Here is a 72,089-nt window from a genome sequence, read left to right as displayed (position 1 = left end):
GGCGTTGCGTCAATGTTTAATGTATGCTCGTGATGCTTTTTTGCAAGCTGGAAGTATTTTCATTGATAGTCAGGCTTTATTTTTCGCCTTTCGCTCAAATTCGGAGGACTTTTATGAGTTTGGTGTCATTGTTTTTTATTGTAAAGATATTCTGCTTCTTTGTCCAAATATTTCGTTATGCTAAATTAGACGTAGTGCGAATAAGGCTGCTCATCTGTTAGCAAGACAGTCTATTCGTTTTGATCATTTTAAACTCTGGATTGATATGCTGAGTGTCTGTTTGAGTATTATAATTTAAAATAATAATATTTATTTTCTTGACTTAAAAAAAAAAATCAGAGTAGTATTAGACTTTTTCAAGTAAATGTTAAAAGGTAGGCTTATTTAGACCAAAATCATTGTGTATATAAAGGATTTATATTAATTTAAATTTATTTAATAATAGATATTATTTAAAATTTATCACATTCGATAAAACTAACCAGTGTTGATAAAGAGTGTTAGAGATAAATGGTTTGATATTTTTCTTGCTCAACTGAGATTGAGTTTAATTTTTATGGATGGATTTCGATAAGAACCGATTTTAGTTCATACTGAAATTTGAATATTTCAGTATGGAAGAAGAAATATAAAATAATATTAGAAAAATAGTATTAAAATTTATGTTTTTAGATATTAATAAGAAATTAAATTAAAAATAGAGGTGAATAGCGAAAAATAATATATATGATTGATTCTAATTAATTTAATTATATATTAGTTTTATAATATAAATATATTAAATTAAATTTTAAAAAATGAAAAAAAAATTATGATGCATAATTAAATTGACATATATGTTTTTGTTTCTTATGGGAACATATTTATTATTTTTAATAATGTGAAAATTATGATTAATAAATAACTTATTTGAAAAAATTATATTTAATTTAACTCTGATATGACATATAACGAAGTTCAATGTGATGTTGCGTGTCAGTCAACTCGCATTAATTTAGCAATTTTTCAACTCACATTAAAATTTTACTCAAATTTGCTTTTAAATAAATCTCAGAAAAAAAAAAAACTTTGACAATATTGTTTTAAAAAATGTTTTTAATATTTTTTTAAAAATATTTTTTAACGTTTAAAATATTTAAAAAATTTAGTTAATAAAAAATATTTTTATAATTAATAAAAAAAGTAAATCATTTTAAGTTCTTTTTAAAAAGAAAATTTTATTTTTTATATTATTAATAAATTTTATTTTTTAAATTAAAATTAAATAATTATTTTAAAAATTATTTTTCATGTAAAATATTTTTAAAATATAAATTATTTTTTTATAAATAAACGGGTCTAAAATCGAAATAAAATAAAACTACTGCAATTAACTAGGATCAAATGAAAGCAGAAATAAATATACTTTTTTTAAAAATTACATTAATTATAAAAATTAAAAAATCCTTTTTTATATATAGTATTTTTTAAAATATATATATATTATAATGTATTTTGTTTAACTTAAAAAAAGTGTTTAATGCATATGAAGCGATCAATAAATAAGGAGAAATTAGAAACTCTTATTACAAAAATATATGGATATGTGATGTAATATAAAATATATATATAATAAACAAAAGAACACAAGATATTAAAGATAAAGTTTTTAAATTAATAATTGTAATATATTATAAAAATATGATAGAATAATAAAATCTGAGTGGTGTAGGATACCGTGTTTAAGAATTTATTTTGTAATTTTTTAAAATTAAACAGGTCGTTTTGAAATTTAATTTTTAAATCAAAATAATAATAATTTATCTCTGATTTGTAATTTAGTAGAAAATACAAAAAGAGAAGGAATAAGTAGAAAATAGGAGTCTCTTTTAAATATCAAACCAATAAAATTTCACAAATAAAATTTTCAACGACTATAAAATCTTTTGAAATCTGAATTCATTTTACAAAGATTTTTCATTGCTGGATTTAAAAATTTAATGTATATGTTTCAAATCCGATGTCTTTTGAACTATGAACCAGATCTAGATTAATAAGACTTAATATTACAAAGTAATTAGTGAATTTTTTGTTTTTATGAAGCAAAAAACTTTTTTTTATTGTAAATATCCTATCAAATTTCATAACATTCCACAGATCTTGTTGCTAATGTTGTTTTGCGCTAATAGGCCATGCGCATGCTTGATAGTTTATAGTTTATAAGTATTCTAGAGATTATGCTACAATCTCATAAAAGGGGCTCCACTCTATACCTCTATTGGATATCATCACATTTATATACCACCCACAAGGGATATGAATATTATTAAGAGATTTCAGCTCATTCTCTCATTAATGCAATCTAATACTTATCACACTATAAGAAATGATTAAATATTGTGAGCATAACTAACAAGTGACTTGTTATTATCCATATGAACCTTTTTCATGGGACCTCTAATCACAAAAAAATTGGGTTACTATCGTTGTTAATTTCAAATTGGCTAAATCCAATTTCCCTTAATATTTCATTTATTAACTATTTCTTAAAAGATTTAGTAAGAGAGTTGGCCAAATCCACTTCTGACTCTATATAATTAATAGATATAATTTCATTTATCAGCCGCTGTTCAACCATATCATGTCTTAGATAAATATGTATATTTTTATTATTGAAAATTTTATTTTTTGCTATTAGAATGAACTGCCTAATTAGAAGTAAATTACGTATTAATAAGGATTTGCACAATTAACAGATCTGATATATATTGTTTACTATACAGATTTATCTTATTTCCTTAAAATATGATTGCTTTATTTTTCTTTCCTGATTTTGTGTTGTAAATATATCAATATATAACTTCATTTCTGGAGAAAAATACATAACAACTGAATCATTCACAGATTTTATCGTCCAACATTTGCAATAGTTATTGCTATTTAGTAATCACAATATAGGAATGATATTGATTTTATTCTCAAATATAATATTTACTAAGAAACTTTTTAGCCACTCAAGTTTCATTGTCATCTAATTGCGCAGGGAAATAAACTCTGACTTCATAGTGGTTTTGATAATAATAATTAATTTTTAAGTAATTGCACCACCAATTAAATACATAATCACTAGTGGATTTTATCTCATTTGAATCTAAATTTCAATTAACATCACTATATTATTCTAATACACATACACTATATAAAATATCATAACTCATGATACTTTTCAAATAATTTTTAAATTTGACTAAAGTAGCCCTATAATTATGATTAAATTATGTGTAAATCTGCTTAATCTATATAGTATAAACTATATAATGCAACAATCTTCTGATAATATATGTATATCTAAATTGAGCAAAAATATAATCTCTATTTTTCTTTGAGAATTAATATTATTTGGGATATTCACTAATTTAACATTGAAATGTCTAAATTTCTTTAGAAAAAATTTAATATTAATGCTATTGCGATATAATTATACTATCATTCCAATTTTAATACCCCAAATCACATTTGATTCTTTTATATATTGTATATCACATTTATATATGCTATATCATAATTTGTATCAAATATAAGCATATGATAACGTATAACAACCGCCCATTCATCATTTATAAAGTTTGTAAACATATACTTATCAACTTTAATAGAAAAAGTAACGACTCTAATTAAAACTTGGTCAAATTTCCCACGCTACTATTTAAATGCTTGTTTCAAAGCATGTAGAAATTCAAGAATTTTGTAAATTTTATTTTATTATTTCCTCAAGTTGTACCACATAAACTTTTTCTTTCAAATCTATAAAAAAATTAAAATCTAATTGGTGAATAAAGTTTTATACAATGAAATTAAAATAATTAAATTTGAACTTTTTTTTTAAGGATCAGGACATATAGTTTTAGCAAAACACCCCCACAATTTTAAATATTTTAGCTCAATCTTATAATTTTTTTTCATTATTCTTATGAGTCTTATCAATTAAATATATATATTTTTTATTTTCTTCTATTACAATACTCTTAATACTATTATAAATAAATATAAGTCTATCCTTCAAATAATAGCGTCAGAAAAGATAATTATAGAGCTTAATAAATTATAAAAAAATAAGACCGTAAAATTTATTTGTTTGGTTCATAGGTTTCTATCTAAATAGATATATCAATTCACCAAGAAAATGATTTGATATTTTAGAACTAATAAGAATAATCTTAAGATTAAAAGAAAGGAAAAAAAATATTAATACTAAAACATTCATATATTCTTATTCAAATATTCTCTCTCTCTTTTTGTTTTTTATTTTGGTCACGAAGCATACTCTTGAAAAGACCTCTCACGTGTTTAAATAATTTAGACAAACTTATTATTTTTTTCATAATTCAATGGTTTTCCATATATAAAATTTTAAAATAATATAATAAAATTATAACAGTTAAATTTAATATTAAATTTAAATATTAAATCTATAACATATAAATAAAATTTTCAAGCGATTATAAAATTTTTAATCATGATAAAATTTTTTAAAATTTAAATTTATTTTACAGCATAACAATCTCAATAATAATTATAATTCCAATTCTTATATAAATTATATATTTTTTAATAAAAGCCATCAACATCAAAGTTTTATATTAAACCTTATATTTCTACAGGCTGCTGACTCTGTAAAAACCAGAAGCAATTTAAAAGAAAGCTACTAAAACCTCAAGGATGTCAGGTAGATTTCAAAATGAAAATGTATTTTTTTTTATTGGGTCCAAATAAGTTTATTTTATTTATTTTTTTTTTCAATTAAATGGGCTCGTAACTTTAAATTTAAGTCTTTAAAATATTGATATTTTAATAATAAAATATCATTTTTAATTAGTAAAAAAATATTTTAAAATATAAGTTAATATTTCATTAATAAAACTATTATTAAAATTTTTTATTTTTTAAAAATGGATTTAATTAGTCTTAAATGTGAAGTTGCCAGTTTATCTAGCTGAAAAAATTAAAATGAAATTATATAATATAATTTTTTTTAAATGAAAATTAAAATTTAAAATATAAAATTTCACAGATTTACTCAAATACAATTACTATTAAGTTAAATTTGTGAATATATAATATAATAATATTATACTATTTAAAAATTAAAATTAAATTGAATTTGAAAAAATAGAAATATTATATAATATAATAATATAAAATTAAAAATGGTTATTAAAAGTAAACAGAATAAAATAAGTATATTAAGTTGAAACATTCAAATTTTATATTTATATATCTAAATAAAATAATTTTCAAATTAAATAAAATAAAAGAGAGAAAGCAAAATGAGAGAGAAGATAAACTAAAAAATTATATTTATCCAAAAGGAGAGAGGAATAAAATAAAAATTAAAAAATTACATTAATTTATAATTTATATTTTAATTTTTTATAAAAAGTGTAGAAATAAGGAAGTGATAGATTTGCAGAAGATAGATTAGATTGGAGGCAGTGTTATACAACATGATTGGTTGTAGGCCATAGATAATCTTAAGGAAATCCATAGATGTTTCCCATCTCATCAAAAAATGCCAAAACAAAAAAGAGAAAGACAATTAGAGGCCTCCAAATGGCCAAAAAGAAATAATTAAATTATTTTTATTTTTGTTTTTGGTGTTTAATTTGAAATTTAACAGTCTTTTGCCACATTGTTTCCAATCTTCACAAACTCAACCTTTGAAAAATCCTTCTCAACAACCCATAAATTTGACAACAAAGCACAAAAGGAAAATGACAAATATTTCATGTACACTTGTCAATTCCAACTCATACCATATCAGAATTCTATATGATAGTTCATAACTTTTATTATTTGATATTTGATGTTCATCTCTATTATTTTTCAAAATTATCTATTTTGTGCTTTTTTTTTTTTCCTTTTGGGTTCCTTAACCTCTCACTCCTACTATTTAGTATATAAAAAAATCTATATACAAAAATCATTAATTAATTTTTCAATTTAAAAAATATATATTTAAAATTTTCAAAAATAAAAAAATTTACTAATTGATCCCATAATTTTTGTAATATCCGGTTAGAGTCCGGCATCGGAATTCCTGTAGTCCGGTGGAATCTCGGGTGTCGAAACCCTCTCGACGGGTAGTACATATGTTTTTCGAAAGTGTTTTAACTTGTTTTAAGGTTTTCAGTATAAAGAAAATGAGTTTTTAAGTGAAAAGAGTCAAGGGAGAACATGGCAAGTTCGGCCGCCGAAAGTGAGTTTCGGCCGCCGAACCTTGCATGATTTCGGATTCACGTTTGGCCGCCGAAGGTGGTCTGGCCAGCCACCTATAAAAGGCCCCAAGTTGGTGGAAGGATGATATTTTGCTTCCACCTTCAGCCAGAGGTGAGCCCAAACCCTCCCCAAGTTGACTTTCATGATCTTCTTCAAATCTTTCAAGGTTTTAACAAGATTTTTGTTATTTTTGAAGTTTTTGAGCATAAAACCCAAGACTTGAAGTTTGGAGACTTGAGGAGTGTTTTCCCCATATCTCTACGTTAGGACCCTTCATCCTCTCGTTTACCAGAGGTAAGTGAAGTTTCCTGACATCTTTTAATGTTTTAAGCAAGTTTTATGCAAGTTGGTTGGGTAGATATGCATGTGTAGGTTAAGTAGGTTTAATGTGAGTTTTGTGTAAAAGCATGCTTATGTGCTGTTGTGATGTTGTTGTATGGGGTTTTAAGGTAGTTTTAGACCCCTTTGTGCATGTACTCGAGTATATGCAGGTTGTGGTTTTGTTGGTTGCATGTTTGAGAGACGTTTGGGCACGTTTGCATGAAGCAGAACAAGTTTCTGCCTAACTGGGAACTCCAGTTTCGGCCGCCGAAGGAAGGTTCGGCCGCCGAACGTGCTAAGGAGGTGGCTTCGGCTGCCTAAGCTCGCCCCCGAAGGTTTGGCCTTTTGGCTCCGGAGCGGGGTTTCGGCCGCCGAAGGTGCCGCCGAAGGTTAGAGACTTTCGTCTCTGAAGTGCCTTTCAGCCCCCGAACCTTGCCCCCGAAAGGGTCGGCTGCCGAAAGTAAAGTTCGGCCGCCGAAGGTGCTTGAGTTTCGTCTCTGGAAGGAACTTTCGGCCGCCGAACCTGCCGCCGAAAGTGCCCTGTCCAGCCTTCTTTTGCATGCTTTATGTGATTGTTTTAGGACCTTGTAAGGGGGCTTTGGGAAGTTTTATAGAATTGGTCTTGAGTTAGTTTGGTCCCTCATTTGAGTCCACCTGTGTAGGAACGGACCAGAGGAACCGTAGAGAGCAGCAGTGAGCACTGCTTCAGAGTAGTCAGAGTCAGTTCAGAGGCAGCCAGAGGTGAGTGGACCTAACCTTAAATCTTTTTCATAGCTCACCCCTTCCCCATAACCCCAGTTTTGCAGGCTCAGAGGTCAGGGGAGGATCAGCAGAGGTCAAAAAGAGTAAAGAGATGTGTAATAGATTAGTGTGGACATGTAAAATTGTAAAGAGATGTAAACATTATAATGAGCTATGTATAGTTTTGTGCTTGACCCAGATGTGATGTTAATCCCTCTTATGTATACATGGTCTGTTTTATGGATATGTCTAGTTGATGAGTGTGAATGACCAGGTTTAACATATACTGTGTGGACTCAGCTAGGGTTTTAATGAGTGCTCTGGCAAGGGGGTCTGTGTATAGAATTAGTGCATGCACAGGTTGAACCATGGGACAGGATGGAGTTTTTAATGTTTGCCGATTATGTTTGATCATGTATGGGATTTTACAGGTACCCAGAGAGTATAGCAGGCTTGCTACGGGTCTCGGCAGCCTTAAGCCGATCTGGATCCTAGCGCTGGTAGCGGTCCAGATTTCCGGGTCGTTACAATTTTATAAAAATATTTATTAATTAATTTCTTCAAATATTTTATATTTTTTTACTTCAGTAAAATTTTAAAAATATTTTAATTTATTTTTTAAAATAAAAAATAAATTTTCAATAGTAATTTTAAAAATTTATGATGAATTATTATTTAATGCTTTTAATATTGTTATTATTTATTATTTATTTTTATTTTGATAATTACATAATTTATTTTAAAAATTAATTTTAGCAACTAATAAGTTTTTGAACTTAATTTAAAGTTTATGTAAATTATTGTTTATTTTTTTAAATATTACCATTTCAGTACTTTTAGAAATTTTCTTAATTATATATTAAATTTAATTATATCAACTTAAAAATCCTTCTATAGTTTTAATAATGATGAATCAATAATACAGTCTCTATATATTGCTTTTTTTTTCTCTCGTTTTTTGTCACTCCCTTCTGATATTTTTTAAAAATTATTATTCAATCCTTATAATATAAAAAAATTTGATTTATTAATTTTAAAAGATATATTAAAATATTTTCAGTTTTAAAAGTCTGTTAATTAGTCTTTTCATTAATTTTAGTTATTAAATATTTTATTATTTAATTTATAAAATTAAAAAAAATTATTAATTAATCTCTTAAATTTATAAAAAAATCTACTAATTAGTCTTTATATTAAAGGTATTTTAAAATTTTTTTATAATATTTAATATTAAAATTAAAAAATATACTAATGAATAAACTTTTCAAAATGTAAAAAATGTTTGAATATATTTTTTAAAATTAAAAAATTAATTAAAATTTTTTTTTATACCATGAAAATTAAATAATAAATTTTCTTTTTTTAGATACTTCTATCTACCTATTTTTCTTTCTACAAAATTAATATTTTTTTATAAATTATAAATAGATGTAGAGAAATATTCTTATAAATTCTAGACCTTAATTGATTCAAATATATTATTATTTCTCAGAAAATAAGTTAATTAAATTGAGATAAATAAAAAATAAATATCAATTAAACAGAAATAATTTTTATATTTTTTAAAAATTTTAAATTCCTCCGTTGAGCTACCGTCTCAGAGAAAAGCATGTACAGTGTAAAGTAAAAGAAAAGATAATGTATATAATTAATTAATGGGAGGAAAAAGGGGAAAAGATGAAAGACAGGAGAGTTAGAGCAGAGAAGGGCGGTTTTGCATGTGAAGTGAAAGCTTTCCTTTTCTTTTGCCATTTTGTTGTCCGACTTATTCAATCATCCAACATTCCATGCAATCCACCACTGTCACATCTAATTTTAATAAACGCAAAGGTTAAATTTACCAGGATATTAAAAATATTAAAATTGTTATTTATTTAATTTTTAATAATAATTTCTGAATAAATATAAATTGAAAATAAAATTAGTATTTTTGACTCTAACATATAGTTTAAAAATAAATTTGGCATTTCAACCATTTTTAATATATGTGTTATGTTTTTTAGAAATTTAGAAAATTTACTCTACTATTTTTTTTAATAAAAAAATTTTAATTTATATCTATAATATATATAAAAATTGTAATAGAAAATAAATTTCTAAACGAAGTTTATTTAATGTTTTTTAAAATATTAAAATTACAAATTTAAAATATATAATTAAATTTAAATAATTCTAATATTTCTTTTACGTAAAATGTGTATAAAAAATGAATTCCATGTGAAAAATGAATTAAAAAGGTAAAAGTGAAGAAAAAAAAAGTTGTAAAGGTGACTTTGCTGAAAATTCTTTTAGGTATACTTTAAATTTTAATATTTATTATACTTAATATTCTGAAATTTAAAAAATAAGATTTACAGTTAGTCGCATAAATTTGACCGAATAAAAGGATGTTACTCTCTTTTTATTTCTTTTCTCTTATCAATTAGTGGCACTTAACGACATTTCTACTACAATACCACGTGTCCCTGTCATACAGGTCCGTACTTACGGAAACGTCAGACGCTCTTTCCACACCAGACGATCATTTAATTCCTTCAGGCGCGTATGTGGGCAGAATTGTGAGGTAACTGGACCTGCTGTCATTTCTCGTGTCACGTCACCGGACTGAACTTCTTCCAGATGGATCTGGACCCGTGAGAGATCCGATCCGCTCCGAGGGTCTGGATCAAGGGCTGAAGATGTCGGACTGATTTGTCGGGAAAGATTCATGGACTTTAGGCCAATACTGCTTTCATGGGACCGGCTTTCTCCTAGAACGCGTGAGACCCGTCGATTATCGATATTTAATATGATAATTATAAAATTTTCATTTTTTCCACACATGTTATTATATTAAATTGATATAATAATAATAATAATAATAATAATAATAATAATAATAATAATTTTATTTTGCTGCTTGTTGTAGTCTTATAATACATGTTTGCAGATTAAAAAAAAAGTTAATTATTAATTATATTTATGTGCTAAAATAATATTAATAATATTATTGTTGTTAATAGTTTTATATAATTTTTTTAAAAAATGTTTTTATATATTAATTTTTTATTTTAAAAAATTAAGTTTTGATCTATTTTAACTCATAATTTGTATAAATTGCATAAAACTATAGAGAGAAGAATATGAGAATTTTATGTTTATCATAACATAATTATTAAATTTTTATTGTATTAAGAATAAAATATTTATTTTAAGATTGTAGTAATTTAGTTGGCTACAATTGAATTTTTTTAAAATTTAGCTGCAACTAACAAAAAGCAAAAAAATTTAAATAAGATATTATATTCCATATTAACAATAATAAATAAAATAATATGATTAATGTCATATCAACATCTTCAATTTTTAATTTTGACTACAGATCACAATTAATATAAAACTTTTAAACTGAGCTAAATTTGACAAAAATAAAAAAAATTGCTGTAGTGAAAAAAAAGCTAAAAGTATTGAGTTTTTTTATTATTAAACCTTTTGAAAAATATACTAATGAGAGATTTATATATAATCTACAAATAGATATAACAATTTATTAAAATTAATTAGTATCTTTTTAAAATTTTAAATATATTTTAATACAATTTTTAAAATTAAAATATATATTAATAAATTTATCCATTCATAAAAAATAAATAGTAATTTTTTCTCTTTCTCTTTTATATTAATTTTATTATAACAGCTTCACTTTTTTTATATAAAATAATATTTTTAGTTTACTAAATTAAAAAAAATTATTTGTTTCAAATATTTATTTTATTCAAATACGTGTAAAAATTATAATATTATTTGGACTTATTTAATTTTTATTATAATTTAAAAATAAATTTAAATTAAAAATAAATATTTTTATTTTAAACTTTTGCTGTATATTGTTTAAGGCAACTAAGTTTATTCTTTTACCAAAGAAAAATACTAAGAGGCAAGAGTATGAACCAAAAAGTTAAATTATATATACTTATAATTAAAGATGAATTATTTTTTTTATAAAATGATAAAATTATTTCTATAGTATATTTTAAATAATTTTTTTTGAAATTAAATAAAATTTTATTAGAATTTCATAAAAAGTCAATTTTATTTTTTAAATTATGAGACGTATACAAAGAGTTAAAAAAAATTATATAATTTGATTTTCTAAAAATTAACTAAGTTGTTTATAAATATTTTGCTTTTAATATTTAAATAATATATAAAAATTTAATATGTACATAAACATATCTTATACTTAAATTCTTATAGTTAGTATATATAACAAAGAATTTGTAATTATCACTTTAATATTTTAATATACTAAAAAATATTAAAATGTATTGATTATTATTTTTTGAAATTAATTTCTTATTTACAAGTATTTCAAATTTTAATTGTGATTAAAAAATAATATATGTATATATAGAGAGTTAATCGACTAATTAAACATCTGATAAAATAAAATTTTTAAGATTAATGTTATAATAAAATTAATTTTAAAAAGATAATTATACTCATTGCTTATAAATTTTGAAGGAATCAATTATATATATATATATATATATTAAAATATCATAATAAATTAAGTATAATTAAAAAAGTCAATATTATAAAAACTTATTAAATATATTATAATAAAATTAAAAATTAAAATATCTTATATTATCTATAATTTCTCTCATATTTGCTTGAGGTGATAGGTCTCCTTTCTGTCCGTCTTTATAGCTTCCCCGATAGGGTGACTCCTCCATTCTCTCGCGTAAACTGGATTGTCTTCCTCCTCTCTAGATGAGGCTATAAATATATTTGCGAGCGTGTTTTTTATTTTTTGCAAATTAATTTTATGTGAGGAGGTTTCATTTAGCTTGGTTTTATGGTTGTGTCTTTTGTTTTCTTTTTCTATTTCTTTGTCGATTGTGTAGGGAGAAACTCTCTATATCAACGCTCTTAAATAAGACCATAGCTAAACAAGGATGATGGATGTGTCTCGATCACACTCTTCTCTTTCTTTTTTTTCTTTTTTTTTTTTTTCTAGTTTAGTTGGCAATCAAAAGGTTTAAATCGTAGTCTAAAATCTATAGCTTGACACATTTCGAGAAAGAATAACTTCCTTTTCTTAAGCGTTTGGTCATTATCTTCATCGATTTGATGTTGCATGCGCTTTAATTATTCATACTTTATCTTTTTACCTTAAAATTTTTTTGGATCTACTTATTTTTTCATTGGTTCTTATTTTAGCTATAATATATTTTAGGGTAAACTGTAATTTAATCCTTCTGATTTAGTGAAATATAACCTTTCGTCCCTCTGTTTTAAAAAACCTTCAATTTAATTATTCACATTTAAAAAAACTGCAAAATAGTCCCTACCGTCAAATTTTCAATTAACCTTCCATTTATATTAATAAAAATGACTAAACTACCATTTTCTCCTCATACTTCTTATTTTCCCGATCCTCTTCTTCCTTTTCTCCTCATCTTCTTCCTCCTCCTTCTCCTCCTCCTTCTTCTTCTTCTTCTTTTTCTTCTTCTCCTTCTCCTTCTTTTCCCGATCCTTTCTCCTCCTTTTCCTTCTCTTCCTCCTCCTCCTCTCGATCCTTTCTCCTCCTCCTCCTTCTTCTTCTTCTGTGCTGGGATAGAGTGAATACTGTTTGGTTGAGTTTTTTTACTTAAAGGGTAGTTTAGTCATTTTCATTAAAATAAACAGAAGGTTAACTGAAAATTTGACGGTAGGGACTATTTTACAGTTTTTTTAAATGTGAATGATTAAATTGAAGGTTTTTTAAAATAGAAGAACGAAAAATTATATTTTACTAAATTAAAGAAACTAAATTGCAGTTAACCCTATGAGGTTAAAAAGGTTGCACGTAATTTTTAAAAGGAATAAAACATCCTTAATTAAGTTTTGCTGATAAATATAATCGGAAGCTTCCAAAACAAAGTAGTGTAGTGGACTTGATTTTGCTTATCCATATCAAGAACCCGAATTTTTGGATTTTGAGTTGTTCGAGTTCTATTGTGCTTGGGTTGAGTTTTTTGTTTTTTTCTTTTCTTTTAAACTTTAGAGACAGTATTATATTATATGATTTTCTCTATAAGACTTTTTTTATGTAAATTTGGCCTTCAACAGCCATTTAATAAATATTATTTATTTTAAAAAAAATCAGCTCCCTATCACTTCTACACTACAACAAGCAACGTAAAAATATTAATGAAGTGTTTAAAATAACTTAATATAAAAGAAAATATTTCTTAATTGGAGTTTTATACTATATTTGATTTATGATACTACTTAGCAGATAGTAAAATAGTACAAATCAAACAACAGGTCGGATAGACAATAATTCGACGACCACTTCAACATACTAAATCAGATGACTTTCCAGAATGACTTTCGAGGTCGGGCGCTACTCTAATAGATCAGGTTGGATGACTTCACAGCTTGATCACCATTCTAAAAGATCAGATTGGACGATTTCACAGATCGAACACCACTCTAACAGATCAGGTCGGATATTACTCCAATAAACTAAGTTGGACGACTACTCCAAATGACCGGGTTAGAGGACTATTCCAAAAGATCAGATCGAACGGATATTCTGTAAGACTTATTTCCATCTCTTTGTCAGCTACACAAAAATAACAACAGAAGATTTTTTTTTTCTCTCCCATAACTCACATATTTTATATTGTAATAAAAAAAGTAAATTATACCGTGTACCTTTTCAGAATAGTTGATAGAACTGTATATAAATACATTTTTTAAAATAAAAATTAAGTGAGTATTGCCTCAGTCTCTCTATTACGATTAAATATTTTCTGTTACAATTAATTCTAAATGAATTATATATTTTTGTATTTGATTTGAATAGTAATTAGAATTCAATTTTAAGAAATGAATTCCATCAAATTAGTTATAATTAAAATTAATTCTTTCAAATTTTGATGGAATTTGAAACGAATATCACAAAAGTTATATAACAATATTTTGGGTGGAATAAAATGCCCATATCAAAATTTTATTTGAATAAATAATTAAAACATAAACAATTAAAAATTATTTTAATTAAATAATTAAATTTTTAATTTTTATAAATATTAAATATAAGTAATTGATGGTACTAAACAACCGCCACCTATTTTTAATAGGCTACACAAATATTTTAAAAATGTAAATAGAGAGACTCGAACTCTCTTGATTGATAATATATTGTTAAGTGAATTAATTTAAAAAATTCATTAATTAAAAAAATTAATTATATATTGATTGACTATTTTTTTAATTTTTTTGTAGTTATATTTAAACATTTAAATTAATTTAAAAAAATCATTAATCCTATATAATGCGTAATTTGTCACTAATAACAGGTGGTTTTGAATAAAATTAATTTAAATATTTAGTTATAATTATAATAAAATTAGAAAAAAAATCATATTATAATAGTGAAAAAAGGTAAAATTTTGTACTTTTATTTCAAATAGACCAAAAAGTGAAATATTAGCTTCATCATTTTCTTTATAAATGGATACCCACTTAATTAATTTTATATATGTAATAAATAATAAGAGAAAAGGCATATTCTCTCCTGCACAAGCAGACAGCAGCAAAGCCTAAGTGATAAAATGTTGCATATATGGACCCAATACAGAGTCTCCCTTTGAAATCCAAGCTAGCCAAGGATGACCCACAAATTAAAATTCTTTTTAAAAATTTACTATTTAATTTTAGTAATATAAAAAAAATTCATTAAATTAATCGTCTTGACTTTAAAAAAATTATTAATTAATATTTTTATTAATTTTAATCGTTAAATATTTTAAGATTGTTTAGTTTATAAAAATATCAGGTATCTTCTGTATTAAAAATATTTTTAGATTTTTATATAATACTTTATTATTAAAATTAACAGAAATTAATTAGTAGATTTTTTAAAATTTTAAAAATATTTTAATATATTTTTAAAAATAAATAGATTAATTATGAGTTTTTATATATTATATAGATTAAATAGTAATATTTTTTTAATTTTTATTTATGTAATTAAATTTCCCATTTTCCATTTCCCAATATGCATTGTTGTCTACCATCAATACATGAATGAGTATAGAAATTGATGGGATTGAGAAAGTTTAGTGGATTCTTGGAGATGGAGTTTTGCTGAAACCCTAGAGAATGATTTGAGAGAGAGAGGGAAAGGTGGAGAGGAGACAATTTGCATAGAGATGATAATTTTTGCATGACACTTAACCTAACATAACTAAGCTGGTTTTTTTCATCCCTATGTTATTGTCTTGATTCTATTGGGCATGTTTCAATAATTTTCTCTCCACTTTTCATTTTCAGGATAAGTTCCCATTCCTTCTTCAATTTCATTTTCATATTATCTTTATAAACATGAAAAAAAAATAAAATTGTATTTTCTTTTTGAATTATTTTTAAAAGAAAATGAGAGAAATAATAATAAATAAAAACTCAAAATCTGTACTTCAAGAGAATTTTTTTTAATCAAGTATCTCTCAGGAGGAAAGGTGCACAAAATTTCCAATATTAAAAAAATAATTAAAAAAATGAAAATGATTATGCTAGAGGCAGCTAGCCATTGATTTTGGTTTTTAATATTAATTAATGAATTATTAAATTAAATATTTATGTCAAATTTTATTTAAATTAATTAACTAATATATAAAATAATTATTTCATCTAAAGCTAAACTCTATTTTATGATTAATGAGTAGGGTCTTGATTACTAATGACTTTCAAAATTGCACTTTTTTTTTATTTTCTCTTTTTTTAAAAAATAAAATAAAAAAGTTAAACTTTCTTGACTTTCAGAGAAAGCAAGCTTAGAGAATCTTGTTCTCCAATCACTGAAGGAGTGTTAATTGCAATCTAGTACATGCTTTAGCCTAGATTTAACTTTCCATGTCATAATTAATTAAAACCCAAAATTATATTAAGTGTAATTTTTAATAAATTACAAAAGCTGGATGGTCTCATTTTTAGTTTTTGCTTCATCTTTTTATGGTTTAGATGGTTTTTCCCTGCTCGGAGGGTTTTGTTTTATTTTTGTTTTCTTTTCCAGCCGATCTATCTGTTGTAGTAATTTTTTTTACTATTTATTAATTTTATTATTAATTTTGCATGTCTTTGATGGTTTTGCTGAGAGAGTTTTGGCTTGTGCCTGGTTGTTGGAGAATGCTCTGCTCCGTTATTACCTGTTAGGAAGGATCTCTTTGCATGTATAACGATATTAGTTTGGGAATGCATCCGCTAACGCATCCGCTATGTTTGATGATCACCACTGTTGGCCGATGGTTTTATCACATCATCTTCTTAGATTTAGTGTTAAGATATATTTGAGTTTGTTTTGTTTTGGATCTTTCCATTTTCTTTTGCATGCTCATTTTGCTTTGGCTTAATTTCTATTAGTAATATTCCATTTTCCATGCTTTCATTGATCGATTAACATTCGAGTCTATATCGGTGTGAATCGGTATTTGATCGATAATTTTATTGAATCTATATCGGTGTGAATCAGTATTTGATCGATAATTTTATTGAGTCGAAACTATTATTTAAATGATAAAGTTATTTAAATTGTCAGATTTTTGATTTGATTGTTTATTTAGTCTAATTGGATTTTATTTTGATTTTAGTTCAATTTTATTTTAAATTTTAGCAAATTATCATGTACTCACTCTTATTTATTAATATTATAAAAAATTGAGCCTTAATTATTTATTTATATAAAAATTTAAAGAAAAACAAAAAATATATATTTAGCGAAATATATAAGTTTACCTACATGACAATGTTAGAATTATCAATGTATATATAATTAATTATAGAGATAATCGTTAAAAGAAATTATATTTTTTAAGTTTGTTGTAATTATATTTTATGTTATTTTTTTCAATTAAATTTTTTAAAATTGAAATTGCTTCAAGTATAATCTATTAGAACGTATAATTGATTGTAGAGATAATCCTAAAAAAAAAAATTCTATAATTTTAATTTTATTGTGATTATACTTTATATTATATTTTTATCAATTAATTTTTAATTTTTTAAAGTTATTTTAGATATATTATATTGTTAATAATATCATTAATAATTAATATAAATTTTATTAATCATATCTAAAAAAACTTAATATAGAAAATCCAAACTATTCCAGACCAACAAGTCTCCTCAAAATACCAATTTAGGATTCAAAATATTAAGTGAAAAAATCTAGAATAACATCAACATTTAAAGTATCTCTCAAAAACTCAATGACACAAAAATCAACGAGTAGAATTAGTATAAGAAACATCTTTCCTAGCTAACACATGGGTAGTCGTGTTAGCTTTCTCGCCAAACCCAAGACAAAGTCCAATTTAACCTTTGCCTAAAAAGAGACCTGCAATTATAAATAAGTTGATCAAGGACAGAACAACATCTACCACACCTTTCGAATCAAGGTCAACATCCATTAAATTAGTACTATAAATATTAAGCCTTATAAGAGATTCACACAAAGCAGGAGCTTCAACCATTTTTTATTGGAGGCTACCTCGCTAATATCCAGAAACCTGCAACCATAAATAAGCCGGATGCATTACGTAAAATGGCCCATAATTGATAGTGTTAGAATGACTAAAAATCCATGCATCCACATTACGTTTTACTCGCCCAACACTAGGTACTTGCCATGAACAAAAAGAGATAGAAGAGGAGATGTCAAGAAGATTACCAACCAAATGCTAAGTGTTCAGCCATGATGATAGGAAGTCCCCAACTGACCGAACAAGCAAATGGAGACTTTGGTGTCGATCTCGCCACATGTGGGTATTCCTGCCATTTCAGAGATTCCAAATAGTTATACACAACCTACCCTGTAATGAGACGTCATATAGGTCCAAAATAAATTGAAACAAACTATAAATATTTGAAATATGATGAACAGGAATAGAAAATCTCAACAGTCTCCAACACTCAACAGCTATAGGACCATGGAGCAAGACATGTAGAGCATCCTCCCCAAAACCACAAACCTTACAACTAGTGGGAACATTTAAACCTTTTAGAATCATAATTAAGTTAGTAGGGAGAATACCCCGAAGAGCCCTCCACATGAAGTTTTTAACTTTTGGTGGTACTTGTATCTGCTAGAGTTTCCTCCAGAACCCTAGGATGACAAACTGATCAAATTCTTTATCCATATTAATTAACAAATAATAACCAGATTTAAGGGTGTATAACCCATTGTGTGCATAATGTCGTACTCTTTTCTCATGCTGTCTAGAAATACTTAAAGGAATATAAGAAATACAAGCAATATCATTAGGCAATAACAATTCTGAGAGTAATGAAAAGTTCCATCTCGTGCCATTTTCATTATGCAGACCCGAAATTCTGAGATCCTTCAACCCATCCACACAAGGAGTCGCAACAAAAAAAAAATCTCTATTAAGCCAAGGATCCCCCCCAAACTCTAATTAGATCCACATTTCCTACTCTCCATCTAGTATCAAGATTCAGCAAATCCTTCACCGGTAAAATGCTCTTTCAAACACAACTTGAGTTAGACCCTTCATTAGCATCAAGAAAATCTACTCTAGAAAAATATTTAGTTTTGAGAATGCGAAAAGGAAGAGAATATTGGTTAGAGAGTAATCTCCAATCCTGCCTACCAAGCCTAGCCAAATTAAAATACCTTAGATTTCGAAAACTCAAACCCTCCTTATCTGCCATGATAACCAATGAATTTTTCTCCTATCTATACCAGTAGAAACTCACCAAAAAGAATTTATCATTCTTTCCAGCTTGTCACATAAACACACATGAATGGTAAACACACTCATAATATAAGAAGGAATGGAATGGGCAACAGACTTAAGTAATATCTCTTTACCTGCTCTAGATAGGAACTTTCCACTCCAACTATGCACCCATTTGCACAATCTATTTTTCCACAATGAAAACACTCGCCTTTTATTCCGCCCAACAAGGGAGGGTAATCCTAAGTACCTCCCATTATCACATGACTTATACTTGACCTGAAGCACGCTCATAAGTTCCTAGGATATTTGTAATATGTTGACACTCCCTACCATCTGCTCTAAAAAAAAAAAAGAAATTATCATCAGCAAAAAGGAGATGTAACATAGTAGGTGCCCTGTAAAAAATTTGTGTACTATGTATAAGTTCACATCGTTTTGTATTGTATAATAAAATTGTCAAACCTTCAAAATATAGGATAAATAGATAAGGACTCAATGGATCTCTCTGTCGCAGCTCTCTCTTTGGAACAATAGATCCAAATTCTTCACCATTTAAAGTAACATAACAGCGAACTGTAGACACAACATAATTAAATCAAGCCACCTACTATAGAAACCCAATCTTAGTATTATCAACTTAAGATAGCTCCAATCAACTCTATCATAGGCTTTACTAATATTAATTTTAAGAGCCACTTTCCCTTTCATACCTCTGTTTTCCTTCTAATGTGGTGAATGAACTCAAACGCTATCACAACATTATTATCAATAATCATCCTACCAAACACAAAAGTAGACTGAGAAGAAGAGATAATACCTAGTAATAAAACCTTCAACCTATAAACAAGAACCTTTGCCAAGATTTTATACATGACATTACATAATAAAATAGGTCCTAGGTCCCGCAAATCCGATGGGCTCTCCTTTTTAGGTATAAGAACAATAGTAGTATCATTTAAAGTTTCTAGAAAACTCCCACTATGCAACTATTCTTGACAAGAAGTCAACACAGAACTTCCAATTATATCCCAAAACTTTTGAAAGAAAGCGGGGTTCATACCATCAGGCCCTAGGATCTTATCCGGATGCATTTGATAAACAGTTTGACGGAATTTATCAATTGAGAAAGGGGCTATAAGACTGTCATTATCACGTGAGCTTACAACCGGCTTAATAAGCTCTGCAATACCTGAACAATCACCATTAAATTTAGAAAAGAGATTATGGAAGTAATCTATAATTATAGTTCTCATACATTCCTTATCAAACATCTGTTCACCTGCAGTGTTAATCAAAAAATCAATATGATTAGTTCTTTTTCTAGCAGAGGCTTGGGTATAAAAATACTTAGTATTCTTATCTCCCTCTTTTAATTAGAAATTTTTGGAGTGTTGTTTTCAATACATCTCCTCTTTGTAGAGAACCATGTTTAAATCCTCCTTCAGACCATTTACAATATAAACAGACATATCGTCATTATGACCCCTAACTGCCTCCATGTCCTCGTGAATATAACGAGCCTCCTTATGAAAGTCACTATTAAAACTTTTGCTCCAAAATTTCATATTTTGAGCACACATACTAAAACGCTCACTAATGCCTCTACCTTCCGACCCCTCCCAAGAGTCTTTAATAACATTATAGATATCAAGTTTTTACAGCAAAAAATTTCCAAATCTAAATCTTCTTTTCCGACCCATCCATCTACGAGCAGTACATTGTAATAAAATAGGAGAATGATCAGATACTAAAGAATGTAGATTAGATAACTTACAATTCTGAAAACGCTCCAGCCATGAGTGAGACACAAAAGCTCGATCCAATCTTTCCCGAAGCTACTAACTGGACCCGCGTCCCTATTTCCATATAAAAAAAATACCCATTCAATGAAAGCTCAACTAGCTGACAAGTGTCTACAGCATCTTGAAATCCCCGAAATAAATGCTCAGAATAAGGAAGCCCACCAACTTATCTTCCTTAGACAACAACTCATTAAAATCTCCAATACATGCCCAAGGCAAGGAGGATATACCTGCAAGAGAATTTTAGAAGATCCCAAGATTCTTGTCTCCTGCTCCTTTTTGGAAAACCATAGAAACCAATAAGTCTCTATGGCCCTACTGAGCTGGTAATATTCATATCAATAAAATTCTAAAAAAAGTCATTAATGGTAACAAAGGAATCAGATCTCGACAAAACAGCTAACCCATCACCACGACCCAATTTATCCACACTAAAAGAACCATCAAAACCAAAACGGACTCGTAGATCCTCAATCTTACTCGATAACACCAACGTTTCACAAAAAATAATAATAATAATATCTGGCTTATGCAAAATTATGAGTTCCAACTGCACGAGTGTAATACCCGGCTAGAGTCTGGCATCGGAATTCTACTGTCCGGTGGAATTTCAGGATGTCGGAACCCTCTAAAAGGGTAGTAGATATGTTTTTCTAAGGAATTTTCTTATGTTTTAATGTTTTAAGTGTAAATGGAAATGAGTTTTTGAAAGAAAAGAGCCAAGGAAGAAATGCAAGGTTCGGTCGCTAAAAGTGAGGTTCGGCCGCCGAACGTTGCATGGTTTTGGTTTCACGTTTGGCCGCCGAAGGTGGTCTGGCCAGCCACCTATAAAAGGCCCTAGATCGGTGAATGGATAAGATTTTCTTTCCATCCACAGACAAAGGTGAGATCATGCTCTTCCTTGGGTGATCTTCATGTTTTCTTCCAATCTTTCAACGTTTTGATGGGTTTTATGTTGTTTGGAAGCTTTTGAGTACTTGTGATGTGATGCATTCCATGTGAGCATGTTTATTAACATGTTTTTATTGTTCTACTCACTGGGCTAGTATAGCTCATCCCTCTCCTTTAATCCCAGTCTTGCAGGATCAAAGTTAAGGGGAAGTTTAGCAGGGTACAGGAAGAGTAAAGAATTTTGTAACAGCATAGTGTGGACATGTACTATTGTAAAGAGACGTATTAGTATTGTGCTTGACCTAGTTGTGTTGTAAATTCCTTTTTATACATGGTATGTTTATTTAAATATGTTATTGAAATGTTTTATGAGTATGAAAACCAGGCTTAACATAGTATGAGTTGAACCTGTCTAGAGCATTGTGAGAGCTCTAGTAAGGGGTTCTATAGTACAGAGATAGTGCATGCTCAGGTTGAGCCTTGATATAGAGTAAAGTTGTATGTTTTTACAGAAAATATATGATCATGTATGGGATTTTACAGGTATACAGAGAGTATAGGAGGCTTGCTACGGGTCCCGGCGACCTTAAGTCGACCTGGATCCTAGCGCCGGTGGCGGTCCGATTTTGGGGTCGTTACAACGAGGGTTGTCAAGGCCTCGACAGTTCCAACTTAAGCAACTCATGGTTGTCGGCAGGCTTTGAAACTAAGGCCCGCCGTTTCATCAATATCCACACCAATTCTAGTAGAAAAAGGAACAAACTCACCCAAGCTAGAAGCCGGGACACCCGAGGTAGGTAGCCCAATCCTTTGATACTTTTTAATCTCCAAGATTGCCAAACCCATATCCTTCTCACGTTGAACGTCCCCACTCTCAGTGTCAATAAGCATAGCACGATTTTGGGGCTGCTGCAACAGACATAAATCACCCTGACCAACAACAAAGTTACATATCTGCTCTGTACCGTTATCCAACAATGTCTCATCATCATTACAAAGCCACTTATTAGTAGGTAAATTGGTCATATAAGAGGAAAGTCGTAGCCATGCTTCCCACCCACGCATTGTATCATCAAAAAAATTTTCACAAAAGCCCTCACTATGTCCTAACTTACCACAAATGAAGCAGAAAATAGATAATCTTTCATGCTTAAAATTCACTGTAAACCCTTGATTAGTATTAATAAGGACCTTCTTTGAACGACGTAGGGGCTTTCTCACATCAACCATCAACCTTACCCTCATGAAAGCTTAAAACCTCCAAAATTCTTAACAGAATCATACAAGAGGTAATACCTAATAAAATCCCCTAGAAGTTTAGGCACCCGTTCATTCATATAGCCTACTGAAATACCGTGAATTTGCACCTAAAAAGGAGAAAAATATAGAGGTACTGAAGATGGATTTTCCCCCGGTTGTAGGTGGTGAAGCAACAAGAGGTGGTTGTTGAAAGAGTACGGTCTTTCCTCTAAAACCTTGTTCACGTCGACGAGATGGAAGAATCAAAACAGGTAGAGCCGATCACCTATCTCCTTAATATTAACACCTTGCCTAGGTCTCCAAACAGCAAAAAGAGTGTTGCGCAGAGCACTAAAATTGAAGGACCTATATGTCAATAGCTGGCTGATCAAGGTGAATGTCGGAGTCTGTAATACCCGGCTAGACTCCGATATCGGAATTCATACCGTCCGGTGGAATTTCGGATGTCGGGAACTTCTAGAAGGGTAAAGACATGTTTTAATAAAATGTTTTCATGTTTTTAATGGTTTTAAAGTATGAAACTAATGAGTTTTTGCATGAAAATAGCATTGGAGGAAAACCCAGGTTCGGCCGCCGAAAGTCAAGTTCGGCCGCCGAACATGCATGCGTTTTGGAGGCACGTTAGGCCCCCGAAAGCATGAGTGAGGGAAGTCAAGGTTCGGCCGCCGAACCTCATGTTCGGCCGCCGAACATTTGCATGGATGCGGAGGCACATTCGGCCCCCGAACGTGACCTGGCCAGCCACTATAAAAGGGTCCCTTAGGTCCGCACGGGCGAGCTTTTTCTCCCCCGTTGTCGGCCAAGGTGAGTCTCCGCCACCTCTCCCTCAATCTTGAGTGTTTTCCTTAGATCTTCCATGGTTTTCACGGGTTTTAACTTCTGTTTTGAAGATCTGTGAGTAAAGAGCAAGTTTTGGGTACTTGGAGGTTCAAAGAGTTCAATCTCTCCATCTCCAAGCTAGGATCGCCTTTCCTCTCGTTCTTCAAGAGGTAAGCTCGGATCCACCCTTGTTATGTGTTTTAAACGAGCCTTAAGTTGTTTTATGGGTAGAGATGCATGTTTAGGCTTGTTGATGAGTTTATGGGTTTTGATGTTTTGATGAACAATGTATGTTGATTTGTGTTGTCCTTGTGTGTTGTAGTTGGGGTTTAAGTTAGTTTGAGGCCCCTAGGAACCATTGTATGTATTTTTGCACGTTTTGGTTGAGTTATGCATGATTTGAGAGTTGGGAGGCAAATGTGCATAGAGGAGCCAAAGTTTCTGCCCTTTGGCAGAAACCAGGTTCGGCAGCCGAAGGAGCTTTCGGCCGCCGAACATGGCTGGGGAGGCAGGCCTTTCGGCTGCCGAAGTTGCCCCCGAAAAGAGACTTTCGTCTCTGTCTGGGACTTTCGGCCGCCGAAGGTGCCGCCGAACATGCATGAGTTTCGTCTCTGTCTGGGAGTTTCGGCCGCCGAAGGTGCCGCCGAACCTGCCTGACTTTCGGCTCTGGAGGGACTTTCGGCCGCCGAACCTGCCGCCGAAAGTGCCATGTTCAGCCATTTCATGCATGTATTTCTATGATTATTTCATGATGTTATAGGGGGTTTTTGGGGAGTATATTTAAGTTATGTTTATGTATGTTTGGTCCCTCATTGGAGTCCACCTGTGTAGGTTCGGACCCGAGGAACCGAGGACCCCAGCAGTGAGCCAGCTGCTACAGAGTTTGTCAGAGCTAGCCAGAGGTGAGTGGAATAAACCTTAAGTTTTAAAATAAATGAAATATGAATTTTTAGCATGATTCATGCATCATGAATGCCATGAGATATAGTAGGTTGTTTGCATTAGTATTCACGAATATGTTGCATTGCATTTATGATGTTGATGTGGATTGGTCATTGGATGATCCTTTAGTCCTCATATGATATGATTGATGATATGGCATGTTATGGTATGGAAGTCCAGGTTGTACCCATTCTACGTCCCTGGCACGATGTAAGAGAAAGTCCAGGTTGTACCCATTCTACGTCCCTGGCACAGTTGGTCCATATGATATGTTATGATAAGGGAAAGACCGGTTGACCCATTCTACGTCCCGGCACAGTTGGACCTATGTAGAGGACTATAGGTGACAATACCATCCGAGATGTGATTTGTTGTGATGTGTTGCATTACATAATGGCATGAAATTTTAATACATGTTTTCTCTATTTTGCTCACTGGGCTTTGTAGCTCACCCCTCTCCCCTAACCCCAGATATGCAGGTACAGGGTAGACCAGGAGGATAGCCAGAGATATGAAGTGTTTATGTAATAGTTAGTTGTGGACATGACAGTTGAATTGTGATGTAATGTAAGAGATTTCAGAATATTATAGCCATGTTATGTGTAATGATATTGAGGATTAGATATTGTGCTTGACATTATGTATTGAGGTATCCCTTTTATTACATGATCAAAATGTTTTATAATGTTATGGAAGCCAACTCATCTCATGGTGTAATTGCCCTTTGAGGCATTGTTGAGGTCCCACAGAGGGATCATAATTATGATTATGACTATGTACAGTATATGTTCAGGTTGAGTTGGATGTTTGAAAGAAAGGTTTTAAATTTTTATGTATTTTCTTGATCATGTATGGGATTAAACAGGTTTCCAGGATATATGTTTGGCTTGCTACGGGTCCCGGCGGCCTTAAGTCGACCCGGATCCTAGCGCCGGTAGCGGTCCGATTTTCGGGTCGTTACAGAATGGTATCAGAGCCCTAGGTTCATAGGATCGGACCTAGAGTGTCGGGCTCATAGAGGTTATAGAAGGTCAAGCACAATAGGAAAGGTCATGTCCACTAGGATAGGATGTGGAGTCCTGTCTTACATGATGATGTGAAATGCCATGATTATATACATGTGCATTGATGCTATGATATGCTATGATATGTTTATGTGATGAGGGTTCATGTGTGCCCACATGAACCATATGATGCTAATGCTTGCTTGATGTGTACTGTTTTTCAGAAAACAGGATGAGAGGAACCCGTCGATCGGCACGATTGACTGGAGTGCCACCTGAGGATGAGGGCACGAGCGCCCGTCCTCCTACATTGCCTAGGGCAATGTCTTGTAGAGCCAACAGAGAAAGAGTGTCAAGGGACCCTAGAAGGTCTTTTGATGCTAGCAGAAGGGGGACTGATAGAGGAGGAAGTTCTTCAGATGTGAGGGAGGTTATGGAAGAGGATCAGAGGAGGGATGGGAACCTGGATGTGAGCATGCAGGAAGAAGGAACAGGGGAGTCTCAGGGAGGCGTTCAGGCCTCGGGGTATGGTTTTCCACCCCATTATCCACCCTTCCCACAGGGTTCAGGGTATCCGATGGGAGGTACATCGGATTACTCCAGCTTTCACCCCTACCCTACCTACATGCCTTATCCACCTTTCTATCCACCTTACACACAGTACCCAGCTTATCCACCCTCACCTTTCTATCCAAACTCGGCAAACCCCACCTCGGGGAATGCTGCACCTCCACCTCCACCACCTACAGAACCAGTAGCCCCAGTTACTCAACCTCCTAGACCTAGCTCAACTGATGGGAGCAAGGTAAAGATGACAGATTACCTCAAGCTAGATGCTCCCAAATATAAGTCAGGGGATGACCCCTTTGAGTATCTGAGAGTAGTGAAGACAATAACTGATGAGCTAGGGGCAAGTGACAGCAGGGCCATTCAGATGGCGGGGTTCACTTTAAAGTGCAAGAAGGCACGGGAATGGTTCAAGTGTTATGTGGACCCGAGACTAGACGGTATGACATGGGAAGAATTCGCGAATGAGTTCGCTGGATGGGCTTTTCCAGACAGTTCTAGAGAACTGAAAATGATTGAGTTTGAACAACTGAGGCAGTCAGAGCACATGAGTGTAGAGGAGTTCACGGATAAATTCTTGGAGCTATTGCCTTTTTCAGGGCAAGCTCTAGATACAGATACGAAGAAAGCCAAGAAATATGTTATGAAGCTGCATTCCAGGTACTCCTCGTTAGTTCAGTCAGCTGAGAGAGAAAGTTTCCACACTGTGGTGGATATGGCTCGAAGAATGGAGGCAAGTGCTATAGTTGAGGGGTCAGTGAGGCAGTCAGTGACCCAGTCTTCAGGGGTTAAGACCCCATGCAGAGGAGGACCAGGGTTCTCTTCTCAGAGTTCAGGCAAGAAGAGGTGGGATAACACCACCAGGAAGACGAAGAAGAATAAGTTTTGGAACAAGTTGAAATCCGGTCTGGGATTTGGCGGTGGCTCGAGCTCAGGCTCAGATGGTACAGAATGCCAGAGATGTGGAAGACCACACAGGGGAGTGTGTCGAGCTGGGACTAACACATGTTTCAGATGTGGACAGGAGGGACACATGGCTCGGGATTGTCCTAGAGCACCTTTTATGGGCCAGCCCCAGCAGACAGCTTCTGGTAGTGTGGCACAGCCAGCAGTTCCAGCCACGACTCAGGGCAGTGGCAGAGGTAGAGGGAGAGGGGCAGCCTCTTCTTCTGGTTCCCGAGGTGAAGGTCCATCAGCTCCAGCCAGGATCTTCACCATGACTCAGCAGGAGGCTAACACATCCAACACCGTGGTGTCAGGTAATCTCGTCATTGGGTGTTCTGATGTGTATGCATTAATGGACCCGGGTGCATCTCATTCATTTATTGCTCCGAGAGCCGTTGAGAGGTTGGGTCTGATAGTCTCTGGGTTAGAGTGTCCCCTATGGGTCAGTGGACCCAAGTGTGACCCGTCAGTGGCAGTGTCAGTCTGCCAGTACAGTCCAGTTTTTGTTGAGGGAAGATGCCTCTCCGCCGACCTTGTGGTTCTAGATTTGACAGACTTTGACGTCATTCTAGGGATGGATTGGCTATCTACCCATGGTGCTACCTTGGACTGCAGGGACAAGGTAGTCAGGTTCAGAGATCAGAACGGGTCAGAGGTCGTCTTCAGAGGAGACAAGAGGGGTACACCTAGAGGTCTGATATCAGCTCTTCAGGCTCGTAGGTTGCTTAGGAAGGGATGTCAGGGGTACTTAGCTCATGTGAGAGAACTAGACAGTCAGGTCCGGGAGCCGGCCTCGGTGCCAGTTGTCAGAGAGTTTCAGGATGTCTTTCCTGATGAACTTCCAGGTTTACCACCTGCTAGGGAGATAGAGTTCGAGATAGAGTTGGTACCTAGAGCTAGACCGATCTCTATCCCTCCCTACAGGATGGCCCCAGCCGAGTTAAAGGAGTTGAAAGAGCAATTGCAAGAGCTGGTAGAAAAGGGTTTCATCCGACAGAGTACCTCACCTTGGGGTGCTCCGGTCTTGTTTGTGAGGAAGAAGGATGGATCCCTTAGACTTTGTATCGATTACAGGCAGTTGAACAAAGTCACTACCAAGAATAGGTACCCATTGCCAAGGATCGACGATCTATTTGACCAGCTAGCAGGAGCAGGTTGTTTCTCTAAGATAGATCTGAGATCGGGGTACCATCAGCTAAGGATAAGGGATGAAGACGTGCCGAAGACAGCTTTCAGGACCAGATATGGGCATTTTGAGTTCCTTGTGATGCCGTTCGGGTTAACTAACGCCCCTGCAGCATTCATGGATCTCATGAACAGAGTGTTTAGCCAGTACCTGGATCACTTTGTTATTGTCTTCATAGATGATATCTTAGTGTATTCCAGGAATGCAGAGGAGCATGCCCATCATCTGAGGTTGGTCTTGCAGACTTTGAGGGAACATGGCTTGTATGCCAAGTTCTCTAAGTGTGAGTTCTGGCTGAGGAGCATTTCGTTCTTGGGGCATGTAGTGTCAGAGAATGGGATTGAGGTGGACCCCAAGAAGACAGAAACTGTGGTTAACTGGCCTAGACCCACTTCAGTGACAGAGATTAGAAGTTTCTTGGGTTTGGCAGGTTACTACAGGAGGTTCGTTCAGGACTTCTCAAAGATAGCAGCTCCTCTGACCAGGTTGACCAGAAAGAATCAGAAATTTCTGTGGACCGACCAGTGCGAAGAGAGTTTTGAAGAGCTCAAGAAGAGGTTGACTTCAGCACCAGTTTTAGCTCTGCCATCTAGTGGAGAGGACTTTACAGTCTTTTGTGATGCGTCCCGTGTGGGACTGGGTTGTGTGCTTATGCAGAATGAGAAGGTGATTGCTTATGCTTCTAGGCAGCTAAAGAAGCATGAGTTAAATTACCCCACACATGACCTTGAGATGGCAGCAGTAATCTTTGCACTCAAGATGTGGAGGCACTACCTCTATGGGGTAAAGTGTGAGATCTTCACAGATCATAAGAGCCTGCAGTACATCTTGAGTCAGAGAGATCTGAATTTGAGACAGAGGAGATGGGTGGAGCTGCTGAGTGACTATGATTGCAAGATTCAGTATCATCCGGGTAAGGCGAATGTCGTGGCAGACGCCCTAAGCCGGAAGTCACTAGGCAGTCTATCCCACATATCGGCAGAGAGGAGGCCAGTGGTGAAGGAGTTTTACAAGCTTATTGAGGAAGGTCTACAGATGGAGTTGTCTGGTACAGGTGCCTTGGTCGCTCAGATGAAAGTGACACCCGTGTTTCTGGAGCAGGTGGCTCAGAAACAGCATGAGGACCCAGAATTAGTGAAGATTGCCAGGACTGTTCAGTCAGGCAATGGTAGTGAGTTCAGATTCGACAGCAAGGGGATCCTCCGCTATGGGAGTCGATTATGTGTACCAGATGACATTGGGCTAAAAGGAGACATTATGAGAGAGGCTCATAATGCAAGATACAGCATTCACCCCGGAGCCACCAAGATGTATCAAGATCTAAAGAAGGTTTATTGGTGGCCAGCTATGAAGAAAGAAGTGGCACAGTTCGTGTCAGCCTGCGAAGTATGTCAGAGGGTGAAGCTGGAACATCAGAAGCCGGCTGGAATGCTTAACCCGCTACCTATTCCAGAGTGGAAATGGGAAAATATAGCTATGGATTTCGTAGTGGGGTTACCGGCGGCGTCCAACAGATTAGACTCCATATGGGTGATTGTGGACAGACTCACCAAATCTGCTCACTTCATTCCTGTCAGGAGTGGCTACTCTGTGGACAAGTTGGCGCAGGTGTATGTGGACGAGATCGTCAGACTGCATGGGGTTCCTGTGTCGATAGTGTCAGATAGAGGGCCCCAGTTCACCTCCAGGTTTTGGCGGAGTCTGCAGAATGCTATGGGTACTAGGTTGGATTTCAGCACTGCCTTTCACCCCCAGACTGATGGACAGTCGGAAAGGACCATCCAGACTATCGAGGATATGCTTAGAATGTGTGTGCTGGACTTTGGCGGTTCTTGGAGGCAACATCTACCTTTGGTGGAGTTTGCCTACAATAACAGCCATCATGCTAGCATCGGGATGGCTCCATATGAAGCTTTGTACGGAAGGAAGTGCAGATCACCTGTTTGCTGGGAGGAAGTTGGAGAAAAGGCCTTGGCAGGGCCTGAGTTAGTAGAGATCACCAGCAGGGTGGTACCCATAATCAGAGAGAGAATCAAGACTGCTCAGAGCAGACAGAAAAGCTATGCAGACGTCCGCAGAAGACGGTTAGAGTTTCAGGAGGGGGATCTGGTATTGCTTAAGGTGTCTCCAATGAAGGGAGTGGTTCGCTTCGGGAAGAAAGGTAAACTAGCCCCACGATACATCGGACCCTTTGAAATCTTGCAAAAGATTGGGAATGTGTCGTACAAGCTGGATTTACCTGCTTCGATGGAAAGAATCCATCCGGTTTTCCATGTTTCAATGTTGAGGAAGTTTGTGTCAGATCCGAGCAAGGTTCTTAGTGAGCCTGATGTGGAGGTCCAAGAGGATCTCACCTATGTTGAACAGCCTGTACGGATCATAGACACCCAGATCAGAAAGTTAAGAAACAAGGAAATCCCGATGGTGAAAGTCCTGTGGAACCACCACAATATAGAAGAATGTACCTGGGAGACACGGGAGTCCATGCTCCAACAGTATCCCCATCTCTTTTAGAGGTTAGTATCTACGTGTTTAGTATGTATGTTATGCATGTGCTAGTGAGGAACATTCGGGGACGAATGTTCTTAAGGGGGGGAGAATGTAATACCCGGCTAGACTCCGATATCGGAATTCATACCGTCCGGTGGAATTTCGGATGTCGGGAACTTCTAGAAGGGTAAAGACATGTTTTAATAAAATGTTTTCATGTTTTTAATGGTTTTAAAGTATGAAACTAATGAGTTTTTGCATGAAAATAGCATTGGAGGAAAACCCAGGTTCGGCCGCCGAAAGTCAAGTTCGGCCGCCGAACATGCATGCGTTTTGGAGGCACGTTAGGCCCCCGAAAGCATGAGTGAGGGAAGTCAAGGTTCGGCCGCCGAACCTCATGTTCGGCCGCCGAACATTTGCATGGATGCGGAGGCACATTTGGCCCCCGAACGTGACCTGGCCAGCCACTATAAAAGGGTCCCTTAGGTCCGCACGGGCGAGCTTTTTCTCCCCCGTTGTCGGCCAAGGTGAGTCTCCGCCACCTCTCCCTCAATCTTGAGTGTTTTCCTTAGATCTTCCATGGTTTTCACGGGTTTTAACTTCTGTTTTGAAGATCTGTGAGTAAAGAGCAAGTTTTGGGTACTTGGAGGTTCAAAGAGTTCAATCTCTCCATCTCCAAGCTAGGATCGCCTTTCCTCTCGTTCTTCAAGAGGTAAGCTCGGATCCACCCTTGTTATGTGTTTTAAACGAGCCTTAAGTTGTTTTATGGGTAGAGATGCATGTTTAGGCTTGTTGATGAGTTTATGGGTTTTGATGTTTTGATGAACAATGTATGTTGATTTGTGTTGTCCTTGTGTGTTGTAGTTGGGGTTTAAGTTAGTTTGAGGCCCCTAGGAACCATTGTATGTATTTTTGCACGTTTTGGTTGAGTTATGCATGATTTGAGAGTTGGGAGGCAAATGTGCATAGAGGAGCCAAAGTTTCTGCCCTTTGGCAGAAACCAGGTTCGGCAGCCGAAGGAGCTTTCGGCCGCCGAACATGGCTGGGGAGGCAGGCCTTTCGGCTGCCGAAGTTGCCCCCGAAAAGAGACTTTCGTCTCTGTCTGGGACTTTCGGCCGCCGAAGGTGCCGCCGAACATGCATGAGTTTCGTCTCTGTCTGGGAGTTTCGGCCGCCGAAGGTGCCGCCGAACCTGCCTGACTTTCGGCTCTGGAGGGACTTTCGGCCGCCGAACCTGCCGCCGAAAGTGCCATGTTCAGCCATTTCATGCATGTATTTCTATGATTATTTCATGATGTTATAGGGGGTTTTTGGGGAGTATATTTAAGTTATGTTTATGTATGTTTGGTCCCTCATTGGAGTCCACCTGTGTAGGTTCGGACCCGAGGAACCGAGGACCCCAGCAGTGAGCCAGCTGCTACAGAGTTTGTCAGAGCTAGCCAGAGGTGAGTGGAATAAACCTTAAGTTTTAAAATAAATGAAATATGAATTTTTAGCATGATTCATGCATCATGAATGCCATGAGATATAGTAGGTTGTTTGCATTAGTATTCACGAATATGTTGCATTGCATTTATGATGTTGATGTGGATTGGTCATTGGATGATCCTTTAGTCCTCATATGATATGATTGATGATATGGCATGTTATGGTATGGAAGTCCAGGTTGTACCCATTCTACGTCCCTGGCACGATGTAAGAGAAAGTCCAGGTTGTACCCATTCTACGTCCCTGGCACAGTTGGTCCATATGATATGTTATGATAAGGGAAAGACCGGTTGACCCATTCTACGTCCCGGCACAGTTGGACCTATGTAGAGGACTATAGGTGACAATACCATCCGAGATGTGATTTGTTGTGATGTGTTGCATTACATAATGGCATGAAATTTTAATACATGTTTTCTCTATTCTGCTCACTGGGCTTTGTAGCTCACCCCTCTCCCCTAACCCCAGATATGCAGGTACAGGGTAGACCAGGAGGATAGCCAGAGATATGAAGTGTTTATGTAATAGTTAGTTGTGGACATGACAGTTGAATTGTGATGTAATGTAAGAGATTTCAGAATATTATAGCCATGTTATGTGTAATGATATTGAGGATTAGATATTGTGCTTGACATTATGTATTGAGGTATCCCTTTTATTACATGATCAAAATGTTTTATAATGTTATGGAAGCCAACTCATCTCATGGTGTAATTGCCCTTTGAGGCATTGTTGAGGTCCCACAGAGGGATCATAATTATGATTATGACTATGTACAGTATATGTTCAGGTTGAGTTGGATGTTTGAAAGAAAGGTTTTAAATTTTTATGTATTTTCTTGATCATGTATGGGATTAAACAGGTTTCCAGGATATATGTTTGGCTTGTTACGGGTCCCGGCGGCCTTAAGTCGACCCGGATCCTAGCGCCGGTAGCGGTCCGATTTTCGGGTCGTTACAGAGTCGCTATCATCGTCGAGCTGTCATTCGTTTCGAGAACAATAGTCGCCGCCTCCTTTTCATCCTGTAGGGTTAGTAGAGCAAGTCGAGAGTCCATTGCAGAAGAAACTCATCACGCGAATGAAAGAAAGAAGCTCGTCACGCGAACAAGAGAAAGAAGCTGATTGCAAGTTACTGAAGATTGGAGACTATGACAAGAGGAAAACGCCGCACGCATGCTAGGTCATTCTTGGTTGCGGCACTCATAGGGAAGAATAAATCAACAACAATGAATGGAGCATTCACATGGAGAATAAATCAATAGGGAGCAACAGCAGCGATGACTGGATTCTTCGTTGCGGCACTCACAAGGAGCACTCATAGGAAGAATAAATCAACAACACCAAATTATTTTTTTAGCTCTTAAGTATAATGCCATGCAATTTTTCTAAATTATGCTAATAATCATAGTAAATTTTTAAAAATTGATAATATATGAATTAAATTATAATTTAATTAGACCTAGGTTCTAGTCAACACTCCCTCATCCCCTACTGAAAAGAACAAAAAAAAAAGTTAGGATTTGATTAATACAATAGATAATTGCTAAAAAAATCTTATGCTTTTAATTTTTTTATAATTTCACCTTTTTTTTTAAATTAAACTCTGGTCTTAAAATTAATAATTTTGTCCTAAACTTTTAAATTATTATTAATTCTATCCTGAAATTTATTGATATTGTATGATAACATTAATATATCGAATGACATGATAATTTTATTAATTTTTAATAACATAAGTAATAATAGGGTATATTTGAAATAAAAGTAAAAAAAAAAGAATTTAATAGATAAAAAAATAGTATAGAATATAATTACAAAAAATTTAAAAGTAGAGAGTTGTTTAACAATTTCCTCTTTTGATTTTATAAAATTATAAGGTGCAATATTTTGTTATTTTAAAAGGGGTGTACTTATAAAGAGAAGGCCTTGGATATTACGACTGTATTTGTTATAATAGTATTTAATGATAATATTTAATATTTATATTAAGTTAAAAATATTATTTTTTATTATTTATAATTTGATAATTACTCATTTAAATTAGTTTTTGAAGTTGGAATAAGTGGTTATCAAAAAACTATAATCTCTTAATGTTTATCATATATTCGTATTCTTTTATCATTCTATATTTAACAGCCCATGTAACAAAAAATTGAAGAGAGGAATTTAAAGAGAGGGAAGCTTTTTGAATGGAAGTAGCTAGTTTGGTTGAGATGGTTGCAGTTGCACCATCGAGAAAAGGAAATTAACACGTCCTTTTGCCTTGCAACAAAGATTTTGGGACCACTTGCTTTTCTACTTGAATTATTTTTAGAATTTTTATTTATTTATTTATTTAAAATTTTAATTTCTTCAGTCTCTTATCTTCCCAACAAAATTAGTTCTAATCCTATCTAACACATTCTCTAATCATATCGCTCAATAAATATAATATCTTATACTAATATCGATACAACTCAATTTATTACCAACTTTATTAATTGATTTAAATTTTAAATATTAAATTGAGAAATATTTTTTTAAAAAATATTAAATAATAATTATTATTATCTTTATTGCAGAATCCGCAATAAATTTATTAGTTGCTTTAGTAATTAATAATTATTTTTAATAATAAATTATTTAAAAATTATTTTTTTATAATTTTTAAATATTATTTTAATCAAATCAAAGCTGTTATCTGGTTGCACAGGGTTTAATATGGTGTGAGTGGTTAATTTTTTTGGGAAAATTATTTTGTAATCCTGAGGTTTAACGTAATTAATAATTTTATCTCTCTATTTTGGCGACCCAACACTTAAGTCCCTCACTTTTTTTTCTGTCCAAATTCGTAGTCTTTCCATCCAAAATAGCCGTTTGGATATGTGAATTGATAAAATTAACCCTCTTCTTCTTCTTCTTCTTCTTCTTCTTCCTACCCTTTCTGCAACTTCTTCTTCTTCTTCTTCTTCTTCTTCTTCACATTGGAAGAAGGGTATTTTTAGAAAAAATTATCACATCTCACCTTTGACTCTTTGACCAAATGGTTTAAATGGACGGAAGGACTACGAATTTAGACGGACGAGAAAGTGAGGTACTTAAGTGTTGGGTCGCTAAAATAGAGGGACAAAAATATTAATTAGGTTAAACCTCAAAAACTAAAAAATAATTTTCCAAATTTTTTTTGAAAAAGCAGGTACGTTGACAAGTTAATATTGAATAATGAGCTAAAGCACTGTTTGGTGCACCCAAAACAGACATGACTGTGTTTTGAAAATATATAACCAACATCAGCATCAGTGAAAAAGGCAGCCAAACACACAACTTGGGAGGAAAGAGTAAGACAAGGGCCTGATTTCCCTCGTGGCATTTCAATATACCTAAGCTAGGTGGTCCTCTTTCCTGACCTGAAAAAGGCCAGGATTTTTTTTTTTTTTTTTTTTAATTTTGCCCTTGCGATTTAGGACACCATCTCAACTTCTCCTTCTCCATTTTGCCTTTTACAACTTGATATGAATTTTTCTTAGCAAAATACAGTTTAATGTTTAATTAAAACTCATGCATTATTCTTTATATTTTTAAAATAATATATTAATAATAAATAATTATCCAAATAATAATTTATTAATTAAATTAGTTATAATTTTATCCAATGTTTCTAATTAAATTATACTTTGAATTATATCTAACTAATCAACTAAAATTAAGCTTATAATTACAATTCTATTCTCTCACTATAATAATAAAAAAAATTGATCAAAGTTAAACGTGAAATTTTGAAAATTTTTATAAACTGTTAATAATTTATAATATTTATATTTATTTAATAATTATAATAGTTTATTAATATATATTTCTTTAAATAATAAATAAAGTCATAAACTCTAAAAACAATTAATAGACCTAATCCTGTAAAAAATATTATCTCCAATGATTAAACCAAACAGGTACTAACTAGCTATACAGGCAAATAGGTATTTATACGTATTTTATTTTTTTTTATTAAATTATAAAAAATATAGGTAAAAAAAAATTTAATAATTCATCTCTATATTAAAATTATTTTATTAAAACATTCCTGTATAATCTTAATTAAAGAACTAAATGATATTAATATTTAAATTTATAATTAAATAATATATATAATTAAAATTATATTATTAAATAATATGAATATTAAAGATAGATTAATAAAATTTTTAATAGAAAGAATAAAAATTTTAATTTTATAAAATATAAGGGTGCTTTAGTTGATAATTTTAAAATAGAGATAAAATAATAAATTTTTAAAATAAATTAAAAAATTGATAATAATTATTCTTTTATTTATTTAAAATATATATAAAAAATACATATTGATTTGATTAATTCAGATTTATAGATATAAATTTTAAAAATATTTTATATTTAGAGTTTAAACTCAAAATTTTTAATTAATTATGCCATCTTATTTTTTTTAAGTTTTAAATTCTATTTAATTAATAAAATAAATATATAATATATAGTTTATAATATTGATATAAAAATTATGATATAATCTAATAAAATAAAATAAGGTAAATCTGTAAAAACATTACTTAAAATCCTTGACCTACAATTTTTATTTTTTTTAATTGTTATTTCAGCTCTATAAAAATTATTGTAGCATCTCAAGAGATTATGTTTATTTGACAAAATAATAAATATAGTTCAAAATGTAACTCTACAGAAAAATATAAAAATTACTTATGCAAATAGAAAAATAATATAAAAAATTATTGCGAAATATATAAATTTATTAAAATAATAACAATAATAAAAAGGAGATAAGGAAAGTTGTTAATTTATAATTACTATAACAGACAAAAAATCCAGATAAAAAATATAAACATAAATAAATAGTGAATTAATTTGTCTTTTTTTTTTAATGTGTAAAAACAGAATAATTTTTAATTTAAATTTATTTATTCATTTATTTTAAAATAATAAAAATAAAAAATTATTTTTTATTATATAATTTATCAATTATATTTGGTAATATTAACCAAAATTATTAGCTAAGCGTTACTCTTTATTTTTTTAATAAAAAAAAATATATACATTTTAATTTTGTTTTGCTTTGTTTTTTCACAGCTTGTATATGACAGCCAGTGGTCGTAAGCAGGAAAATGCTGATTCATTCCCTGTCAGGCACGAGTTGGTGGGTAAATTATCAATTTCATCCATATAGTATTTAGAATTTTCAATTTAACTCATTTTTTTTTATCTAAATTAATTGTAAGGTTTAATTTAAGCTTAATTTAGTCTAAAATCAACTTTTTTTTTAACGAAATTTATTGATTTCATGATTTAGTGTAAAAGTCAAGAATTTCAATTTTTTGATTTTTAAGCAAAAATTTTCAATTCAACTTAAAAGTTAAGAAATTTACTTTCTTAAAATTTAAAGGCTACACTGTGTTAAAATAAAAATTTTGAAAATAAAATAAAATAAAATTTATGAGATTTAATTTATTATTATTGTAAAAAATTTTAAATTTGATTAAAATTTATCATAAAAAATAATAAAAATACGGTGTTTTTATCTAAATTAAGGTTTTAATTTATATTAGAAATAACCTTTTTATTTTCTATGTAACTGAAATTTATTCATATATGCTAAGCTGTTAGACTGTAAAGTAACTGTTGCCTGTTAAAGGTCAGCTGCATTCTTTTCATTTTTTTTCTTTATTTGGAAAATTTTTTTGAGTCACAATGTATTTTTCAGTAAAGTAAAAGTAATTTATTCATTTCTTGTATTCCACTCAATTTTTGAATTTTTTTTATTATTATTTCTCTAATAAAATAAAATAAATCTATTTAAATTTTATATTTTTATTCAACGATCAAAGATAGTTAATTCAATTTTTTTTCAATTAAATTGATATATTTTTATAGGTAAATAAGTTCTAATATAATATAATATTATTTTAATAGTAAAATATTAATTTTAAATAATAAAATTTTATAATAAAATTTATTTTTGTAACCAGAAATTTAAGACCTAGAAATCGAAACTATGTCATCTATATATATTTTGTTAATTTTTATATTAGAAAAATCTTTTTAATTTAAAAATTATTTTAATAAAAATAGAATTCATGAATAATTTAAAAAAAATATTTAAATTCTTTTTTTTATAAATAAATTATTTCAAACGGAGAATTTTAAAATTCTCCATTAGTTTAAGTCCTCTATTTTCCTTTTTGCTAATGCAACATTTCTCCAAATGAAATATTATGGTTCCCTAATTTTTTTATTTTACATTAAATAAAATTGATTTTTTAACTAATTTAAATTTATAACAATATTTTAGAATATTAATTCAAAAATAGAAATTCCATGTATTTATGGAAAAATATTTATATTGGATGAGTATTTTCATAAAAAATAAAAAAAAATTATATTTGTTATAATTATTAAAAATTTTAAGTTTAGTGATTAATTTTGTTAATTTGTTCTAAAATTTTCTTCCAAATTTAAGAATTTAATTTCATTAAATTAATATTTAAAATTAATTTAGTGCCCATTTAGGAATATAAATTAAATATTAAAGGAAAAGAATCTAATTTTTTATAGCACATAAAATTTTCTCTTTTTATTTTATTCTTATTGAGTCAAAATCTTAGTTACAATATATTATAATAATTACAATTAATATTCTAAAATATTAATTTAATTTAAACATTATCTCTACACACTTAACCTAATATTACAATCAGTAATTTAAAATATTAATATTAAATGGATATTTTTAATTAATAAAAATTAAATAAACTGTAATTTTAAATAGATAATATGATTTTAGACAATATAATTTTTTTAAATATCGAGTGTATAAGACCAGAAAAATTGGAAAAAGGCCAAACAATGCCTACGTGTCAGTCATCGTTAGATCGGCGCTCCCTTTGGATCCGCTGTCCTTTCACAGACCAAAAAATTTTTAATTAAGAAACAAACAGGTAAAAAAAATTAAATTAAATTAAATTAAAAAATAAAGAAATAAAACCAATAATTTTCGCTCTCCTCTCTGTGCCTTATCTGGTATAAATTCTATTTATAGATAATTATAAATATATTAGTTAAATTTTATTTTTAATAAAATATTTGAATTACCACATTTAAAATTTCGGTGCGGAGTGAAAAAAAAATAATAAAGAAAAAGAAAAAATCGAACCGGAGTTTCGGTTTCGGAATTCTGAAATCCTGGACCGAGCCACCCGTATTGCCTTAAACGCTTTCTGTGTCTAAAAAGCTGATTTGATTCTCTCTCTAAAATCACTCTCTCTCTCACATGTATTTTATAAATTGTGATATCATTCTCCTGTGTGATCTCTCTCTTTTCTTCTTCTTCTTCTTCTTCAATTTTTCTCTTTACACTTCACATTTTCTCACCTTTTCTTTTCTTTCTTTCTCTATACGAATAGAAAAGAAAGTTAGGGTTTTGGTTTCTCTCTCATTTTGACACAGGAAAAGAATATCACGGAGAGACAATAGAAACAGTAACGCATTCCAAATTACGCGTACACCTTCATAGGTACGTCTCTTTCCACGCTTCCAAATCCCTACAATTTTTTTCACTATTTCAATTTTAACGTTTCTCATTTCCTCTATTTGATTTCTTTTTCATTTTTTTAATAAAAATTATGGATTTTAGATGTCTTTGTTTAATTTTTGACCTTTGTAATGTCATCAGGTGATGATGAATTCAGACTCTACGGATCAGAATCCTGTTAGGGCATAGTTTTTTTCCTTCATCTTTCTCCCTTTTTCTTTTTCCAGTTTTCGGCACTACTTTGAAACTGAATTTAGATTTCGGTTTCGGATTTTAGGAGATTCAATTTTTTTTTATTTTATTTTTTTGGGGTAATTATGTGTATTTCGTGAAATTAAAGAGTGATTATTTCTTATCTATACGTGGTAATTTTGAGTGTGGATAGTGTGAGGTGGGGTAGGGATTGTGTGAGGATGACGGATTTTCAACCTTCACAACAAAAACCTGAATCAACCGATGATGCCCGCGCTGAATTCGAGCGGGGATTGGAGGAATTGATGCGTGGCCACTTGGATGATTGTATGTCGTTTGCGTCATGTAGCACCACTCGTAATGCCGAGGAGGAGGATGATGAAGGGGATCAGCTTGTCCGCAGGAGACGTAGGTCTGATCTAGAGGGTGATGACCTGGCCGAATCATCTGCTGCTAGGAGACGCCACTCCCGCATTTTAAGCCGTTGGGCTGCTCGCCAGGCACAGGAGATGATAACCACTATTGAGAGGAGGAATCGTGAATCAGAGTTGATGGCGCTTGCGGGTTTGCACACAGTTTCCATGCTTGATTCCTCATTTTTGAGGGAGTCGCAGTCGCCCACTTCAAGGAGGCAGGGAGCTGTTGAACGGCCTACTACTCAGGCATCCGCTATTCTTCAAATGTGGCGGGAGTTGGAGGATGAGCATTTATTGAATAGGGCACGGGGCAGAGTGAGGGAGAGAATGAGACAGCAAAGGAGTGTGGAGTCCAATACAAATATGTCAAGTACAAACATGTCAGAGAGCCGGGGTAGTGAGAATCCAGGAAGCTTGGTGGATGCAAGTGAGAGCGAGAATGAATTTGTACCTTGGTCACATGAGCAGCTGGACACACAGAATGAGAATGGGGATACTAATGGGTCTAGTAGGGAGCAATCTCCTGATCTTGGTGAAGTTGAGAGGGAGAGGGTGAGGCAGATTGTTCGAGGATGGATGGAGAGTGGCATTAGCGATCGTACATCTAACGTGTCCCAAAGGAATGACAGTCCTAGAGGGGAATGGCTCGGTGAGACAGAACGTGAAAGGGTCAGAATTGTTAGGGAGTGGGTGCAGATGGCAAGTCAGCAGCGAGGAGGTCGTGGGGGACGGAGGGAAGAGCAGACTGCTGGACTTGATGCACAGGTTCGTGATGGTTCAGCTGCTGACCATGATGAAGGGCAACCAGAGCATATTCGTCGGGACATGCTGAGGCTTCGTGGAAGACAAGCCCTTCTTGACCTACTCGTGAGGATTGAGCGTGAAAGACAGAGGGAACTTGAAGGATTGTTGGAGCATCGAGCTGTCTCTGATTTTGCTCATCGCAACCGCATTCAGGTTTATTATTTACTGTCATGATTTTTTTTATTATTATGGAATTTTTTTACCATGTTATTTACCAGTATTGAGTCTATGGTGATCTCAACATTATAATTTACACATGCTTGTGAACTATGTGGTTCTTGTTTTAGCATAAGCCTTAGTTTTGTATGATACTTTTGTCAGCATATAGTGTACATTTTTCTTATATGATTGATGGGTTTTGCTCTCAATATCTGCTGGAAATTCCAATTGTTCATTTGCAAGGGCATCTTTTATTTGTAAATTATACATGATTCTCTTAATATTATTATTTGCTAGTTGAGTAAGAAATAAGAGATATTCCTTGCATATTTTAATTTCACACCTAGTCGGAAGTTTGGGCTTCTTAACCCTTTTTTTAGGATGAATTTATCTGGGTAAACCCTTCCTCCCTAGTAATTATGTTTTTAGGAAGATTGAATAGGGTTTGATTTTCAGTAGATCCACTTCCACCTTATGTCTTAGCAATTCAGCTGGTTTATGAGTACGGCAGGCACCATATTTGTAGTTTTCCCTTCTCTGTAGCTGATGATGTTTTACTTAGTAGTAATTATTTATTTTTCCTAATTGAAGTACTTTGGTTATTAGAAGCTTTTTACAGGATCTTTTATTTATTTGTTTATTTATTTTTTTGCTTGTATTTACTGGGTTGAATTGCTTTTAGATATCTCACTTTAGTTTTCATGGTTATACTTTTATGTAATCGATTAAACACAGGACATTTAAACGCAGGGTTTCTATATATTCTTCCCCAGTGGTGGAACTTCTTATCTTTGAGTTAAAAGTGAGTTTAGGTGTTGTAGCTTCAGGTTTATAACAGATACATCTTCAACAAAGTAAATCATAATAATTTAAAATTGCAATTAAGATGGTTGAAATTTCTCCCCTCTGTTCTTTAGAATGTTTTCTGATATATTAACCTTAGGGTTTTGGTTCATGTATATAATCAATGGCTTGATTACTAAATTGTAGTATCTTTCCAGTCATTACTGAGAGGTAGATTCTTGAGGAATGAAAGACCTGATGAAGAAGAGAGACCACCTTCAATGGCTGCGAGTGAATTAGTTCAATTAAGACAACGTCACACGGTATCTGGATTAAGGTATGGATTTTCTCTCTTTTCATGACACAAGCCTTTTGATTGTTCTTGAATATTTATGTCACAACTTATTTGAATATTTTGCATTGTGGTTTCTATTTTCTAGGATGCTACTATTATTTTTATCTGCCTTTAGACTGACGAAGTAGCAATAATTTTATTTACAATGTTGCCAGTAAAGACAAGCATTATAGATCTTATGATAGGATGATCTCAGATGCATGTAACTTTCTTGTTAACTTCTTGTTGCTTTTACCAAATTGTCGATGTGGTGGCTGGCAGGCAGATTATAATCCAAATGTTTATGTGCTTCTGCTGCTTTTTATCACAAACTCAGAAGTTATATCAGCTGATGGCTGTTATTCTAATTGCCATCAAGGCTATAACATTGTCGACAGCTATGCAGAACATGCCATTCTGCAACCCTGTGCTCCCCGCTCCCCTGTTCTGGATTCTTTGTCAAATGTAGAAAAGAAAAACATGTATCTAGTGGTATTTACAGCTGCTGTTTCATTAATGAATTGTATAGGATTTTTTTGCTATATAATCTGGAGCGAAACCATTTTCCTTTAGTAATTGTGCTTATTGCTCTTTGGCTTGTTTGTATGTCAGCTGTAGTGATGACACAGCTACTGAACAATATAAATAAGAGACATTGTGGGTGTTATATGATTTCCTGATGTTGGATTGATTTCTTTTTCAGGGAAGGGTTCCGTTTCAGGTTGGAAAATATAGTTCGTAGCCAAGCAAGTGGCCATTCTGATAGCATACCTGATAATAATGTCACTGATTCTGGAAATGATTGGAATCAGACACACACTTCTCAGAATATCCAAGTTGAAGCCAATGAGCAATTGCAATCTACAAGTCAAGAAAATGACATCCATCGGCTGTCTGATCAAACAGACAACTTACAAAGCAATGCAGCTGCCAATAACATGAATTGGCAAGAAACGGCAGGCCAAGCTGGGGGTTGGCAGGGACAAATTACAGATGATGAGGAACGTAATTGGCAACAGTCAGACTACAGTCGATTCAATGAATGGAGAAATGGTGATGCTGAACCAATAGACAGGAATTGGCAAGAGAATTCAGTTAATGACTGGCCCCAGGAAACAACTGGAAATGTACAGAGTGAACAAAGTCGCCCACAAGAAGCTCCAAGAATTTGGCACGAGAATGTTTCTCGCGAAGCTGTTGAGAATTGGACACAGGGGCCTTCTGATCCTCCAAGAACGCGCCGAGCTGTTCCAATGAGAAGATTTAATAGATTTCACCCACCTGATGATGATAATGTGTACAGTATGGAACTTAGGGAACTTTTGAGCAGGTATTTGATGATGGATAATGATTATATCTTATTTCTTGAGCTTCATAGTCCTTATCACTAAAATAATGAAAGTTGCTCTTCATCTTATAGGAGAAGTGTTTCTAATCTTCTTCGAAGTGGTTTCCGTGAAAGTTTGGACCAATTGATACAGTCATATGTGGATAGGCAAGGTCGTTCTCCCATTGAGTGGGATCTGCACAGAAACTTGCCAACACCGACTCCCACTTCACCAGAGCAGGATGAGGACCAGCAGAGAGATGAACAAAATGAGGATCAGCGTGATGGTATGAACAGACCTTCATTAGTTTTGCCAGCTCCACCTGTTCCCCCACCTCAGCCTCTTTGGCACCAGGATTTGCATCATACTAGCTGGTCTCGCCATAGCATGCAACGCTCGGAGCTTGTGAGTCATTGTTCCATTATGAAGCTTACAGTGTGTTATTAACAAATGTTTTTATTCTATTTGTTTCTTTACTGAATTATTTTATTTTATTTATTTATTTGATACTTCATTGGATTTCTGGTCAGGCATTATGTTTACCTGTGTCGTGCATTTATAAGGGCAGATGCTTTTTTCAAGTTTTTTTTGTTTTTGAACCACTGTTTCAAGTACAAAAGGATGAAGTTAATGGTTCATGGAAGCAAACTGATGAATTAATCTATCTCCTCCCCCCATATTTATACATATTGCAAATATGCACATACTCCTCCCATTTTCTTGGTGCAATGAATTTGTATAGAAGACTGGATTATTTAGATGTCTAATGTTTTGAAAGTAGACTTCATACCTAGCAACTCTTATATCGTCAACAAACTGGGTCTAATTCTGTGAATGCCTCTACATTTAGTAACATGTGGGTTCTAAATAAGGATTTTGATGTGGTGCAGGAGTGGGAGATGATTAATGACTTGAGAGCTGACATGGCGAGACTTCAGCAAGGAATGAATCACATGCAGAGGATGCTGGAGGCCTGCATGGATATGCAACTTGAGTTGCAGCGTTCTGTCAGACAGGAAGTGTCTGCAGCTCTGAATCGATCAGCTGGTGAAAAAGGTTTGTGTTCACTTTCATTGTTGTTGTTGTTGTTATTGTTATTGTCAGAACATAGAATTTAACATTAGAGTTGTAAGGCCATGTTGATCATTTGCTTTTCTATACTTATCATCTTAAAGACGTGCATAATTTTACAGTGTTGATTGCTGAGACATCTGAGGATGGATCTAAATGGGGCCATGTCAGGAAAGGGACATGTTGCGTCTGTTGTGACAGCCACATTGATTCTTTATTGTACAGGTATGAAGTGAATTGCAACAATGTCATTCTGTATTTGATTCAGCAGCATTGTTGATTTTAAATGTGAACATTTGCGCAGATGTGGTCACATGTGCACTTGTTCAAAATGTGCAAATGAATTAGTTCGTGGAGGAGGAAAGTGCCCATTGTGTCGAGCACCGATTGTTGAAGTGATCAGAGCATACTCCATACTGTAAAGAGGAGGTAAAGAAAGAAAGCAAATAATTGAGAAATTGAATAGATTTTGTGATGAAGATGGGAGGAGGAAGCATACTCCACAAGGCCATATCTATTAGAGCGTCACAGATGTTGCCACAGGTTTTCTGAATATATATGGAATGTTGTGCAATGTGTAATTGGAATAACAAATGGCACTCAATTCTTCATTCTTCCGTAAATAAAAATGTTTTGTCAAAAATTCTTTTCATTTCAATTACTTCCTTTCCACTTAAACCATGTAAGGGTACTCCTTCCTTGCAGGGGAAAATGAAGCTAAACCTGCTTCATTGGGCCTCAGCCTGGGGAAGGTGGCGAGTGAGAAAGTTGGTTAAATGACTCCTTGTGCCAGGGCCTAGCTTTCATTGGGTAAGATACGGAAAATGATAAACTAACTTTTTAATTGAGGTCTAGACTTTCCATCTGTTGCTCATTCTAAATAGAGACATTGCATCAGATCATGATAGGACAAGGGACGAGACCTAGGTAACTGGTTGAGATACGCAGCAAAGACCTCACAAGTAAGTCGGTATCAATCAGCAGAACATTGAAAACTAGCTAGTATCCATTCAAGAAAGTAAAAATTATATTCTAATTGAGCACAATTTTACAAAGAATAACCTACTTCTATGGAATTCATGTTCCACTTGCATAGCATGCTAGGAATTCGTGTCCAACTTTCATGTGTTGAGCATGATAATAATACGCATTGTTAACATGAGCAATGAGCTGCTGTGAAAGACTCCCTATCATTCCACAACACCCCTCAGAACCAAAAACAAAAAGGCTTCATATGTACCGTAGGTTCCACACGTTACGCAATGAAGTAACATGTACCCTTGTGCTACCTAATAGCTTCAGCAACAAATATCATGCTGTGTTTTGGAGGTAACTGATGCAAAATTCTCATTTGACAAATCAAATCTCATTGTCAATTTACTAAATATTATCTTAGATGATGAAAAAATTTAACTTAACTCGGTAAGCTTGCAAGCAGCAAAATCAACAGCCTCATCAAAGTTAACAATGTTAGAGAACATTAGCAAATGAGACAACGTCACTACAAGAACTAAATCAGACCTTGGGAAACGAATTAAGGCATTTCATAATTTAAGCTTCATGGCCCACAAAACCTGCATCAGAATCCACAAGGGCAGAATAAAGAAAAGGCAAACTATACAACTAATAAATAGAATTTTCAGGCAGAACCCAGATCACTAATGGCATAATACAATGTTTGGACTATTCAATAAGGAAATTGCAAAATTAAAATCAACTGAACCCACAAAATCAAAGGAATTGAAAGCTAGCAATGAGACTAAAATAAGGAACCAGAAATTTCATTAACTCAAAGCAATAAAATTTCAATATAAAAAACCATAACCAAACAAAACTTTACATCTAGAAACCCTAGATCCCTAATCTCTACAAGAACAATTCTAAAAAAACCCAACATTATAGATCGATGAAAAGCTATCCCTGACTTTAGGAACTAGTGAACTTAGTAACAGCCTTGGTCCCTTCAGAAACAGCATGTTTAGCAAGCTCTCCAGGGAGAACAAGCCTAACAGCAGTCTGAATCTCCCGAGAAGTGATGGTGGGTTTCTTGTTGTATCGAGCAAGCCTCGAAGCCTCTTGAGCAAGTTTCTCAAAAATGTCATTTATGAAGCTGTTCATGATCCCCATAGCCTTGCTAGAGATACCAATATCAGGATGAACCTGCTTCAACACCTTGAATATGTAAATCTTGTAGGTCTCTACACTCTTCTTTACCTTCTTCTTCTTCTTATCGCTAGAGCCTTCCTTCGGCAACTTTTTCTCCGCTCGGGGCTTCTTCTCTGCCGGTGCTTTCTCCGCCATTGCAGGCTTCTTTTCAGCTGGTTTCTTCTCAGCTGCCTTGGGCGCCATTAGGTATAGAATTCAACAAAGAGAAAATTTTCAAGTTACGATTTTGGATTCGCCAATATGAGTAAAGCGGGGAGATGCAATTGGTTATATAGGAAAAATTGGTGAAAGGTGATTGGTTGGTTTTGTAGAAACGCGGATTCATGAAGTGGACGGTTGGATTTGTAGAGATGGAAATGAACGGCCGATTTTTAAAATGGAAAATATTTGGGCGGTTTTGACTTCTTTAGGCTTGGCGCGTGTGGAAGTGACAAAAGATATGAGGGAGTGAGTATAATTTGGGCCCAATAAGCCCAATAGTAAGGCTTCGCCCAATTTAATAAAAATTCCAAATTTTGGTTTTCCCTTTGGAAAACATTTTTTAAAATAATATATTCAAATAGTAAATAATTCAAAAAGATTATATCGTTGGAGAAATTTTTATTAAATTTGATATTTTTGAAATTATTTATGCTTAAGAGTTATGAAATAACTAAATTTTAATTATACATAATAAATAATGAAAATTTTCTATTATATATAAAATTACTAACTTTATTTAATTTTAAGAATAAAAATTTGATGATTCTATAATATCTGATTTAATCATTTTATAATTAAATTTAATTAAGGAAAATTTAATTTTAAATATTAAAAATTTTAATATTAATAAAAACTTTAACCATTATAATAATATATAAATTCAGAATAATAATTAAAATTAATAATTTTCATAATATTAAAATTTTATATATTAATTATCAAAATCAATAATTTTCAATAATTTTATTTTCAATATTTAATATCAACCCAATCATTATCATTATCTTTTTTATTTAAAGGGTTGTGTATCCAAAAAAAAAAAAAATCCTAATATGTATATATAAATATATAGGGAGTGGGAGGAAACATAAGTATTTTTTTTCTGCTTTGATTTATATATATTTTTTTAAATTTTATTGTAATAAATTGATTTTTATAAGTAATAAATTAAAAATTAATTGAGTAAATTTCATATTTTAATATTTTAATTTTAATGAATTATTAAATTGTAAAATATATATTGCAATCATTGTAATAAAAAAATAAATATTCATAATATAATTTTATTATATATTTGAAAGTAATATAAATATATCTTTAAAATGGTGAGTGAAAAAGTTCATATAAATAAAAATCTCATATAATTTAAAAAATTATTTATTTAATATTTGCAGTAATGATTTGTTTATTCTATTTTTTTTCAGAGTAAAATAATTTATAATATTAAATAAGTGAGATAAGTTTTTAACGTTATTAGTTTTAAATTTATAATATTAACAGGGATGTAAATGGATAGCATAATCATAAAAATTAAATTATTTAAATTTGAATTGAATTTAAATTAGTAATATTTAAATTTATTTTAAATCTGATTAAAAATTAATCTAAATTATTCGAACCGATTTCAAACTCGATTATTATTATTTAAATAAAATTTAAAGTATAATATATTTTAATTAAAAATTTATATAAAAAAATTTTTTATTAATAATTTCATTTAAAAAATTTAATATTTCTAAAAAATATTTAAATTTTAATTTTTAAATAAAAATATATAAAAAATTTATAAATATTGTTGTAAAATATATTTTTTATATTAAATTAATTATTTATATAAATGAATTCTAAGAGTGAATACCCTAGATATAAAACTCAAATTTGATGTGAATTTATCACATATATTATTTTTTAAATTTAAATTCATTTCAAATTCGATTATAACTGTTTAAATTTATTTTATTAAAATTTAATCGGATCGAATATTTAAAAATATCCGATTTTTTAGTATCCCTAAATATTAAGAATCTATTTACAATACTGCTCATAAATTAGAAAATAAGCTGAACTTTTAGCTCGTTTATTAAACTGACCCTAAAAATTAAATTCAAGATTAATTCAATTTAGCAATAGAATTGAGGTAAATTTCAAGTAGTTAAGAAACTGAGTACATTCTATTCGAAAATATTAGTAGGAGAAGACGTTTGTTCTTTTAAATTATCCATTAAAATTATTCATGAAATTCCGAATATATATTAAAAATAATCATAAGATAGATAATTTTTACGAGAATCTAAATTATCTTAAAAATTTTAAAAAAATAATCCGTAGAATATATGTTTTCTTTTTTTCTAAAAGACGATATATAACAAATTCCTCAACTTTGCTGCTACTTTGTATGAATTTCAATTAGGTCCAAACTTATAATTAATCTATATTTATGTAAATAAACTCTTATGCCATCCAACAAAAATGTATTGGTATTATATATTTCAAATAAAAATAATTAACTAAAAAGAAAATAATTAAATTTAAATATTACCTTTCAAATAATAAAGAAATAAAAAACATTTAATTAATTTTATAAATTATATATATACTTTTTAAATCTTGTAAATTAAAAAAATAAAGTTAATTTCAAAATAAGAATTATGACTTTAATTTTAATATTTCAGAAATTAAAAAATAAAATAAAATTTTAAATAATTTATGCATATTATTTTAATTATTTTTAAAAATGTGACTCATTTTAATTTTATAAAAATTAAAAAATAAAAATAAAATATATTTTATACATTATTTAAACTCTTTTTTAAAAATATAGCTACTTTTAAATTTTGCATGAATTAAAAAATTAAAATAAATTTTATATATGAATTTAATTTTTTTCAGAAATATGGTTAATTTAAATTTTTCAGAAATTAAAACATAAATAAATTATTTATATATATTATTTTAACTTTTTCAGAAATGTGATTAATTTTAATTTTACAGAAATTAAAAAATTATTACACCTGATATAATTATAAAAAAAATAAAAGAAAATGTCTGTAAAATATAGTGCAGGTGTAAAAATATGTCTAAAATAATAATAGAAATATAAAAAAAATAATTATTATTATATTCAAACCAAAAACAAAAACTAAAAAATAGTAAGTAAAGTTATAATTACGGTATATAATTGGATATAAAATAATTATTTATTGATAATAAAAAAAATATTTAAATTGAAATTAATTCAACATAACCATATAATCAAGTTTATTGATTTAAATCAGATTGATTTCATAAATATAATATTGTCTAAGGATGGATTATGACTTTTTGATGACTTTTTGAATTGTATAGCATTTTGAGAATCAATAAATTTAGGCTAATAGGTTTAAAAACATTAATAATTTTGTATGTTTATATTCTAATTTAATTTTTTTAATTAATCTAATATTTATATTTTAGTGTAATTTTAGTTAATTTACATCTTTAAATTTGATAATTTGCTAATATAAAATATGTATTATTATTATTATTTTTATTAAAGCCAAGGGATCAATCGACTCAATTGCGGCTGACTGAATTCAGAAACACCTCATCTTGGGGAACAATCATCAGTTATTGCCACAATGTTTGTCCCTTGAATCCTTAAAGATAAGGTGATGTCTTGACCCTTGACGATGTTTATTATTATTATTTTATTTTTAAATTTTTTTATTTAAAATTTAAATGTAAACTCAATTTAATTTAAAGATATATATTTTTAATCCTTAATTCTTGTATAAGATTTTTTTAATTTTTGAATTTCTAAACAAATTTTGATATATTAATATTAAAATATTTTTAATAAAATTTTAAGATTTTAAATTAAGAAAAATAAATATTTTAAAAAATATTTAAATAAATAATTAATAAATTTTTTCATATCACAAAAATTAAATAACAATTTTTTTCCATAATTTTTATCATCACATTTCCCAATATATATTTTTTTTTTCGCATCTTTCTATATACGTAGCTCCCTTATCTATCCATATGTATACTGAATAGCAACAAACCAGAGACTAAGCTATACCCACAGGATCAGAGAGAAAGAGGGAGAGAGAGAGGGGATGGTTTTCAATGAGAAAGAAGAAGGTTTGGTGAAAGAATCATGGGAGATAATGAAACAAGATATCCCTCTTTACAGCCTTGGATTCTTCAGCAGGTACACTTAGATTTTTTATTTTTTATTTTTTTATTTTTTCTATATCTCATTCTTCTTCTGAAATTAATAAACTTTATATATATTTGGTTTTTTATTTTATAAATATTTTTCAGTATTTTAGAGATAGCACCAGCTGCCAAGGACATGTTCTCCTTTCTAAGAGAGTCTAATGAAATTCCTCAGACTAATCCTAAGCTTAAAGCTCATGCTGTTAAGGTTTTCAAGATGGTCAGTCTCTTCCATCTTTCTCCATTAATCTCTATTTTTTTTTTTAAAAAAAGAAAACTAAAAATTCTTCAATTATTAATAATTTTTGAAGAAGATTAGAGATAAGATGTACTTTCATAGCCTTATCATTTCACAAGCATTTTGAGGCCTATATCCTACTTAAATTAGCATATTTTTGTCTGTTTCATGCACATGGCCAACCTTGCATTCGACATTTTATATAATTCAATTTTTGTTTTATTTTATTTTTTAATATTTATTTTCACTGGCATTGCGAGTATACACGTCTGTGATATTATAATAAATTAATACTGCACGAACTCAGACATGCGAATCAGCAATTCAACTGAGGGAGAAAGGAGGGGTTGTAGTGAGTGATACCACTCTCAAATACTTGGGTTCTGTCCATCTCAAGAATGGAGTTCTTGACCCTCACTTTCAGGTACTTAATTAATTAACTTCTAATTATATTAAATTTATAAAAATTTACTATCTAGTCTATAATATAAGAAATATTCAGTTTAACAGAATTAAAATATAGAAATTAAAATATTGAATTTTAAAAATAAAAGATAGTATATATTAATTGTTTGACCTATTTTAAGGATATAAATATAATTTTTCATATTTTTTTTCTAAAAACAAAAATTAGGTGGTGAAAGAAGCACTTTTAAGAACAGTTAAAACGGCGGTTGGAGACAAATGGAGTGATGAGATGGGCGGTGCATGGTGTGAAGCCTACGACCAGTTGGCTGCTGCCATCAAAGCTTGAGATGAAAGAAGAGGCCGCTATTGCTCACAATTTTTAGATCTTTAATATTCTTAACTTATTATACTAACATATAATAATGTTTTATTTTGTGGGAATATTTTTTATTTTTTATATATCTAATGCTACATTCCTAAGTGTTTACCATATAATGTTTTTTTCTTGAAAGCTTAAGGTATAATGTTAAATTTTTTTTTCGTGTTTTAATAAATATGCATAAACTAAAAATTTTAACATTATATCCTATTCAAACCATATAATATTATATTCTAGTATTAAGTTGGACGGCTAAATATAACTAAATTTTATATCATTTTATTCAACATTCTAAATTAATAATTTAATATAATTCAAAAAAATAATTGTAAAAAAATTAATTTTATTAATTTTAATAATTATATTCTAAACTTTTATGATAAAAAAATAAAATATATCGACAATAATGACCGACTAAAAATAGATAAAATTGATCGATAAATTACTTTACTAATTAATTACGGATAAAAATGAGTTATGGAGTATTATAGTGATATGTAAATTTTATTGATAAAATATTTGGTCGGTCATGTTATTGATATTCGTCGACTAGAATCATTTAGAGCCAAATTTTAGTATGTAATTATTGACTTTATCTTGAGGATAAATTAGTTAGTGTTTATTTGAAATTATATTTTAAATATAACGATTATAGTAATATGATCAATATTATTTTATTTTATTTTTATAAATTTACAATTAATTTATTTAATAAAATTAATAAAAACTAGTAATGAAATTGTATGAGCATATTAATAAAACAATATTTCGTGTAAAATCTACAATATATTAATAATATGTTAAACATAAAATTTAAAATAATAAAGTAAAATATAACTAATTAAATTTTTAGCTATATAATAATAATGTTTAAAATTTTCATGTAATATTTAATAATTTAATCTTGGCAAAGTGGTGGCGGAAGAGTTGATGCTATGTCTATATGCTTGTCCTCAAGCACAAAATCATGGAATTGCTGCTGTAATTGAGAGACATTTTCCTATGAGGCATTAGCTAGGGAGGAATCTATCCAATGGATTAGAACTTCAGATTGACCCGCTCGATTACAAGAACCCAAAATGGCTAATGGTGGGCGTATCATGTCTTCTATTGGCACCGGTAGAAGTGGAAGATATTACTGGTTTGTTGGCCTGTAAAATATTTTTTTAAGTTTGGACACATAAAAAACTGGATGAATATGAGAGTCAGCTGGTAAATCCAATTGATTTGCTATGACATCGATTCAGCTTCTGAATAGTAAAAGGTCCATAAAATTTAGAATCCAACTTTTGATTTCATCGAGCAGCAAGAGACATTTGACGATATGGTTGAAGTTTAAGTAAAACTTGATCTCCTTCCTGAAATTGGACTTCACGGTGATGATCATCATAGTAATTATTCATCTTTTGTTGATGAGATTTTGTCTTAAAAGAAGATAAAAGAGCATCACGGCTTTAAAGAGCAATATCCACAACATCTACATTAAAGCTTTCTGGGCAGTAGGACAACAATTAGGGAGGCGGTCTGCCATAAACTACTTCAAATGGGGTAGCCTTTAATGAATAGTGGTAGCTGGTATTGTAACAATATTCTGCTCAGGCTAACCAAACCATCCACTTCTGGGATTGTTCACTTATGAAACAACCGAGGTTCATTTCTATTGTTCGATTACCAACCTTTCTTTGGCCATCCAAATACAGGTGATATACAGGTTATAGACCAACTTAGTGCCACACAGTCGAAACAATTCATTCCTAAAAACACTTGTAAAAGTGACAACATGATCTCTTATCATAGTTTCAAACAATCCATGTAAATGGGAAAAAAGAAATAAAAATAGTGATCATTTTATATCTACATCATCGAATAAAAAAAAGAGTCAGCAACTGTTATAGTCGTGTAAGGATGCATAAGAGGAATAAAGAAGACAATGTCAATCTAGATCTGAGAGGGAACGAATAAAGGTTGGAGAAGATCTGTTGATGACTGCATTGTTTCAGATTTGTTATGCTGGCATATGCTACAAGTTTTAACAAAATCCTTAACTTGATTTTTCATGCCAACCCAATAGAAGTCTCTAGTGATGCAATACAATGTTTTTTATACTCTTCATGTCCCTGATTGTGCAATGCGACAATAACAACTTGAATATTTGGTGACTCCTTAGGCAAATATACTCTATTTTTTAAATAAATAATAGCACTTGCTTGGTACTCCATTATAGGGTTATTGTTCCATTGTGAATCCACTAAAATATTGAATTTCAAGTGATTGTTGTTATTCATGTCGGATTGAGTCAAATAAGCTCAGTTTGAGCACTTTGACTACCATTAGAAGCGAGGTATCCTCATTCCTATGGGAGATAGAATTGGCCACAGTATTGTGCTTCCTGGTCTATATTTAACCGAGTAAGAAAAGCCTAATAGCTTACAAACTGATGAGTTATAAAACTCACAATTTTTTTCCTCATTTAATTTCTTGATTTTACTATAATTTTGATATAAATATTTAATTTTAATTTAAATTTAATTTTAGACAGATTCGTGAGTAGAAGTTGAGAAAAGGAATGAAAAAGGCTGAATTAAAAAAAATTTTATACTGAGAGGCTACAATCTTGACTAAACCTGTAATTCAAGGCGATGGAAAGATAAAATATATTTTGCCACCTAAGTAAAGATAAGATTAGGATATAAATAAGATAGAACTAGTAGATTTTATTTTAAACTATTAAGTTTTATCTTTTTGTACCTATATAAATTCTACCTCTCCCCTCCTTTCCTCTCTTATTGCCCCCACCTTCTTCTCCATTAGTTGTTATAATTTTATTATGGCCATGAGTGGCTAAACAGTTATTTTCAGTTGAAAGTTAAATTAAATTGAGGTTTATTCAATTATTCACTTCAAATCTCTTCATTTTATTTCTATTTTCTGTCAATTTCTGATTTCAAGAAACATTACCTCTGATAACCGCTGGATTTCTTAACCCCGAACCAGGGCCTCGACCATAGCCAAAAGCCCATCAAGCAGAGGCCCACACACGTGAGACAAGCCGGACCCATATGCCTTCAAAGGCCGGGCTCACCCATCTCCTCCATTCAGGCCGGCCCAACCCGCGCCAAGCAAGCCCTCTCCTCTTGGGCTCAGCATCTGGTCCGACTCTCAGCCCAGCCCAGTGTCCAGACCCAACTCAGACAGCCTGGCAGATCCGTACGGATGTACGCATGGGGAGAATCAGAGGCCGTTACGCATGGAGCAGGCGGCTGATACCCTCGTACACCCAAATCTGCATGCCAGAGACGCGTGTCCCAATCACGGAGAGGCCTTTACACGTCACCATGAGCAAAGCAGAAAGGATAAAAGGGGAGCACCGTCCCCAGACAAACCAAGTTTTTGAAAGGAGTCTGAGAAAGTTGTATTAACCATTGTTTTGTAATATGAAACCCTTGTAAAACCCTATTCCATTGGATCTCAGATCATCAATTGGCGCCGTCTGTGGGAAACGAAGGAGATCTTTTCATCACCGGAGTTTCCACTTTCAAAACCCACTGAGATCCACGATGGCAAACCACCAAGAAAGTAATCTTAACCTTCCCAATGACCTGAGCTCTGCTCAAGAAGGGCAGCAGTTCTCTTTTTCTGGCCCAACAACGATGAATAACCAAACACTTGTTCCCCCTAATCCCTCGCCAAGCCTGGCAGGGAATGCTCCCCCTATGACCCTGTCCAACCAGGACATTCAAACCATGGCTGTCCAGTTACAAACCACTGCTCACTGGTTGGGGCAGATAATGCAACAGAGGGGTCTTAGCACCCCAGTGAATGCACTCCCAGTAGTAGAGGAACCCAGAACCAATGAGCCTCGACCCATCTCCGACCATCTTCGAACTAACAGTCATGATACCGGAGAAGACGAAGAACCACAAGCCCGAACCCATGCGAGGAGAGTCAAAGAAATGATAGACAACGAGGAGGTGGATAACTGTGCTGCTGAAACAACCGTCGAGACCGGAACGGAAGCGGAGGAGGAAGAGGAATGCAGTTCGGGAGACGAGAAGATGAACAAAAAGTTAGAAAAGTTGAAAGAACAGCTCTTAGCCGAGCTAGGTAAGAAAGATCAAAGCCTAACCTCCTTACCTACTTCTTCTCCTTTCTCCAAGATGGTACAGCAAGAGACTGTCCCCAAGAAGTTCATGATGCCATCAACAGCAGCCTATGACGGAGCTGGCAACCCGAGGGAGCACGTCATGAACTATAAGACGTTCATGGAGTTGCAGACTTTATCAGATGCCTTAATGTGTAAGGTATTCCCTACAACACTCTCGGGACCAGCACGAGCATGGTTCAATAGTCTGGAGGCCGGAAGTATCAAAAGTTTTGGAGACCTCGCTACTCGTTTCATTAGCCGGTTTATAGCTGGGGTGCCAGCAGATAGAAAGACGAGCTACCTGGAAACCGTGAAGCAGAAGGCAGGGGAATCACTTAGAGAATACGTTGCCCGTTTCAACACGGAGGCCTTACAGATTCCCGAGCTAGACGAAGGGAGGGCAATAGAGGCCATGCAGAAGGGGACAACCTCGGCCGAGTTCTTCGGCTCTTTGAGCAGGAAACCTCCGACCACACTGGCCGAGTTAATGAAGAGAGCGGAGAAATACATAAGGCAGGATGATGCCTTAGTAACGAGCAGATTTGCCAAAGGGACGGCAGCAAAAGACAAAGCCCTGGAGGAGAAAAGGCCGGAGAGACATGAGAAGAAGCATGGGAAGAGGCACGAGCCGTATAAGCAGGCCTGGGAGAGAAGGGACCAAAGGCCTCCTCCCCATCCGCGGGTTCCTGAGCCAAGAACGCTCCCGCCTTGGGTCCCTGAAAAGCCGACCCCTCTCAACGCTTCCAGAGCCGAAGTGCTCATGGCAGTCCAGGATAAGGAATTCCTCCAGTGGCCAAAGCCCATGAGGTCGGAGGCGGATCAAAGAAACCCTGACAAGTATTGCCAGTATCACCGGACGCATGGTCATGATACAAATAACTGTTTTCAGTTGATTGCGGAAATTGAGAGGCTGATAAAAAGGGGGCATCTCAAAAACTTTGTGAAAAAACCGGAGGGGCAGAGGCCTCAGGCCGGACCGGCAACCCAGATGCCGAGGAGAACAGGAGCCGGGCCAGTGAATGATGGATCCAGCGGGACCATCAATATGATTGTTGGAGGAACAGGAGGGCGGATGAACCGTCGAGGCAAGAAAAGAAACCGAGAAGGGGAGACCAGCAGCGGCGAAGTCATGCAGATCAGGGAGCATTCTCCCACGACCATCACTTTTTCTCCAGAGGATGCACAGGGTATTCAGATACCCCATGATGATGCGTTAGTCATCGAGGCTGTCATCAATAACTTTCGAGTGAAGAAAGTCCTGATAGATGATGGGAGTAAAGTCAACTTGTTGCCATATCGGGTTTTCCAGCAGATGGGAATTCCCGAAGAACAGCTGGTCCGAGACCGATCACCGATCAAAGGGATTGGAGGAGCGCCGGTGCTCGTTGAGGGCAAGGTGAAGCTGGCTGTCACCTTGGGAGAAGCACCTAGAACTCGCACTCACTACGAGATATTTGTGGTGGTTAAACTCTCATTGTGCTACAACGTGATTTTGGGGAGGCCGGCGTTGTTCGATTTCGAGGCTGTCACTAGCATCCGGTATCTGGCACTCAAATTCCCAACAGAGGGAGGAGTGGGAATAGTTAAGGGCTGCCAAGAAGAAGCAAGGGCTGTATACTTGGCCACAGTGGCAGAGCCGAGCTCAACTGAAGAAGAACTTGACTCGGAAGTCCTGGAGGTCAGGGATGAGAACAAGGAAGCTCGGACAGATCCAGTTGGAGAACTGGAGACTTTCTCCTTGTCAGAAGCAGAAGCGAGCAAAATCTTCAGCCTCAACGCCAACCTCACCCAAGGACAGAAAAATGAAGTAATGGCTTTAATCCGGAGTCACGCACCGACCTTCGCATGGAAGCCCTCAGACATGCCAGGAATTGACCCTAAGGTAATGACGCACCGGCTGAATGTCCTCCCTGAAGCTAAACCAGTGAAGCAAAAGAAGAGAGTAGTGGGAAGGGAAAAACAACAGGCTACCCGGGAGGAAGTACAAAAATTAGAGGAAGCAGGTTTTGTTAGGGAGGTAATGTATCCGCAATGGCTGGCAAATCCCGTGTTGGTCAAAAAAGCCAATGGCAAATACAGGATGTGCATAGATTTTACCGACCTAAATAAGGCCTGTCCTAAAGATTGTTATCCCCTTCCCGATATTAATAAAATGGTCGACTCAACGGCCGGCTTTGATTACATGTCTTCTTTGGATGCTATGTCTGGTTATCATCAAATCCCGATGGAAAGCTCGGATGAGGAAAAAACCTCATTTATAACCGAAGATGGGACTTACTGCTACAGAGCTATGCCCTTCGGGTTGAGAAACGCCGGGGCAACTTATCAAAGATTGATGAATAAGATCTTTAAAAACTAGATTGGCAGAAACGTGGAGGTGTATGTGGATGACATGGTGGTCAAGAGTTCAACTTTCCAGCAACACGTTGCCGATTTAAGGGAGGTATTTGGGGTACTGGATCAATATAGAATGAAGTTGAATCCAGCGAAATGCGCCTTCTTTATCAGGGGAGGAAAGTTCCTGGGGTATATGGTGAGCGGAAAGGGCATTGAGCCTAATCCGGAGAAGGTGGAAGCTATACTAAGTATGTCGGAGCCGACCTGTGTAAGGGACGTACAAAGATTAACCGGGAGAGTAGTGGCGCTCAACCGATTCATGTCGAGGTCGGCAGAGAAGTGCTTGCCATTCTTCAAGAAGTTAAGAAAGGTGCCGAACTTTGAATGGACAGAAGACTGCCAAAGAGCCTTCACAGAGTTGAAGAGATATCTTAGCTCGCCCCACGTGCTCAGTAGTCCCTTAAAAGGAGAAGAACTCCTGATATACTTGGCGGCCTCAGAGCAAGCGATCAACGCGGTTTTGGTAAGAGTAGAAGAGGGGGAACAGAAACCTGTTTTTTATGTCAGCAAGGTGCTCAGAGATGCTGAAGTCAGATACTCGAATGTCGAAAAGATAGCCTACGCCCTGTTGCTAGCAGTCCGGAAATTTAAAGTTTACCTGGAGGGTCATCAAGGAGTTGTAATGACAGATCAACCCTTAAAGAAGATACTACACAGACCGGAAACTTCAGGACGGATGTTGGCATGGTCCGTGGAAATCAGCCCTTATTGTCTGGAGTATCGACCTCGGACAACGATAAAATCACAAGCGCTGGCTGACTTTATAGCGGAGTGCACATTTAACAAGGAGAAAGGAGAATCAACCTCAAGCATGCCGAAGAAAGGGGGAGAGGGAGAACCTTCTCAAGAGTTTAGCTGGAAGTTATATGTGGATGGAGCATCAGGCGCTGAGGGCAGCGGCGCTGGGATAATGCTTAAAGGGCCGGAGGACTTCAAAGTGTGTTATGCCTTGCGACTAGAATTCAAAGCTTCTAATAACGTGGCTGAGTACGAAGCCCTGGTGAATGGGATGTTAGTAGCTTCGGAGGTAGGGGTAACCGATCTCGAGGTGAATAGCGATTCTCAGCTAGTGATCAATCAAGTGATGGGGGTGTATCAGGCCAGGGACCCCATCATGCAAAGCTACCTTGACAAGGTAAAAGCTTTGGAAGCCGAGTTCACAAGTCGAGGAATCAACATCAAGTTTCAAAGAATACCTCGAGAAGAAAACGAGGAGGCAGACCTGCTGAGTCGGTTGTCCAAAGAAGAGCTAGAGCAGCTCCCCGATGAAGTGTACATACAGCACGTTCATGCCCCTGCTTTCAAAAAGGCTAGCACGGTACTGCAGGTGGAACTGAGCTCGAACTGGATGACCCCATATCTAAGGTACCTGGAGAAGGGCGAGCTCCCCGAGGATAAAGACGAAGCCAGAAAAACAGTAGCTCGAGCCGCCAACTATCAGGTAATAAGGGGAACCCTGTATAGAAAAGGGAAATCCAGCCCGTGGCTCCGATGTGTGAGTCCGGAAGAAGCCACAAAGGTAATGGAAGAGATTCACAAAGGTCTGTGTGGAGCCCACGAGGGAGCAGGGACATTAGCCAACAAGATATTCAGGCAGGGATACTACTGGCCCACGGTCAAAAAAGAAGCAGAGGAGTTTGTCCGGAGATGTGACGTGTGCCAAAGATTTGCTAACGCCATTAGGACCCCTGCCACTCCTCAGGCAAGCATATCCAGCCCATGGCCTTTCTCACAATGGGGAATCGACATCCTGGGACCTTTCCCCAAGACTACGGGGCAGAGAAAATTTGTAGTGGTGGCTGTGGAATACTTCTCTAAATGGCCAGAGGCAGAAGCAATCGCCACCATCACTGCTCGCAAAATGATAGATTTCGTGTGGGGGCATATCATCTGCAGATTTGGCATACCCAGAGTGCTTATCTCAGACAACGGTAGACAATTTGATTGCAGCACTTTCAAAGCCTTCACGACGAACATAGGAATATGGCATAAGTTTTCCTCCGTAGCTCATCCCCAGACCAATGGTCAGACAGAAGTTACCAACAGAGCTATCCTCCAAGGATTAAAGAAACGGCTAGATGGAGCAAAGGAGAATTGGGCAGAAGAACTCAATAGCATCCTATGGGCACTTCGAACCACTCCCAGAGCACCCACCAAGGAAACTCCGTTTGCACTTGCCTACGGCACAGAGGCCGTAGTCCCAGTCGAATTACAGGTGCCCACTCATCGAGTCCAATTCGTCAGTGAAGACACTAATGGGGACAAACTGAGAAGCAACCTGGATGCTCTGGAAGAAGTTAGAGAAGAAGCTCAAGTCCGGACTGCTGCTTATCAACAACGAGCAGCGAGGTATTATAATCAAAAGGTCAGAGAAAGAAGCTTGAAGGTAGGCGACTTGACCTTAAGAAACCTAGAAGCTACGGGGAAAAGAGCAGCTGCAGGGAAATTAGCACCGACCTGGGAGGGACCCTTCAGAGTGGCGAAAGTGGTCAAGCCAGGGGTATACCGAATAGAAGATATGCAAGGAAATCCTGAACCTCACGCTTGGAATATCCAGCACCTAAAGAGGTATTTTCCCTGAAATATTTTGTAAAGAAAAAACGTTGTATTCTTTAAAAAATACATTTGTGTACAACGTGTGACTGTTCTTGTGAATAAAATTCCAAAGGAAGAGCAGGGCTTAAAATAAAGAAGACCGGGATCCCCAAGATCTCCCGGATAAAATAAAGAAGACCGGGATCCCCAAGATCTCCCGGGCAAATAAAAAACGACCGGGATCCCCAAGATCTCCCGGGTAACCAAACAAAGACCGGGATCCCCAAGATCTCCCGGATAAAATAAAGAAGACCGGGATCCCCAAGATCTCCCGGGCAAATAAAAAACGACCGGGATCCCCAAGATCTCCCGGATAACCAAACAAAGACCGGGATCCCCAAGATCTCCCGGATAAAATAAAGAAGACCGGGATCCCCAAGATCTCCCGGGCAAATAAAAAACGACCGGGATCCCCAAGATCTCCCGGATAACCAAACAAAGACCGGGATCCCCAAGATCTCCCGGATAAAATAAAGAAGACCGGGATCCCCAAGATCTCCCGGGCAAATAAAAAACGACCGGGATCCCCAAGATCTCCCGGATAAAATAAAGAAGACCGGGATCCCCTAGAAACTCCCGGAAAAAAGCGAAAGGCCGCCGGTGGGGCCCCAAGATCACCCCGGAGCAAAAAACAGACAGGATCTCGTAAGATCTCCTGAAAACAAAAATGGTCGGTGAAGGACTTAAGAGCCTCCCCGAAAAATGAAACTTTCCCATATCATATGCAGGGACAAATTCGTAAAACTCAAGATCCGATCTAAAAAAAAAAAAAAAAAAAAAAAAAAAAAAAAAAAAAAAAAAAAAAAAAAAAAAAAAAACTCGGGGCATAACAGTGTCGACCTCGCAGTAGTTACGGTTCCGACCTCACAAAAGAGGAGAGCCCGAAAAAATACCAAGTAAAGGTTCCGACCTCGAGGAAAAGCTCGGGGCACCCCAGCAAGTAAACGACGACCTCAAAATAGAGGCTAAGTAGAAATAAGGAACCAAGAGTTACCAGTAAAAAACATGTTCCGACCTCAAAATAGAGGCTAAGTAGAAATAAGGAACCAAGAGTTACCAGTAAAAAACATGTTCCGACCTCATAAAGAGGCAGGGGGCACGATGGCAAAAGGGTGCCGAACTCAAAATGCATACTAATGATTAAAAGTTTAGCCGAGGCAGAAGGACGGGCTTCCAGCTCGGATAAACATATATCCTTAAAAACCCAAAGGCATGAGGGCCAACAAAAAAACCAAAATTCTCTTCATATAGAGACTAAACCGTCTAAGGCATAAATAAAGAAGAAACAAGTTACATCCAAAGCCCAAGTCCGTTTTCCAAAGATCTTGATCACACTATTAGCTAAAAGCTAAAAGTCAATACAGCACTTATAAAAACACATTACAGGGCATATGAAAAATTAACAAAACATTACAATTCACCTCTCAGGCGAAGTAGGAGGATAGATAGTCCTTAAAGGACTTACATCAGTTAAAACTCCCTCGCCCACATTATCCCTATTTGCAGTGACATCTGCAGGAAGCTCAGCATCCCTTGGATCAGAGCTCTCAACGTTAGCAGCAGAAGCAATCTCTGACCCAAGGTTGGGGTCCTCCTCCTCAGCAACAGGGTCGTCATCCTTCGACCCAAGGACTTCCACGTCCTCTTCTTCCAGCTCGGATTCATCCGAGGAAGACACAGTTGCCCGGCCACCAACACGGCAATCTCCCCGGGGCATAGGGAAATCATCCTCTCCATACATTACCGGCTCGCCATCTGAATCTACCTCCCGCTTGCGAAGCTCTGACAACGGGATATCAGGAGCCTGCCTAGCCTCTCTTAAACCACGATTATAGCCGGATGAGTAAAAATGAAGGGCTTTATTAACAATAGCCCTCTTCATTTCATCAGAAGCTAAATATTTAGCAAGATGCGCTTCACAGGCCTCAGCTACAAACTCCTTAAACTCAGAAGAGTCCCTGTAGTCCTGAACAGCCAACTCACCGGCCTGAATGATCTTCTCCTTCAGCTCATCAGACTCCTGATACTCCGCTATGCATTGCTCACGTACCAGCTGAGCTTTGCATTCCAAAGCCCTGACTTCCTGGTTAAGTTGATCATGACGAAGTTTGAATTCTTCAGCCGAAGAAGCCAGATCTCTGATACGGTCAGAACTTGCACTCAACTCCTGCTCGAGGACCTGCACCCGAGCTAGGGCTGCCTCTTTCTGAGTTTTCTCCTCCTTCATATGAGCTTGAAGTCCATCAAAATCTGCCTTTAAGGCATCATACTGGCGCTGGACCTCCGCTTTTTGGCCCAAAGCCTCATTCCTCTCCTGAAGGGCATTCGCCATAGAGGACAGTTGCTCCGAAACTCCTTTGCAGCGAGCCTCCAAGGCAGTTGCCCTCTCATCCGACTCTTGGAGAACTTTGCGAGTCCGAGACAGCTCATTTTCTAAAGACGAGGTATGCTTCGCTGTCTCAGCTGTTTCCTCTTCAGCCTTTTTAAGGGCCTCCAATGAAGAGTTCAATTCCGCCTGGAGGGTCTGGATTTGTTCTCGAGCAGCAGCCAGATTCCCTCTTACATCATTAGTTGCAGATATGTTCTCCTCCTGACGCGCCTCCTCAATCCGGCGGTCTACAGACTCCCGGAAGGAACGATCACGGATATCCACCTCCGTGACAAGACCCGTCATCTAGCACAGGAGAACAACAGTCAAGCAAGCAAAACAGAACAAACTGAAAAGACAGGAAAAAATGACTTACCATCAGTAACATCTCCCTGATTGTGTTCCCGAGCTCTTCACGAGAACGAGATCGGAATGACACCTGTTCCTCAGTAGAACTGGCTAAGAGACCAGTCAGGGCGAGAAGACGGGGATCCGAAGCTTGTGTAACCCCGCCGAACATCTGCATTCTGAGAAGGTCAGCAACAGCACTGGCTGGAGACTCAAAGGTAATGTCCGACGCTTTCAAAGCGTTGCCAGAGGAAGGCAACGGAAGCTCGGCAACAGCACTTTTTCCTTTCCCAATGGGAGGAAGAGCCGGGGCAGACCCTGTAGTAACCCTGGATTTCTTCCTAGCTGGCGATGGGACAGACGTTCTAGCAGGAGCTGGGCGCTTTTCCCCGGTCTTTGCTGAAACGCCCTCAGAACCCTCAGGTTCAGCCCTCACAGGGGCAGGGGCATCTTGGGTAAGATCCTCTGGAGTTCGGTCCTCTATAAGGACAATCTCCAACCCCGTCCCGGAGGCCTCCTTGTTTTTACCCCCAGATACCTTCTCAGGAGAGTGGGCAGTACCCCGCTCCACCTGCTCGACAGCAGAAGTCTGCTCCGTAATAACCAAGGAAGCCTCTCTCACGGCCTCTGAGGAGGCTGGAGCAGACCTAGACCCTTCAGCAGACTCCAAAGTCGAGCTCTGTCCGCCACGGCCAGATGGCCTGGATGACTTGGAGCTGCGAGAGCTCGGCTTTGCAACTTGAGAGGGAACTTTGGCTGGAGATCGGATAACCTTCTTGGAGGAAGTAGCTTGAACCACTTCCATAGCAGCTTCAGATACTGAACGACCAGCTGAAAAGGCGTCATAGATTGCATGAATATTGTCCCGAGATAGGACAAAGTTCTTGGGAAACTTGATCTCGTCCATTTTTACTTCCGAAGCTGCAAAAATGCGAAATCATGAAAGTTAGCATACATCCCGATATTACAAGCAAAGTAGAAACCACATAACTGGACAGAGTGCTATACCCATGGACCGGACGTCCCTACGATTGGACACGTATAAACACTTCTCGACGTCATACTTCCTATCAACGGAAGTCAGTCGAAGCAACCCTACTTGTTCAACAATACTCAAGTTGGGCAGGTCGTTGGAGCCCGGATAAATCTCTCCCCAACGTAGGTCTACCTCCCACGACCGGTCAGTCCCTAATTTTAGCTCGGCTACGAGGAAATTCTCTACCCACCCCTTTATGGAATCCTTGTAGCCCGTAAGAAGAGATAATCCCCTGCGAGGGGAAAAATAGTAGAAGTTCTGGACCGCCTTTACAAGGCAGAAGAAGGTCACAAACAGACAGGCCGTAGGTGCAAAACCCCAACCCAGGCAAACAGACTCGAAACAAGACATGAACAAAATGGAGTTTGGGGATAACATTCGAGGAGTTACCCCAAAATAATCAAAAACCTCAACAAAGAAAGGAGTAAAAGGCAAGGGTAGGCCAAACTCTTTCTGCTTCAAGAAAAATACTATGCTACGATACTCTTGAGGATCCACCAAACCCGGAGGAGGAGGATAAGGCAGGACTATCCTCTCATTTGGGTGAGGGGCTCGAATCAGATACAAAGGAGTATCCAAAAACCTCCGAGAAAGGTATTTAGTTATGTTGGCAGGCGTAATGTGGGACTCAAGGTTAACAACATCAGGGAGTTCTGAAATCGCCATAGAAGAACAAGGAAGCGTACCTGAGAATGAAATAAGGTAAAAACGCAGAAGGAATGGCAGGAAGACAGAGAGCAGAAAGGAGTTGTTTTCCTCAGCAGACAGAAGGAATTCGAAATGACAGCCAAATAATGAAACAGCACTCTAATCTGTACAGTTTTGTCTTGGAGCGGCGCGATCATTGATTACCCTCGAAATTTACCCTCCCGACGGTTGGCTAACCGGTGGGAAGGTAAAGGGGGCAAAAAGAGGGGAAAAAGGATGACCGCTGGGCTTCTCTGCACACAACAGGGGCCAAGTCCATCACAATGGCCCAGCGCTCAAGGGCCCACGCGCCGCATAAGAAGCCCAACTCGTCAGTCAAAGTAACTTAGCCCACAAAGATTTACCTCTTTATCAATAAAGGGGATAAAAGGGGCAAGTTGTGAAGAGACTCAACAGTACAAGCGAACAGGAGCACAATCCAGGTCAGACTTGCTTATTATTTAGAAAATTATAAGTTCTGACGCGATTGTTATTAAAATAAATACTGAGAGACCGGGGCGCTAAGGACACCTCGGAGTCATACAGAGCTAAAGGCTCAGAGTTCAACTTAAAAGCAGAGCTCACAGCTCGGTATTCTAGCTCGAAAAAAGAAAATCGAAAGCAGAAGCTCACGACTAAGTATTTTGGCTCGAACAAATAGGGCTCGCAGATCGGTCGGTACAGTTCGGAAAGCGTAACTTGAGACCTCGGTCAACCAAAGAAGCACAAAGCTCCAGATAAGTCCGAATTCGTAGGTCGGATAGTACAGCTCGGTGGAGTTAACTGACCTCCCAGTCAGTTGAGTAAGTCTTAAAGCCGAGCTCATAGACCGGATAATACAGCTCGGAAGAGCTAACCGACCTCCCAATCAGTTATATCTTAAGGTCGAGCTCGTAGGTCGGACAGCATATCTCGGGGGAGCAAGTCGACCTCCCAATAAGTTGGGTCAGTCCGGAGCTCGGATTGTCGACTAAAAGCGGGAGTTCCCAAGTATTATTTTAGCTCGGAAGAAATAAAGTTCAGTTAGTTAGACCTACAAAGAAGACAGTACCAGTACTTCATCCAAAACAAAGAAAGAAACAGGCTCAAGTATGAACGAAAAATAGGAATTTCATTAAAAGAAAAGTACATTACAGAATGGAAGACTATCCTTTAAGAATCTACATATCCGGACCTACATTACAGAATGGAAGACTATTCTTAATGGATTTACATATCCGGGTACTTTGTCATCTACGATTACATCACCTTAACCGACCTCAGCACTCAAGTCTTCAGTCCGGAGGATACTCCAGCTCGATATGTGAGTTCGGCAGAAAAGCCAGGATCTGTCTCAACACTATAGGGAAACTCCTGACGTTGATTCACGGAAAACATTTCACCCATAGGTCGGCATTCGGTTGCCCAAATGCGATGCAGAAGGCGCGGTGGACCTTGGTTCCGCATAATACTGGTACTTCCCACCAAGGCCACGCAGGATATAGGTATTGAACATTTTTCACTGTTCCATCATAGATAGACATTCTGAAGGGCAATGGAACAAGTGAATGTTGCAAACCTACACCCGAATGTGAGGCTTGATACAACCATGCACATTCAGGGAAATCAACGAAACATTCTGAAGAGCAATGGAACAAGTTAGAACCCTCAACGTCTTGAAACATATATGGAGCCAGCACCCTCTCAGGAGCCCGAACAAAAAGCAGAGGAGGAGGCCGGCCAGTCGACCTGGGTGAAACCGTTTCAGCAACTTGCCGAACAGCCTCACCCAGCGACTGTCCTAGCAGCAGAACCTCCAAAGCCTCGTTCAGACCCCCTGAAGGTAACCTTAAATCTTTAAAATTTTTGAACTGACCCATTTTTATCTCAAGCACTGCAAAAAGTTCAAAAACAGGTACAAGTCAGAACAAATCCTTATCAGAGAAAAACAAAATAACACGAAGACCCAGGATTACCTCCAGCCACTTAAAGAAGGCGTCAAATGGATCCTCCACAGATGAAACAGAACGATCTCGCCGAAAGAAGGGAGCAGACAGAAAATTGCAACGAGGGCAACCCTTATACCAACAGAAAGTTTGAAAACGAAGAAAAACTGGCGTTGATATATACTCGAAGTCTGAGGCCTAGGCACAAAATAGAGTTATACTAGACTCTAAGCTAGCCAGGCCAGACGTCCCTCGGAAAGGAAAGAAAGGACAAGCCCAGATAATGATGACAGAAAAGCAAAAACCGCGAAGAACAGAAAAAATAGAGAAAAGCCAGAAATGGAAAAGGCAGATGAGACTCAAAGACTGCGCAACGCCAGAAAGGTGAAAGGATTTTATGGAGGCATCTGAACACAAACAGACGCGGTATTAATGGTTTTTGATATTCACCCCCTCGACAGTCGGAGCAATAACTGCCGAGAAGGTGAAGGGGCAATTGATAACCGCTGGATTTCTTAACCCCGAACCAGGGCCTCGACCATAGCCAAAAGCCCATCAAGCAGAGGCCCACACACGTGAGACAAGCCGGACCCATATGCCTTCAAAGGCCGGGCTCACCCATCTCCTCCATTCAGGCCGGCCCAACCCGCGCCAAGCAAGCCCTCTCCTCTTGGGCTCAGCATCTGGTCCGACTCTCAGCCCAGCCCAGTGTCCAGACCCAACTCAGACAGCCTGGCAGATCCGTACGGATGTACGCATGGGGAGAATCAGAGGCCGTTACGCATGGAGCAGGCGGCTGATACCCTCGTACACCCAAATCTGCATGCCAGAGACGCGTGTCCCAATCACGGAGAGGCCTTTACACGTCACCATGAGCAAAGCAGAAAGGATAAAAGGGGAGCACCGTCCCCAGACAAACCAAGTTTTTGAAAGGAGTCTGAGAAAGTTGTATTAACCATTGTTTTGTAATATGAAACCCTTGTAAAACCCTATTCCATTGGATCTCAGATCATCAACCTCTATTGTTATTTTCTTTAAAATTCAACAGATATATTGAATCTCTTCATATTAGTTTATGTTAAGAAATTGACAGATTTGATTCAAATAAATTGCGTGTTTTTATTGATCAAGTTTGAGTTGTTCTCAATTAATTAGTTACGTGTTGAATTGTTAGTTGACTAGAAATTAATTTAAGCGCAAAACAGATTAATTAATTCATAAAAAAGAATTGGTAGAATTTTGACCACTATAATCAAACAATAGATAATAATATGAATTATTTTTTTAATTAATGATTATCTACAAAACACCTCAATTTGATTACTTTCGGCCGAAAATTTTAACTATTTATTTAATTTTCAAACTTCAATTCCATTATTTATTATTATTTTCTCTTTTAAATTTATCTTTCTTGATTTGCCCAAAGTAAAATCACTGTCATAAAAAAACTCTTTTTTTCTCACTTTGTTCTTTACATTCGACATCCGTTCTAACCCAATCTTATCGTGACGAGTACCTTTTTCTTCAAAAAGAATTTAGGTCATAATGATCAGTTTAGACTAAGAATTTCTGACCCCACAAATAGCACTTCCGGTGTTTAATTGCTATCACCAAGCCAATTAATTCCTTCTCCTGTACTGGTAGGGAACAGTGCCTTGCTGCCATGGTTTTATTGAAGTAGGCCACTAGTTTATTATGCTAGAGAAGGACTGCTCCTATTTTCGAATTTGAGGCATTGCATTCGACCATACAAAGTTCAGTAAAATCCTAGCACTGGGGTGGTGGTCTTAACTTGTTTCAAAGCTTCAAAGGCTTGAAGAGACTTTTTTGGTCCATTGAAATGAATTTTTTTTTTTGCAACATATCCATAAGAGGAGTTGCAATGTTCCATAAGAGGAGTTGCAATGTTGCCATATTTGGAGATGATTTTCCGATAGTATCTGGTAAGGCTTAAGAATCCCCAAAGTCCTCGAATTATGGTTGGTTGTGGCTAATTCATCATTGCTAAAATTTTAGATCGATAAGCTTGAACTTCATCAGAATTTATTATATATCCCAAATAAATAATTTGAGATTTGAGAAAAAAATTTTGATATTTTGAGATATAATATGATCAATAAGGAGGTGAAATACTATTTTCATATGTTGAATATACTCAACTCAAGTTATACTAAAGTTTAAGATATCATCAAAAAATACTAAAATGAACTTGTGTAAATATTGTCCAAATACCTTGTTCACAAGAGTTTGAAATATTGATGGAGCATTATTAAAGCCGAACGGCATGAAGTGAAACTCGAAATGTCTGAAATGTGTGTGAAAGGCGGCCTTTTTTCAATATCGACCAAGTACATGTGAACTTTATTATAGTCAAACCTTAACTCTAGCTTTGCTAAAAATCAAGCTTCGTTTAATTCTTCCAAGAGTTCATCCACCACAAGAATGGGGTATTCATCCTTGATTGTTTTAGAATTAAACTCTTTATAATCAACATAAAGCCGCTAGGAGCCATCTTCCTTAAGAACTAGTATTGCTAGAGAAGAGAAAGGAGGTCTGCTGGGTTGAATTATGCCCTGTTGTAGAATGGCAATATTGTTGTTCTATCTATTCCTTTTGGGCTTGGATATCATCAGTAAGGCTGAACCACAATTGGTTTGTTATTGTCTTGTAGCATAATTCGATGATCACAATGCCACTAAGGAGGCAAGGTCATTGATTCTAAAAATAACTATGAAAACTCAACCAGCAAATTTTGTAATTGTGCATTGAGTTCTTGGATAGAGTGTAGAAGTCTTTGCCTAACTGAAGCAGGTTGGTGGATGTCGTGTAATTTAATTTTCCTTCCTTTCTTTGTAAAAGTCATTGTCATATGAGAAAAATCCCAAAGGATTGGTCCTAAAGTTTTTAACTAATTAACTCCCAAAATGACAAGGGAAAAACAAATAAATCAATAGAAAAAGAATGAAAACCCATACAAAGATAAGCATTTCGATAAGTAGCTGGACTGCTTAGAGTATATCCGTTTACAACTATTACTCTCAACCCATCTTTTCTATCAATTTCGACATTTAGTTTATCACATAGCTGAGAGTTACGAAGTTGTGGGTGCTGCTTGAATCGATTAAGACAAACACTAGTGTCCTATTGCATGTGCCTTGCAATTTCATTGCTTTGGGGTTCCAAATGCTAGTTATAACATTCAAGGAAATTTCAGGAGTTGGGTCTGGGTTTGTCTGATCCAATGTGCCCCTGCTGTCTTCTTCTTCTACTACCAGATCCAACCAGAAAAGCTTTTTACACTGTTACCACGAATGAATTGTTTATCGCAATTAAAGCAAAAGCCCTTCTTCCATCACTCCTCCATTTAAGCGAAAGTGAGGCGATTAATTAGTCTTGAAAAGGGTCAAACGGATGAGGATGGTGCAGGATCAAGATGTCGGCGAGCTGGTGGGCTGATTGCCTAGAGTTATTGGAGCAATTTTTTAAATCACGCATAAATTAAAAATAATTATAAATTCATATACGATTCAAAAATATTTTGTGTCAACGCAGCGGAAGTTCCACACCCACCATCGGTAACAAACATTGTATTGTTTGGCTTGTTTAACACCATGATCCATGCCACATGAGCAAATGGATGTCGAACAAGTGGATCCGTACCACGGGAGTAGTGTAATCTACTCCAATAGCTACCAGCACTCTTCGGCACTATAAATAAGTACTCAAAAGTTTTGCTTGCGGCCGTGCATATGCATGCAGTCATGCAGTGCCGAAAAGTTGATTAAAGCCTACATGCACAGAAATTTTTTAGATATTCAAAAATATTAAATTTTATTTTTTTAATTATATTTATTCTAAAAATGTTAAATTTTATTAGATATTAAAAAATATTTACAAAAACTTAAACATAAAATAAAATTAATACTAATCAATTTATATATTTTGATAATATATAAAAAAATAAATTTAAAATAATAAAAAAAATACAACGGATGAAATAATTTAAAAAAATTAAATTACTATATTTTTAAAAAAATTATTACATTTTATTTTCTTAATTATATTTATTTTAAAAATATTAAATTTTATTATATATTAATAAATATTTACAAAAACTTAAACATAAAATAAAAT

General features: G+C 34.6%; 3 protein-coding genes across 3 annotated transcripts; 2 read left to right on the top strand and 1 right to left on the bottom strand.

Moving 5' to 3' along the window:
• Window positions 1–39,727: 39,727 nt before the first annotated feature.
• Window positions 39,728–45,731, top strand: LOC110619366 (fl(2)d-associated complex component). The gene is made up of 8 exons (XM_021762765.2): window positions 39,728–39,974; window positions 40,134–41,557; window positions 42,565–42,683; window positions 43,384–44,010; window positions 44,101–44,413; window positions 44,899–45,064; window positions 45,202–45,304; window positions 45,384–45,731. Exons 2-8 carry the CDS (start codon window positions 40,406–40,408, stop codon window positions 45,499–45,501), a joined length of 2,598 nt encoding a protein of 865 aa, XP_021618457.1. The 5' UTR covers window positions 39,728–39,974; window positions 40,134–40,405; the 3' UTR covers window positions 45,502–45,731.
• A 1,102-nt stretch (window positions 45,732–46,833) lies between these two features.
• LOC110618711 (probable histone H2B.3) lies at window positions 46,834–47,506 on the bottom strand. The gene has a single exon (XM_021761926.2). It carries the CDS (start codon window positions 47,426–47,428, stop codon window positions 47,006–47,008), a length of 423 nt encoding a protein of 140 aa, XP_021617618.1. The 5' UTR covers window positions 47,429–47,506; the 3' UTR covers window positions 46,834–47,005.
• Window positions 47,507–51,229: 3,723 nt separating this feature from the next.
• Window positions 51,230–52,440, top strand: LOC110619695 (non-symbiotic hemoglobin 2). Its single transcript, XM_021763235.2, has 4 exons — window positions 51,230–51,422; window positions 51,536–51,650; window positions 51,976–52,092; window positions 52,303–52,440. Exons 1-4 carry the CDS (start codon window positions 51,328–51,330, stop codon window positions 52,420–52,422), a joined length of 447 nt encoding a protein of 148 aa, XP_021618927.1. The 5' UTR covers window positions 51,230–51,327; the 3' UTR covers window positions 52,423–52,440.
• The last annotated feature ends 19,649 nt before the right edge of the window (window positions 52,441–72,089 follow it).

Source organism: Manihot esculenta, chromosome 7, assembly GCF_001659605.2.
Source record: "Manihot esculenta cultivar AM560-2 chromosome 7, M.esculenta_v8, whole genome shotgun sequence".
Classification (NCBI taxonomy): domain Eukaryota; kingdom Viridiplantae; phylum Streptophyta; class Magnoliopsida; order Malpighiales; family Euphorbiaceae; genus Manihot; species Manihot esculenta.
Note: the sequence above shows the minus strand (reverse complement) of the source record. Positions and strands in the feature narration are given on the sequence as shown.

What these genes read in the sequence shown, in the direction of transcription:
- LOC110619366 (XM_021762765.2), top strand. Translation starts at nt 40,406, where the DNA reads ATGACGGATTTTCAACCTTCACAACAAAAACCTGAATCAACCGATGAT. An exon ending in CACACGGTATCTGGATTAAG is followed by an intron (nt 42,684 to 43,383) that starts GTATGGATTTTC and finishes TTTCTTTTTCAG; the next exon opens with GGAAGGGTTCCGTTTCAGGT. An exon ending in TCGATCAGCTGGTGAAAAAG is followed by an intron (nt 45,065 to 45,201) that starts GTTTGTGTTCAC and finishes ATAATTTTACAG; the next exon opens with TGTTGATTGCTGAGACATCT.
- LOC110618711 (XM_021761926.2), bottom strand. Translation starts at nt 47,428, where the DNA reads ATGGCGCCCAAGGCAGCTGAGAAGAAACCAGCTGAAAAGAAGCCTGCA.
- LOC110619695 (XM_021763235.2), top strand. Translation starts at nt 51,328, where the DNA reads ATGGTTTTCAATGAGAAAGAAGAAGGTTTGGTGAAAGAATCATGGGAG. An exon ending in AGCCTTGGATTCTTCAGCAG is followed by an intron (nt 51,423 to 51,535) that starts GTACACTTAGAT and finishes AATATTTTTCAG; the next exon opens with TATTTTAGAGATAGCACCAG. An exon ending in CTGTTAAGGTTTTCAAGATG is followed by an intron (nt 51,651 to 51,975) that starts GTCAGTCTCTTC and finishes GCACGAACTCAG; the next exon opens with ACATGCGAATCAGCAATTCA.